Here is a 60,948-nt window from a genome sequence, read left to right as displayed (position 1 = left end):
ATTACACAAGGAAACAAATTATAATAGAGTGTTATGTAATAATGCCTTGTATTATGAAGAAAACTAAAGGAGGGCAATGGGATAAGAACAGGACCATATCTTTTATTGATATAGTCCTCTCCAAGAGGATATTTGAGCAAGACCTCTATAAAGTAAGGCAGCGGTCATGAGAAGAGGTGAGGGAAAAGCATTGCTGGCAATGAGAATGGAAAAGTGCCAACAAAGGCCCAGGGGACTTCTAAGGTTCAGGATTCTGCACGTTTTCTTCCTCCCATAATGAATAAATAGTCAACACAATTCTCAGAACACAGTTTTGTGCTTCCTGGTGGAAGGGCCTCCCCACTTCCCTATATCAAACGTCAAATCCAACCTCAGCCGCCTTCAGGGCTTCTCTGAAATTACCTCTTCACCCAGGAAACCTTAATTCATTCAGCAAAAATCCATCTCGAGCCCCTCTAATTATTTGTATAAGCTTTAAAATAAGATAGTGCTTGTTACTTTCTAAGGATGTGTGCGTGGGGCAGAGATTTTGGGTTTGCGGTGGGGGGGGATTACGAGGCTAAAAGTTGAGGCAAACACCTGCTACTAAACTCGGAGGCAGGTTCCGTGGATCCCCGCCCTCGCGCGCCCACCCAGAGCTCTGGCCGCGGAGACTACATTTCCCAGAGTGCCCCGCGGGCCAGGGAGGCGCACGACGCGGTGTCTTCTGGGACCCGGATTGAGGTAAAATGGCGGGCTCGTGGTGCCGCTGACACAGGTAACTGCTGTCTTCTCCTCCTCTGGTCAGGGAGTTTCTAGAAGTGAGGCAGGTCCAGCTTTATGTGGAGGTGTCTATGTCTCCTCTCTGCCGTTCGCGGCAAGGTAAAGCCCCTGGTGTCCCCAGTCGCTGTCCGTACTGCGGGAGAGCTGGCGTACGGCCGTGCCCTACCGGGGGCTGCCCTCCTGCCTGCGCGGTTCGCTCGGGGACTCCTCCAGCCCAACTCTCGACTCTGGCGCTGGGCGCTCGCCGCGAGGCTCCTGCTACCCTGCTTCGGAAACCGCGGATCCTTCGAGGCTCTCCGAAGCTTTCGCTTTGGGGTTGACTTCTAGGCCACGGAATTCACTGTCGGAATCTCTCTCCCTGGAGCGAGCGACCTTTCGGCTGGGTGTGCTTGCCCCGGATTGAGGGGACCTAATGCCCCCCCTAGATATTGTGTTCCTTGGTTCGTGGTCAGAAGAGTGGTTATGTGTTCCACCCGGGCCACGTGTAAAGCGGCGGGACAGTGGGCAGGTAAATCGTTTGGCCTCTCGGAGCCTCGGTTCTCAGTGTATAAAACGGAGACGCCTACTTCACGGACTTGAGACAGAGCCAATGCTGTATAGGGAAACGGGTCGTCAGCTGTAAAAAGCACACTGTATGAACTCAGGGAAAGTAGTGCAAATGTACGACCGTGCAGGGAATCGCCCTGCATAATTTAGTCTAGCAGATAAGACTGTTGGGGCCTACGCCCCAATTCCATAATTTTTTAAGTTAATGTTTTGTTTTTTTTTTTAAAGATTTTATTTATTTATTCATGAGAGACAGAGAGAGGAGAGACAGAGACACAGGCACAGGGAGAAGCAGGTTCCATGCAGGGAGCCCGATGTGGGACTCGATTCCGGGTCTCCAGGGCCACGCCCTGGGCTGAAGGTGGTGTTAAACCGCTGAGCCACCCGGGCTGCCCCCCAATTCCATTTTATCACGATGGGGGAAGGGCTCGAATAGTCATCGAGGCCAATTAAAAACCATGGATGTAGCAATGATTTTAAGTGATTTACTGACAAAAGCCACGGAGGTGATCCCCATTTTATCGTGCAAGGAACAAAGGGTCATTCAGTTAACTTGCCCAAAGTTTCCCAGTTTATAAATGACTGACCCTAAAGTTCTTGGAAGCAAATAACTTATATTTTGTACTTGAGTTTCTTCACTAATGAAAATAAAGATAGCTGTCATGATTAATAGAATAGAATGAAATGGTATGTGAGAAAGCACCTGGAAAGTTGAAAACCTTATACATGTATAAAAGAGTGAAACTTTACTTGGGACTCTAGAGTGTTTCTATGTGTTTCTCTAAATCAGTGTTTAATAGGCAAAGGATAGGCCTTGTTTAGTATTCAGTTAGAAACAATCCTGCTTCAAGGGATGTAGTACGGTCTTGGGTATGGCACCTGAGAGGCTGTACACAAACACATTAGCATTGTGGAGGATGCTTCTCTAGCATGTGAGAGGGACTGTTTCTAAGGAGAATTCTACATTTGCTGAGTGCTCACTAAATGGAAAGAACTACACTAGGTGCTGAGAAGTTTGCATTTAAGAAAAATAGTAATAGACCTAGTTCAGGGTTTTAGGTTTTATATTTCAGTGATGTTCTTTGTCCTATATCACAAGGAAATGGAAAGGTGTTGAGTAGTTTTTCTCGTGACTGTATAGTACTAGGTAGAGATTCCTATCTTGCTCTTGCAGTGTTCAATATATTGTATCACTTTCATTTATCATAGGTAGCACTAATTTTTCTTTATCTTTTATACAGGGATGAAAATAGTTATGCGTGGAAGCAGAATTTAAAATCTGTCTCTTCAAATCATCTTTCACACCACCCAATAGCATCTTGATTCACCATGGCGTTGGCAGCAGTAAAATGGGCAATATCAAACAGAACTGTCTGGAAACATTTATTTCCAATTCAAAGTGAGATTTTTTTTTTAATGTTTAAAAAGGGGTTTAAAAATTTTTAAATATTAACAGAAATCCACCTTCGCTGTAGAAAATTTAAAGAATTTAGTATTAGGCAAAAAAAAAGTTTAGTTATTGTATATGCCTTTATTTATTTATTTATTTTATTTATTTTTAAGATCTTATTTATTCATTCATGAGAGACACAGAGAGAGACAGAGACACAGGCAGGGCTGCCCTGTATATATGCTTTTAAGTAGCAGGAATGTGGGCAGTTCGGCTGGCTCAGAGGTTTAGCACCGCCTTCAGCCCAGGGCATGATCCTGGAGACCCAGGATCAAGTCCCACATCAGGCTCCCTGCATGGAGCCTGCTTCTCCCCCTGCCTGTGTCTCTGCCCCTCTCTCTGTGTCTCTCATGAATGAATAAATAAAAATCTTTTTTTTTAAAAAAAATAAATAAATAGCAGGAATGTTTGCAATAAGGAAAAGGGGAGAAAGTCTAAATGTCTATCAAAAGGGGGTGGACAAATTTCGGCACATCTTTATGAATATCATACAGCTGTTACCAACATGAAAAGATCTCTAACGAGAAAGAGTTAATATTTATTATATTATCCCATTTGTGCATTTAAAAGATGATCTACCACATACATGTGTGCGTATATGTATAAATACAGAGTAAAAGGTGTGGACCGAAAAGATTATCTGTATAGAGCACTAGTGGGATTTAGCTGAGGGCATGTGAGGGATTGACAAAGAAGAATTTTCTCTGGTTTGAATCACTTAAATTTACTAAGTTTTCACATACTATTTTTTTTAGTTTTTAAAATTATCAAGTAAAGGCCAAATTTACAATTCCATCTTATAAAAATCATTGCTAATATTTTGGATTTCAGTAGGTATTTTCTATGTAGTTAGCCATATAAAAGTATATATGTTTATATTTAATATAAAATATATTTAATATATCACAATATGTAAAATATTTATGATTTATAGAGGCCCTTGACTGGCTCAGTTGGCAGAGCATGCAGCTCTCAGTATCGGGATCATGAATTCAATCCTCCATTGAGCATGGCACCTACTTTTATTTATTTATTTTATTTATTTATTTATTTTTAATTTTTTTATTTATTTATGATAGTCACAGAGAGAGAGAGAGAGGCAGAGACACAGGCGGAGGGAGAAGCAGGCTCCATGCACCGGGAGCCTCATGTGGGACTCGATCCCGGGTCTCCAGGATCGCGCCCTGGGCCAAAGGCAGGCGCCAAACCGCTGTGCCACCCAGGGATCCCCGGCACCTACTTTTAAAAAAAGTTTATAGTTTATGCAATATATAATTTGTACCTTTCTTTTTTTTTAAAAAAAGATTTTATTTTATTTTATTCATGAGAGAGACAGAGAGAGACAGAGACATAGGCAGAGGGAGAAGCAGCCTCCATGTAGGGATCTTGACACAGGACTTGATCCTGGGACTCCAGGACCACACCCTGGGCCAAAGGCAGGCATCAAACCGCTGAGCCACCCAGGCGCCCTGTACCTTTCTTTTCTAAAGAAATGTACATGGTCTAATATTTTCCTCAAAGCCTAGTGACACATTTGATAGTCAAAACATTGACCTATATAAATAAATAAATAAATTAGTAAAATCTTATTTCCCAACCTGTCTTGCTTTCGCTGTCCCTTCCTCTGTGAACTCCCTCCTTCCATTTCTGAAGCAGATATGGTTGGAGTATTATAATAAGTTTACTTTTTCTTCTTTAGCTATGCTAGCCTACTTTTTTTTTCAATATCTCTGGCTGACCTTAATCTCCTCCTTAATGTTTCCTATTGCCATTTGTAATTGAATGTTTATTGAGTTAGGGGAAAAGAGTTAAAGGTAAAAAGTATAATTAAAAGTATGATTAACCAAGTAAATGAAGGAGGAGATTGCTGAGAGACTTTGGGTATAAACTAAAATCAGGGGATGTCTGGGTAACTCAGTCAGTTAAACACCCAACTCTTGATTTCGGCTTAGGTCATGATCTCAGGGATGTGAGAGTGAGCCCTACATCGGGCTCTGTGCTGAGTGTGGAGCCTAAAGATTCTCTCTATCCTCCCCCTCCTTTCTGTCTCTCTCTCTCTCTCCCTCTTAAAAAAAAAAATCAATGAAAACAAAACAAAGCAATAGTCTGTTCTTGATTACTTAGGAGAGCATTTTTTGTTGAGAATTGGGAGAGAGACTTACGCTGCTTTTTCTCCTTTTTGCCCTGACTAGAAAGAACCCAGCCTCAAGGCTGATGGTAAATCATACCTAATCTATTTTTCCCTAGTCCATGTCCTGAAATAGCTATTATCCCTCACAGAGATTAGTCTGAACACTAGTTAATCTGCCCCTGGATAAGTGAAAATTATCTCTGTATACTTTACCTACTAGATTATAAATTTGTAGTGTCTAATTTATTTTGGTTTCTTCAGTACCTCACATACATGGTAGGTGATAAATAAATGTGAACTGACTTGAATGGATTGGAGTTGTCAAAATATCTAGTTAACTAAATTATTTTAGATTATGCCAGAAAATTTTTCCATTATTACTCAATCATCCTAATATTCAGTGACTGCCTAACTTCTTTCATCCTGAAGTCCCTTATTCTCCACAAGTTCTATCATTACTATTATTGAAGGGAAAATGTTATTATTGATATTTATATGAAAAGGAAGAACATTAAGATTAGAGCGAAAGCAAAACCATGATTAAGGAAGAAAGTTCAGTGAGCAAAAATAAAAAGGCCTCCTTTATGCCAAAAGGAACATTTATTTCTTTAAAGATTTTATTTATTTTTTTGAGAGAAAGAAAAAGCATGAGCATGAGCCAGAGAAGAGGGAAAAGGAGAAGCAGACTCTGTGCTGAGCAGGGAGCCTGATGTAGGACTCAATCCCAGGACCCTAGGATTATGACCTGAGCTGAAAGCAGATGCCGTTTGAGTCACCAGGTCCCCCAATTCTAATCATATTTAAAACCTCTGATATTTACCACATTTAGAGTTTTTCTTTTGATAAAATACCAGATGAATATTTCTAATTGTACTAATTGTGAGGAAGTTAGCATTTTAGAGGCAGTTCAGCCATCACTTTTTTATTAGTAGCCACCGTAGGAGACAGAGTAATGATCAAGATGTGGTTTCTGGCCTTAAAGAACTTAACATTTGTAGTTGAAACACATCCATGGAAATAAATATCTGGATTATGACATAGAATGTAATGTATGTCATGAGAGTACAAACGGATGTCTGCGTAAATACAGGGTAGAAATTTAACAGTTTCTTGTTGAACTGAAATACTGTTCTCTTGAGTTTTCCTTTTTTTTTTTTTTTTTTTAAGATTTTATTTATTTATTCATGAGAGACGTTGAGAGAGAGAGAGGCAGAGACACAGGCAAAAGGAGAAGCAGGCTCCATGCAGGGAGCCGGATGTGGGGCTCAATCCCTGGTCTCCAGGATCACACCCTGGGCGGAAGGCGGCGCTAAACCACTACCACCTAGGCTGCCCGAATTTTCCTTCCTGCCTGTTTTAAAATCACTTAATTCTGTGTGTCCTGCCTGTTTCTTTAAGTGAATTGCATATCACCTAGCTGGTTTATATTCAGAGAATACAAACTTCTTTTAATATTAATTTGTACATACTTGGGCAGCCCAGGTGGCTCAGTGGTTTAGCGCCGCTTTTGGCCCAGGGCATGATCCTGGAGATCCAGGATCGAGTCCCGCGACGGGCTCCTTGCATAGAGCCTGCTTCTCCCTCTGCCTGTGTCTCTGTGTCTCTCATGAATGAATAAATAAATTCTTTTAAAAAAATATTAATTTGTACATACTTAAGAAGATCCCCAACAGGGTCAATGAAATAAAAGAATTGTAAATGGTTTTAACATTATCATTTGATTTGTCTTGTTGAATACTCCTCTGTATTAGCACAGATAATTGAAAATCAAATCTTTTGAGAGATGAAGTTAAATTTCTTTTTTTTTTTTTTTAGATTTTATTTATTTATTCATAGAGACACATAGGGCGGAGGTGGGGGGAGAGAGAGAGAGGCAGAGGGAGAAGCAGGCTCCATGCAGCGAGCCCGATGTGGGACTCGATCCTGGGTCTCCAGGATCACACCCCAGGCTGCAGGCGGCACTAAACTGCTGCGCCACTGGGGCTGCCCTGAAGTTAAATTTCTAATTCTTTATATTATCTTACATCCACAGAATTTTGGGATTGACATATTGTTGAGCAATCTTTTATGATAAAAGTGAGTTTTGTTAAGGCATTTTTTATGTTTGGAGTAAGATTTTATGTTTAGACCTCTATATGCAGTCCTTGGGAAAAAGAGGAGTAATACAAAGATGGAAAATATGTCTTATATTTTTGATACGTATAAATAACTGATGCAGGAAAAAAAAAAAGACCACAAAGAAGGTAGTGATGTCAAATGAACCATCAGTTGGGGGATGTGTAGAATAGACCACTCTTTTCTCTGTGATGGGAATTGTGGGGCAGGGAGGGGGAAAAAGAATTTCATGGAAGAGTAGCTTTTGACTTTGAAGGATGAGTGGTATTTGAACAAAGTGGGGATTGCATTCCTACTGAGGAGCAAGAGGCTCAGTTGAGAGAAGTTGATCCTTGGCTTTAGCCAGCCTGTTCAGTAGTTCTCCTTATCCATAGGGAATATATTCCAAGATATCCAGTGGATGCTGGATACTGTGGATAGTACTGAACCCTGTGTACACTGTGCTTTTTCCTATACATGTATACCTGTGATAAACGTAACAGACACAGTAAGAGACTAACAACCATAATTAATAATAAAATAGGACAATTCTAATAATATACTATAATAAAAATTATGTAAATAAGCTCTTTCTTAAAATACCTTATTGTTCTATACTCACCCTTGTGATAATGTGAGATAAAATGTCTGTGTGATGAGATGAAGCAAGGTGATAACATAAGCATTGTGATATAGCATTACTACTACTGACCTGACACTATGTCAGAAGGAGGATCATCTGCTTTTTGACGGTGGTTGGTTCCCCTTGGGTAACTAAAACTGCAGAAAACAAAAACACAGATGTGGGAGGACTACTTTTTTCAAAACCATTTTTAACTATACCGAGCTACATTTAAATTTTTTTCTTTATATTTAAAAGAACACTTTCTCTGAACATAGGAGAAATTTAAACTTAAAGTAATTATGGCTCTTGAATTTGCAGGTATTCTAAAAAAGAATATGGTTTGAAATGTGAGCATTTTGATTAAGAAGAGTTAAATTTGACAGTTTATTTTGTATTTCATCACTTAACACTTTCCCTTTGTGAACTGTGCACTTGGTCTCACAAAAATATTTATTTATTTATTTTCACAAGTTTTTAGAATACCTAAATACTTCCCATATTTCTGTGGTCCTTAGCACTTGTAAGTCTCTGCAAGAAACAATATACTCATCCCTACCAACTCCTGCTTATTCCTCCATCCTTTAGATACCTTAGACATCATCTTTACTGGAAAGGCTTTCTTAAACCTGTACAGTCCTATTTTGTAACCTGTCTATGTGCCCTTTCCCAATGCTTACCCATCCTAACAGGGCTTGTCATTTATATTGGAATTATTTATTTCTCATAAGACTTGTACCCTTTTTGAGAGCAAGGACTGGATCTTATTGAATTCCTGATCTCTAGCCCTGTTTCATAGTAGACACAATAAATAATGGTTGAATGACTGAAACTAGCTTTACATTTATGTGAGAATGTATGTTCAAATTAACTAAATCCATTTTACTGCTTGGGGTTTTTGCAGATGGAGCTTTATATTGTTTTTGTCATAAATCTACGTATTCTCCTCTACCAGATGACTATAATTGGTATGTATTTAAATTCAATTGAAAAAAATAGCAGTCTGTTAGTTGTATCTGAAATTATTTAATTTTATTTCTTGTTTTGGTATTTTCTGCTTTCTTTTCTGATTATTCTTTCCTTAATTTTGTATTTAAAAATTATTTCAGTGGCTTTATTTACACAGTATCTGGGCTCACAAATGTTTTAAAAATCATTATCATTGTTTTTCAGTGAATCCTTAATTTGTTGTAAGACAGACATGCTGTTAGAAATGCTATCTTTTATCCCAAAGCATTCTTTAGCTTTTTGGAAAAGTTAATTAGTTTTTATAGTTTTTTCCTCTTGGGGTTCATATCTATTAGCTTAAGCAGTTATTTATCTTATCTTTTGTTTGACATTGAATAATCCTAAATTACAAATAATTTAATTCAGTCGCAATTTATTTGGTACTTATTTAATTCCAGTCCCTATGCTAAGAATAAGAACTAGGAATAACATATGAATGAGATGCCTTTCTTCTTTGTAGTAGAGTCTAATGTACAGAAACTGAAACATATTTTCTTAAGCTACATTGTTTTTATTCCAAATATTAGTAAAAATGTATTTTCTTCCCTTGACACTAGTTTTTTTTTTTTTTTTTTTTAAAGATTTTATTTATTTATTCATGATAGTCACACAGAGAGAGAGAGAGAGAGGGAGGCAGAGATAGGCAGAGGGAGAAGCAGGCTCCATGCACCGGGAGCCCGACGTGGGATTCGATCCCGGGTCTCTAGGATCGCGCCCCGGGCCAAAGGCAGGCGCCAAACCGCTGCGCCACCCAGGGATCCCCCTTGACACTAGTTTTAATGTGAATTTTAAATGTATATTTAGTAAGAACTAAGATGATGGTGAAATTAAACTAGGTAATAGTAACACTTTCTGAACCTGAAAAAATTGAGTCTTACAAGTGTCTTGTATTGTGTAAAACTCCATTCTTCATAAAAAAAAATACCTGATAGGTCAAAGGTTCAATATAGCCATGTTATGCTATTTGATCTTAAAATCATGGTGAAACAACCTAATACTTTATCCCATGTTAGTTAAAATGCACTATTAGTGTTTAAGCTGATCTGGTTCAAATCTAGTTGGTATTGAAATCTTAGAAACTTAAATTTACAGACATCTAGAGAACCTGTAAGGTTAATGAAAGCCGTAAGTTGTGTTCCTTAGAATGTGTATGTATTTAAGTATAATAGTAGTTGCGGAGTCTTTGAAAAATAGTCATGGTTAGTTGATACCTGAATAAGATCCAGCCAAAGTATTCCTGGAAAAAATATTTAAAGAAGTCTTGCCCAAAATGTGTTTTTCTGAGGGATATTAATGGAGGGAAGAGTAAGTATTCAGTAATTCCCAAATTTTGACTGCAGAACTCTTTTAATGGGAGGCTTCTTACTGCTGTACTGTTCTGCCAAAGACATTTGGAGAAAGCATTTGATCTAGAAAAAGTTCTCAGCTGTAGTCTTTATGATTGGAAATTCAGGTGATCCTTTGCCTGGAAGATTATGTACCTTGCTGATCTTTAATTTTAATAATTCAACAAATTAATATAGTTCTTACAGCTTTTTGAAAGTAGTTTTTTTTTTAAATATTTTATTTATTAGAAAGAGCAGGGGTAGGAGGGGCAGGGGGAGAAGGAGAAGGAGATTCCTGCTGAGCAGGGAGCCTGACTCTGGGCTCCATGCCAGGACCCTGAGATCATGACCTGAGGTGAAGGCAGACCCTTAACTGACTGGGCCACCGAGGCACCCCTAAGGTAGTTTCTAGATAAGGAAAAAAAGTTCTAATAATAGTGATGAGTAAACATGAAGATCCCTTCCAAAGATTTGGAAGTAGAGTCTATAAACCTAAAAACAAATAGATAAAATAGTGAGTTATGCATTCGTGGTCTGTTGTGGTAGTTAAGCTGATACACTTTGTGAGACGGTCTGCGTTGTCTCTGATGATACGGGTACCAGGTTTGCCAATCCAGTGCCATACCATCTCTTCTCCAGGGATTTATGATTAATTGATTTTGTCTCTAAGAAACTCATTCTGCCTTGAATACAGTATAACTCTGTTTCTAAAACATTCTTTTTTAGCAAAGTAGAGCTTGCTTTGACATCTGACGGCAGGACGATAGTATGCTACCACCCTTCTGTGGACATTCCATATGAGCATACAAAAGTATGTATGAGAAAAATTTCTTGTAATTTATAATTTGCTGTTAGAAATATTCACATTTCTTTCAGTATCCAAAGAGAGTAGAATTGTTTGGTTTCCTTTTTTTGGTTTGAATTTTTTGTTTTGTTTTGTTTTTATTTTACTATTTCCATTTTCTCATTTCTTTTTCATCTTCTTTCTTTAAATTTAAAGGCTTTTTTTTTTTTTTTAAGGTTTTACTTATTTATTTGACAGAGAGAACACAGGCAGGGGGAGCAACAGGCAGAACAGGCTTCCCCCCTGTTCTTCAGTTACATTAGGTAACTCCTACTTCAGGGCCTTTTGTAGTTCCTCCTGCTTTTGCCTGGAATGCTTTTCCCTCGGAGACCTCATAATTTATTTATTCCCTTTCTTTATTTGTTAACTAGTGAATGACTCCTGCATTTAAAGTAGTGCCCCTGCCCCTAGACTCCTTCCTGTTGTCTTTGCTGAATAGCTTGTCTCATTTCTGGCACAATAGACATTTTCTTGTTTTCCTGTCTATCTCCCACCACTAAAATGTAAACTCCATGAGGACAGGGCTCTGTGTTTTGTTCTCTGCTACAACCTTAGCATCTGGAGTAACACTTTTACTTGTTAAGTGTACAGTAAATATTTGTTGATTAAATGAATAAATTTGTTCCTACCTCTTTATACTTATGGCTTTTCTGTTTTAGCACTAAGAGATATTCACAAGGGGAAGCATGGAATTTTTTTTTGTTTCTCAAGTAGTAAATTGTAGATTGGGCTGCACAATAACATTCTTGAAAACATGTTACTCTTAGAAGTTAGAATACAGTATGTTCTTTATGAATCTAGATTTATAAATCTCATGCAAGTACTACATGATAGTAAATAAAAACTTTCCAACATGACTTGATGTAGTCTTGATTTTTTTCTTTTCTGAAAGAGGTATCTACGGCTGCTACAACTCCAGTGGGCCCTTTGATTCTGTAGGCCTTGGAAAGCATACTACATACAGAGATCCTGCAAATATAGAAATACCTACTGAGACTGGCTTTAAGAAAGTTAGGATGATTTGCATCTTTGATTTTCTGGTAATTTGAATCTAAAACATACAGTTTTCCACAGATCCAGGTAAAAAGATCCTTCTTCTTTTGCCAAGTATATATCTTATGAAGAGTACAAATATTCTATAAGTGTTTTTCTAGAATTTAGGATTTCTAGTTTAGGAAAATAAACATATTATGCTAGGGGAAAAATAATGACTTGGAAAGATTAAAATGTAAGGACTAGACAGTTCTTTTTAGTGGCTGATTTAGTGGGAAATTTCAAAAGTAAAATTTTGAAAATTCTTGAGAAGCAAGAGAAATTCAGAATGACAATCTGAATGTTTTTTAAACATGACAGTTTTATTTTAGTTTTTCCTTTTTACTGAAATAGTCATGTATCCTTTCTTTGAAGTTTGATCAAGGAGATCAAAAACTACCTAAAAATCAATTCTGAGTCAGCCAGAGGCTCTTGGTTTAGACTTTGACGAATCCATTAATTCTGATGTCTTTTATCTATGTGCCAAGAAAAGAAGTATTTTTAATCCATACAAAGCAGAGAGAATTTGTGATATATTAGAATTGAGCCTGCTTGGGAATAGGGAGAGAGACAATGGAACATTTATGAATGCTTGAAAACAACTTTTGATAATACTATAAACATTTGATCTTTAGCAACAAGTATAGTGACCTAAAAGAGAGAAAACTATTAGAGGCTCTAATCCTGTGTTTGCTAGACCTCTGAGGGTCTGATAGTAACTTTCAAAGACACTAATTTTCTACTTTACATACAAGTGATGATCTTTTAAAATTAAATGTCTAAGGAGAACTTTTTCTTTAAATTTATATCACTTTTCTCCTATTTGAGGCCGCAAAGAAATCTTAGTAGCTACCTACCATTATTGAACTCTTAAGAGTGCGAGGGACAGCTAACCATACCATATATTATTATTTCATTTAATCTTCACCAAGCCCTTTTGGGTAGGTATTGTGCCTCTGACTTTACAGAAAGGGAAATTAAGAGCTTAAATAACTTGTCCAAAGTCACAGAACTAGTACATGACAGAATTAGAGACCAAAGCTCCAGTTCTTAACCTCTTTGTTGGGCAGCCCCTGTGGCGCAGCAGTTTGGCGCCGCCTGCAGCCCAGGGTGTGATCCTGGAGACTAGGGATTGAGTCCCACATTAGGCTCCCTGCACGGAGCCTGCTTCTCCCTCTGCCTGTTTCTCTGCCTCTCTCTCTCTCTCTGAATGAATAAATAAATGAATCTTTAAAAAAAAAAACAAAACCTCTTTGTTATACTGCCTCCTCATTACCTCCCACACTAAGTATTTCAATTTACCTTGCATTGTTACTTGTAAGTCTGTCTTTGAAGGTCTTTCATAATCTGGTTTCTCAAGATCCATTTTTAGAGTTTATCTCTTTATTGTGTGTTCTTTCCTACTTTCCTTTCTCATAATATTTGTTATCCCTTGTAGAATGCATTCTGCACTCAGTGACAAGGCTCTGACTGGGCTCTTTTTCTACCTATCACTAATACCTTTGTTACTTTGCAATTCTGTAGTACTAAGCCAGTTGTGGCACCTTCATGCACTTGTATATTGCTTCTTAAAGAAATTTTATTTTTTCATGTACATATGCCAAACAAATATAAGTATATCCTCTAATATTTAATAAAATGAGAGTATGTAGTAGTTGTCATTAATAGTGTATGAATGTAAAGACATTTATGTTTGAATTGTTTTCTTTCTGATTATAAATTCAGATTTTCATTGTAATATAATACACATATACGGTATTTGTAAAGCAGGACAATGTTACCACCTTATGTTACATATATTCTCATTTAATAATTAAAATATACAGGACACTTGACTTTCTAAGACAGTGATTAATCTTAAAGGCTTTAATGAGCTAATTACTGATGGGAACGTGTTATATTTTTCAGATGTGTTGGGGAGGAGATGAGATTTTTAGTAGTTGATCTCTTTAGGTGAAAAAGTACTCAAGGGGATCCCTGGGTGGCACAGCAGTTTGGCGCCTGCCTTTGGCCCAGGGGCGCGATCCTGGAGACCTGGGATCAAGTCCCACGTCGGGCTCCCGGTGCATGGGGCCTGCTTCTCCCTCTGCCTATGTCTCTGCCTCTCTCTCTCTCTCTCTCTGTGTGACTATCATAAATAAATAAAAATTAAAAAAAAAAGGAAAAAGTACTCAAGTTTGTAGAAAGCATCATTTGGTGACATTTCATTCACCTAAAATGAAAACATTGAAATTTTTTAGAAAAGTTTCCTTTGGATATAAGAATTACCAATTTCATTTTATCTCACTTTAATGATAAGCAAAGTTAGAGAACTGTAAACTTAAAAAAATTTTTTAAAAGATTTTATTTATTTGAGAGAGAGCACGAGTTGGGGGGGAAGGGCAGAGGGAGAAGCAGACTCCCCACTGAGCAGAAAGCCCAATGTGGAGCTCTATCCCAGGACCCCGGGATCATTACCTGAGCCCAAGGCAGATGCTTAACTGACTCAGCCATCCAGGTACCCTGAGACTGTAAACTTGTAAGTTAAAAAATAATGGGTACAGTTTATAGTTTTGGGAAATAGAAATTATTAACATAATAAGTACTTTATTATTGGGGGAAATAACATTAAATAAGAACTTTATTGTTGGAAAAGAGACTGAAAACTTAATATGAGAGGGAAAGTACTTAGGATTCTTTTTTTTTATTTAGAGGAGGGAGAGTGAGAGGTTGGGGGAAAGAATCTTAAGCAGGCTCCATGCCCAGTGTGGAGCCTGATGCGAGGCTTGATCTTACAATCCTGAGATCATGACCTGAGCCAAGATCAAGAGTTGGATGTTTAACTAGCTGAGCCACCCAGGTACCCGTGTTTCTGATTCTTTAATGAATAATGCAACTGAGTAAAATTCTGTTCTGAAAACTTACCCATCCTAAGGTACTATAATGAATTCTGGAGTGTGGTAATTGTTGTATTGTAAACTCAATCAAATGCTGGCTAACATTCCTACATTTTGATGCTGTTCATTACTGATGATTTTGTAGCCTATCCCTCGGCCAGATCCTGTGTATAATAATGAAGAAACACACGACCAAGTGCTGAAAACCAGACTAGAAGAAAAAAATGAACACTTTGAGCAAGGACTCATGATAGAACAACTTAGCAAAATGTTCTTTACTACTAAGCACCGTTGGTATCCTCGTGGACAGTAAGTTCTATTTTCTTTGACTCCCACTTGACAACTAAAAGAACATGTAACTTTTCTTCAATGGAGGTTATATTCTGCTTGGGGAAGTTAACACCCAATATGATCACCTACTAAATTGTATTTTTTTTTTCTAAATTGTATTTTTAAGTGTACAAATAGTGTAGCCAAAATGAAATAGTACTTTGTTTTTCTTTTATTTTAGTGGGGAAATTTAACCAAAGCTTTCAGGGAATTTTACAAGAATTCTTGAAAATTTTTCTATTCTGTGATATAGTCATTTAGTGTATTGTTTTTATTCATCCTCCTGCCAAATATTGATCTTGTTCTTAGCCCATTTATCCAGTTATTTAACAGATTTCAGGTTATTGTTATAAAAAATGGGGTACAGCAAATGATTGTGCAGTGTATATTGTTCTCAGCTCTTTTAGAAACTAGTTGCCTGTGTTAGTACTCATATTTTATTACATGAAGACTTACCTCTTATCTGACTCTGGCTTTAATTATTTTTCTTTTTTTAATTCTTCTTTCTTTTATATCTATCTTATTCCCTACCAGAAATGAAAGATGACTATTTTTAATCGTTTATGTTTGAGCAGACTTTGTTCTTACTCAGTCAACCAGTAACTAAGCTCTTGGCTGGCACATTTCATGGCAGGACATGCTTATGGAATTAATGACTATACATTCATCCACCTGCTCTACTAAGTGTTGGGAGATAGAAAGTACAGTCCTTGTTTATAAGTTGTTTATAGTCAAGGAGAGAAGATAATACAGTAAATAAACAAAATCAAGTGACTGAGCCTTGAGAATGGTTAGGAGTTAGCCATGGGGAAAACAGAAAAGGCTCCGCAGGTAGAGAGAACAGGTTATCAGAGTATGCTGGGGAAATTGCAAGTAGGTCAGCTGGGATGGGACCCAGAATATGAGGAGGGAGTAAAGGGAGGGTCTTAATGAAGGATTTTGTGTTGTGCTGAGGTAGATTTTACTTTCATTGTGAAATTTTAAGAAAAGTTAATACATTTGAAAAATCATAAAGTGAGTTCTGTACTTAGGATACATGGAAGGTGTATATGGAAAGGTGATATATGGAAAGTTTGGAGTCAGGGGGACCTGCTTGGAAACTATTTAGTCTAGGTGAAGTTTATTGAAGATGTAAATGAGAGGACCAATAATGAGAATAGAAAGGGGGAAAATAAAAGAAAGGACTGTGATAAAAGGAGAAAATAAAAGAAGGAAGGAGGAAAAGAGAGAATTTTAATTAACAGCAGTAAGTCACTGACTAGGTGTGGGAAGAGACAGGCAGCCTCTCAAGTTTCAGACGGAGGTGTTTGGGTGGATGATGGTGCCGTTCATACATGTGGGGAAACAGGTTTGACAGGAATATGAACCCATTATTGGTCATGTTAAGTCTGAAGTGTCAGTGGATCCATCTGGTGAGGAGCAATTTTGAAAGCATATGGATGTATGGATCTGGAGCCTGGTTTACTTATGTAGTTTCTTTTTAGAAGTACTCCCTTCCTTATCCTTGCTTAAAATAGAGATTCTTCAAGGTTCTAGCCTCATACTTCATGTTCTCCTGAAATTCATTGTAAGAGTTTTAATTACATTCATTATATAGATGACATACAACTTGCTTCATTATACATTTTTTATTCCTTGGTCTTATTCCCAGTATCATCGTCCTTAGAAATTTCAAAATAGGTATCTGTCCAAAGTTTTAAATTCATTGTAACAAAAGCATAGGTCTTTTTCTGTTTCAAAAAAACTCCTCCTTTAATAATTCTTCTATAATAAAAGTGGTATTTCTGTAGCAATTTTCCAGGAAAAATATCTGCAGATTTTTGGCTACCATGTCTTTTAATTCCTGCTACTATTTTATATCCTCTTCTTTGATTTTTCTTTCTTATTTAGTGCCCACTTTGTTTATGTATATGCTCTCTGGGTTTTTTCCTGTCTCTATGATTATAATTCAGGGTATATGGAAACAAATTAGCAAACCATTTCTTAGCCCCATATCTAAGTCATTACTGTATTCTGAGATTTCCATGATTCTATAACATCATTCATGTTTATTTTTTATTTTGTCTCATTATCCAGATATTTTTGTTCAAGCCCTATCTTGAAATTCTTCTGTAATGACATTCAGTACTTGTTTTCTTTCTGCATGTTCTGTATTGCTACAGTCTTCTGCCTGCTGTTCATTTATAACCAAGTCACTGTATTTATGAAAGTATGTAAAAGGGTCTTGAAGAGAACAAAATTGAAGGCAAGAAGACCATTAGGGAGTCTTAAAATCATGCATGTTATCCTTAGACTTTTATGTATGGTATACCTGTGTTTAATCTTACTTACTTATTTAATCTTATTACTGCTAATTAGCATTTGACTGCTAATTAATTTAATCTCTTTCTGTGTCTTGTCCCATCAGGATTAGTAGGCAGTTGCAATTGTAAGCAGACTTTAATTAGGTGTAGTTGATTATCCCAGCAGCTCTCCTAGTAAAGAAATGAGCAGAACTCCAGATACTAGCTTACATATATAAAGAAAATTTTTACCTGTAGGTATTGTCCTTGTGATACATCATCTTTCAGAATTTTAAATAAGCTACAGTATGATCTTTAATCGTTCAAAAGATATTTAATTGCTATGTAAATATTTATTTTGGATTAATGTAAGCCATTTTCAAGTGTTGATTTCTAGATGTCATTGAGCTCTTCTTAAATATCAGGCAGTGTCTAGAACGATATTTTATTTTATTAAATATTTCACAATTTTTAAGTTATGACTATCAAAAAACTGGGATCCATTCTGAGTTAATTTATAACAGATTTTATTTATTTATTCATGAGAGACAGAGAGAGAGGCAGAGACATAGAGGGAGAAGCAGGCTCCTTGCAGGGATCCCGATGTGGGACTTGATCCCTGGACCCGGGATCACTCCCTAAGCTGAAGGCAGATGCTCAACCGCTGAGCCACTCAAGCGTCCCCCATTCTGAATTTAATAATTGGGGTTATATAATATCTTTTTAAGTAAGTTTTTATTAACATACAAAATGCTGTTTAAAATATTTTTAAACAATGCAGTTTAATGTGAAATAGAGGGGCAGCCTGGGTGGCTTAGTGGTTTAGCGCCGCCTTCAGCTCGGGGCCTGATCCTGGAGACCCGGGATCGAGTCCCATGTCGGGCTCCCTTCATGGAGCCTGCTTCTCCCTGTGCCTGTGTCCCTGCCTCTCTCTCTCTCTCTGTCTCATGAATAAATAAATAAAATCTTAAAAAAAAAAAAAAGTGAAATAGAAAGTTTCTTTATATTTATTCAATGCCCTGTGCCCTATATGATAAACACTGCTAAACTCTTCCTGTATGAGTAGATCTATCTTATATTACACTTAATTTTGTGCTTTTTAAACTCCAATAAAGTAAAACTCTTTTCTGAATGTGCAACTTTTGTTTTAAAGGGGTCTGGGCTTACTCAAATCTTCTGTCTGCTAGTTACTAGCTATTTATTTAATCTTGTTATTTATTAAAGAAAATTTGCAGAAAAGGCAAGAAGACCATTAGGGAGTCTTAAAATCATACATGTTATCCTTAGACTTTTATAAAAAGAAATAATAATGCCTGGGGTGCCTGGGTGGCTCAGTTGGTTGGGTGGCTGCTTTAAGCCTGGATCATGGTCCCAGGGTTCTAGGATCAAGCTTCCTGCTTCTCCCTCTGCAGCTCCCCCTGTTTGTGTTCTCTGTTTCTCTCTCTCAAATAAATAAAATCTTATGAATGGATAAAGAAGATGTGGTTTATGTATACAATGGAATATTACTCATCCATTAGAAATGACAAATACCCACCATTTGCTTCGACGTGGATGGAACTGGAGGGTATTATGCTGAGTGCAGTAAATCAATCAGAGAAGGACAAACAGTGTATGTTCTCATTCATTTGGGGAATATAAATAATAGTGAAAGGGAATATAAGGGAAGGGAGAAGAAATGTGTGGGAAATATCAGGAAGGGAGACAGAACATAAAGACTCCTAACTCTGGGAAACGAACTGGTGGAAGGGGAGGAGGGCGGAGGGTTGGGGGGAATGGGTGACGGGCACTGAGGGGGACACTTGACGGGATGAGCACTGGGTGTTAATCTGTATGTTGGTAAATTGAACACCAATAAAAATTAATTTATTTAAGATAAATAAATAAATAAATAAATAAATAAATAAATAAAATCTTAAAAGGCAAAGAAATAATGCCTAATTTGCCTGGTGGCTTTAAAAAAAATAACTGATTAATTAATTCCAGTATAATTAATGCAGCATTATATTAGTTTCAGGTGTACAATATAGTGATTCAACAATTTTATACATTACTCAGTGCTTATCATAATAGGTATACTCTTAATCCCCTTTACCTATTTCTCCTGTCCCTCCACCCACCTTCCCTCTGGTAACCATCAATTTGTTCTCTATAGTTGAGTGTCTGGTTTTTTGTTTGTCTCTTTTTCTTTGTTCATTTGTTTTTTTCCTTAAAATCCACATGAGTGAAATCTATGGTATTTGTCTTTCTCTGATTATTTCACTTAGCAGTGTATATCCTCTAGATCCATCCATGTTGTTGCAAATGGCAACATTTCATTCTTTTTTATGGTTGAGTAGTATTCCATTGGGGGAAAAATATATATACACACACGCATATGTGCCACATCTTCATCTATCAGTGGACACTTGTGTTGTTTTTTTGTTTTGGTTATTATAAATAATGCTGCAGCAAACATAGGGGTGTGCATATCTTTTCAAATTAGTGTTTTCATATTCTTTGGGTAAATTCTGAATGGTGGTTTTGAGATAAAATATAATCATATAAGTTAAGGACCTGGCATATAGTATATGCTAATGATAATATGGTAATGATAATTATTAATAATTGTTTACTACTCATAGTTTTTCTCTTAACTCACTTTTTGAAGCATCTTTTTTTTTTTTTTTTAAGATTTTATTTAATTATTTTAAAGAGAGAGAGAGAACAGAGGGGAGAGGGAAAGGGAGAAGCAGGCTTCCTGCTGAGTAGGGAGCCTGATGGAGGGCTCAATCCCAGGACCCTGAGATAAGGACCTGAACCAAAGGCAGGCGCTAAACCAGGATCATGCCGTGGTTGGAAGGCAGGTGCTAAACCGCTGAGCCACCCAGGTGCCCCAAAGCATCTTTTCTGAGGTATAATTTGCATACTGAAAAATTTACCAGTTTTAAGTATATACTGTAATGAGTTTTGACAAATGTATACACAATTGGCCGTTTCATCACTTGAAAAGTTCTCTCATGCTCTTTTGCAGTGAGTTTCATCCCCTTTAATCCCCATCCTAGGCAGTCACTGATCTCCTTCTTATCACTTTTTAGAATTTCATGGATTTCTAGAATTCCATGTTTTTCCCTTTCTAGAATTTTATGTAAATACAGTCTGTATAGCCTTTTGTGTCTGGCTTCTTTCACTTAGTATAATGCTTTTGAGATTCATCTTTGTTGTTGTGTAGACCAACAGTTTATCCCTTTTTATTTCTGAATAATATTCTCTTGTATGGATAGACCACAATTTGTTTATCTGTTCACCAGCTGATGGACATTTTGAATCTTTCCAGTGCGGGGCTGTTATGACTAAAGCTGCATAAATACTCAAGTACAAATCATCATTGACATATTTTCATTTCTCTTGGGTAAATACCTAGGGGTAGGATTAGTTGGTCATATGATAAGGACATTTTTAAATTCATAAGAAACTGTCAAAGTGGCTGAATGTTTTTTCATTCCCACCAGCAGTGTGTCACAGTTTCATTTGCTCCACATCCTTCCCAACACTTGTTATTAGTTCTTTTAACTTTAATCATTCTGTTGGGGGAATAGTAGTATTTTCATTGTAGTTTAAATTTATGCTAATGATTTTGAACATCTTTTTTTTTTTTTTTAAAGATTTTACTCAGGAGAGAGAGAGAGAGGCAGAGACACACACACACACACACACACACACAGAGAGAGAGAGAGAGAGAGAGAGGCAGAGACACAGGCAGAGGGAGAAGCAGGCTGCATACAGGAGCCTGACGTGGGACTCAATCCCAGATCTCCAGGATCACGCCCTGGGCTGAAGGCAGGTGCTAAACTGCTGAGCCACGCAGGCTGCCCCATTTCTTTAATAGTGTCTTTTGAAGATAAAAAATTTTTATAATTTTCATTAAGTCCAATTTACAAATATTTCCTTTTAGTTCAGGCTTTTTACATTCTACTTAAAAAACCTTTGCCTGGGCAGCCCCGGTGGCTCAGCGGTTTAGCGCCGCCTTCAGCCCAGGGTGTGGAGACCCGGGATTGAGTCCCACATCGGGCTCCCTGCATGGAACCTGCTTCTCCCTCTGCCTGTGTCTCTGCCTCTCTCTCTCTCTCTCTCTGTGTGTCTCTGATAAATAAATAAAATTAAAAAAAAAAAAAAAAAAACACCTTGCCTGACCTAAGGTCAGTAAGACTTTCTTCTGTTTTCTTGTAGAAGTTTTATAATTTAAGCTCTAACATTTATGTCTATAATCCATTTACAGTTAATTTTTATACACAGTGAGTCCTAAGTTGAGGTTCCTTTTTTGGCACATATAAATCCAGTTATTCCAACACCATTAGTTGATTATATTATCTTTTACGGTTCAATTCCCCTACGAACTTTGTTGAAACTCAGTTGAGCATATATATGTGATCCTGAACTCTCTATTTTGTTCCATTGTCTGTCTTTGCCATACCATTCTGTTTTGGCTAAATAGCTTTAACTAAGTCTTGAAATCAGGTAAAGTCCTCTAATTTTTGTTTTTTTCAGTGCTGTCTCAGCAATCTTAGCATTTGCAAAAATGCAATCTTTTGCATTTCTTTATAAATTTTAGAATCAGCTTATCAGTTTCTATAGAAAGCCTGCTGGGATTTGAAGGAGATTACATTCAGTCTCTAGATCAGTTTCAGAATTGATGTCTTAAAATGGTATCAAATCTTTCTGTCCACTAAAATGTTATATTTCTCCATTTATTTAAGTCTTTAAAATTTTTTCACTTGGGGCACCTGGTGGCTCAGTGGTTGAGCGTCTACCTTTGGCTCAGGTTGTGATCCAGGGGTCCTGGGATCGAGTCCCGCATCAGGCTCCATGGGGAGCCTGCTTCTTCCTCTGCCTATGTCTCTGCCTCTCTCTGTGTCTTTTATGAATGAAGAAATAAAATCTTAAAAAAATTTTTTTCACTTGTGTTTTATATAATTTGCAGTGTATGAACACTTTACATTTTTTGTTACACTTATTTCAAATATTTCATAATTTTATGCTATTATAAATAGTATTAGGTTTTTAATTTCAGTTTCCAAAGATTTGTCGTTTGTAATACAATTTTATTTGTTGTAGAAATATGATTTATTTTTGTTTATTGGTGGCATTTCCTGTGATCTTGAGAGTAGTTCTGGTAGCTTTTTAAATATATTCCTTAGTATTTTCTATATAGATGATCATGGTGTCATTGAATAAAGACAATTTTACCTCTTTTATATCTGTATGCTTTTTATTTTTTGCTTTATTGCACAGCTTAGAGTCTTAAGTACAATGTTGCTTAACAGTGTTGAGAATGGACATCATTGCTTTTCTCCCCAGTTTTAGTGAGGGAAAGCAGTGAGTCTTTAAACATTAAGAGTGATATTTCTGGACAGCCTGGGTGGCTCAACAGTTTAGCGCCGCCTTGAGCCCGGGCTGTGATCCTGGAGACCCGGGATCGAATCCTGCATCAGGCTCCCAGAATGGAGCCTGCTTCTCTCTCTGCTTCTGTGTCTCTCATGAATAAATAAATAAAATCTTAAAAAAAAAAAAATGATGTTTCTATGTGGGTCTTTTTATAGATGCCCTTTCTCAAGTTGAGAAAATCCCTCTATTCCTGGTGTGAAGAGTTTTTATCATGAATGGATGTTGAATTTTGTTAGATGCTTTTTTCTTTCTTTTTTTTTAAATTTTATTTATTTATGATAGTCACACAGAGAGAGAGAGAGAGGCAGAGACATAGGCTGAGGGAGAAGCAGGCTGCATGCACTGGGAGCCTGACGTGGGATTCGATCCCAGGTCTCCAGGATCGCACCCTGGGCCAAAGGCAGGCGCTAAACTGCTGGGCCACCCAGGGATCCCCAGATGCTTTTTTCTGTATTCATTAAAATGATCATATGGTTTTTCTTATTTAGTCATGTGATGAATTATATTGAATGACTTTAAATGTTGTACCAACCTTTTGTTCCTGGGCTAAAACTTCACTTGGTCATGATATATTATTTTGTGTGTGTATGTTGTTTGGATTTAATTGCTTAAATTTTGTTGTAGAATTTTCATATCTTTATTATGGGCATTGGTCTATAGGTTTATAATATCTTTGTTTTGGTTTCAGAGTAAAGCTTGCAACTTAGAGTAGGTTTGGTACTATTTCCTTCTCCAGTTTTCGGAAAGAGTATGTGTAGAATGGATATTACTTTTTAATGTTGGAATTTACCAGTGAAAGCCATCTGGGTCTGAAATTTTCTTTGTGGAAAGATTTTTAATTGCAAATTCAACTTTTGTACTCAGTAGTTAGGACTATTCAATTTATGTCTTCTTGAGGGAGCTTTGATACTTTGTATCAAATCCCTTCAGGCATTTACCCATCTTACCTAAATTGTTGCATTTATTTGTACATAGTTTATAATATTCCTTAATTATCCTTTAAGTATTTTCATAATCTATAGCTGTATCATCTCTCTTATTTCTGGTGTTATTTTGTTGATATTTTTTGAGAACCAGCTTTTGGTTTAACTGATTCTCTCTGTTGCTTTTCTGTTTTTATTATTATTTTAAGTAGGCTGTACACTGAGGCTTTGAACTCACAATGCTGAGATCATGACCTGAGCTTAGATCAAGACTTAGATGCATAACCAACTGAGCCACCCAGGCACCCCAGTTTTCTATTTTTGTTCCTTGTTATTTCCTTCCTTCTCCTTCCTTCTGCTTACTCGGGCTTTAATTTGTTCCTTTTCTAGTTTAAGGTTTATTGTTTAAAAATTTGTCTCTTTTTTTAAGTTTTTAATGCTATAAATTCCCCATTAAGTACTGCTTTAGCTGCATCCCACAGATTTTGATGTTTTCACTTCCATTCAGTTCAAAATGTTTTCTGATTTCCCTTGTGATTTCTTCTTTTACCCATGGATTACTTAGCAGTGAGTTAATTTCTAAATATTTAAAAAATTTTCAGATACCTTTCTGTACTGGTTTCTGGCTTAATTCTGTTGTAATCACAAAGCATACTTTGTAGGATTTCAGTCTTTAAATTGATTAAGATTCAGAGGTGCCTGGCTGGCTCAGTCAGTAGGAGCCTATGGCTCTTGATCTCAAGGTTGTGAGTTCAAGATTATTTAAATTGATTAAGATTTGTTTTATGGCCCAGGACTTGAGGATCACACCTTGGGCCCAAGGCATATGCTCAACCACTGAGCCACCCAGGCATCCTGATTATGGTCTTTCTTGATGAATATTTCATACACAGTTGGAAAATAGGTGTATATTCTGTTGCTATTGATAGTAGTGTTCTAAAAATACAAAAATATGAATTAGGTCTACTTGGCTGGTAGTGCTGTTCAACTTTTCTAGACCCTCACTAATTTTCTGTTTAATCAATTATTATTAGAGGAACATTGAAGTCTATATTTTATACTTAATGGATTTTTCTATTTCTCTTCCTAATTCTGTGTTCATTAATTTTGAAGTTCTGTTGTTAGTTGTACATACATTTATTATCGTTATATTTTCTTGATGAATTGACACCTTTATCTTTATTGAAGTCTTCTTGTTATTGCTGCTAATATTTCTTTTTCTGAAATATAATTTGTCTAGTACTACTAGAGCCTATCTAGCCTTCTTTTGATTGGTGTTTACATGATCTATCTATTTCTGTTCTTTTACTTTTAACCTATCTGTGTCTTTATATTTCAGTGGGTTTCTTAGAAGTAGAATATAATTGGATTTTGCTTTTTTGTCCAATTTGACTTTTCGTTTTAGTACCAAGCCATCTTAAATGCTGTTTCCTTTGATTTTCAGTGCTTTCATTCCATAAAAGGCCATTTGCTTTTAGTTTACTTTCTTCTTGAAATTTAATTTGATTATAGTCATTTTGAATAGCTATTATTTCTCTTAGCCCAACTATATGTAACTATAGGTGGCTAGATATCTGTTAATGTTATACTTATATTTGTGGGTAATTTTTTGTTTATATCTACCACTCTAAATTATTCTCTCATCATCAGGATTGCATCTTTTGTTCTGTAGTTTTCCACATGATCTCTGATACAGTGTGTGGGTGCTCAGTTGCTGTCTGATGAAATATTCTTACCTAATTATTATTTTTAAAGATTTTATTTATTTAGTTCATGAGAGACACACAGAGAGAGAGGCAGAGACATAGGCAGAGGAAGAAGCAGACTCCATGCAGAGAGCCCGATGGGTGACTCAATCCTGGAACTCTGGGATCACACCCTGAGCCAAAGGCAGATGCTTAACCACTGAGCCACCCAGGCATCCCATGAAATACTCTCTTACCTAATTGTCTTTACAGGTTCTTGAAGGTGTTTAGTTTTTCTTTGAAATGTACTTTATTGGGATGGTCACTGATGAATTTCTCAGTAATTCTTAGAAGTTTTATCCTAGAGTTTAGCTATCAAATTATGTGACTTTATTCAATTTCATTTTTATTTAGGAAGGTCTCAGGTAGAGTAAGATGTTCTTTATTATCAAATTCTTAATCAAGGTCAGTAAAGTTTTTATGATACAAAGGTGTTTCCTCACTTCATTCAGTCCTGAACCATGCATTTAATTATCAACCTCACTCAGAGTGGATGGGCTGGAAGTATAAGTAGTATGACTGTACAGAACTGATGCTGAAATAGCCCAGTGGCCAATAAACACTGATGATTCGGTTAGGTCAAGTCTGGGAATCTAGTTAGCAATTCAAAGAGTCTTAGATTTGGGCTTTGTGGGAGTGGGTGCTAGGGCTGTGTTGAAGTTTTAGTGTGAAAGGTGGGTGATGAGGAAACTCAGGACATTGGCTTTGGGGTTAAATTTAACTTTTAGTTCCTTATCCTCTGTCTTTGCCTGAATGACTATTTTTACATTCACTTGTGCAGAGGTTGATTTCAAAAGATAACCTACGTAACCATGCAGCTCCTGCTTCTTCCTGTTTGATGATACTGCAGGTATGAAAACAAACTAGCTTAGCCATTATGTTATATTAACTGAAGTCATGGGGCTTTGAATATATTTTTCGAAATGTACCCCTATACGAATCCATTTTTTTTTCATTTGCCAACAACAATTTGTGTTAGATAGCCCTTTTGTAAATAGTTTTAAGGACATGATTCTGAGTTGTTTTGCCCTCTCCAGCAGCCCCTGAGGTTTCTCCCATTGGCCTTTAGAGTCGCCAGCACTCAGGAAGCAAGTATGTCATGCCCTTAGTTGCAAGCCTTTGTGTACAAGCTGTTTTTCCTTTCTTCAGTCTTCCTCAGTTTGGCATGAAAAAAATCGAAGTAATAATGATGCTTTCCTTCCATTATAATTCTTTCCATAACACGTCATTTTAGCAATATAACAGTCCCTAATGGTTGTGTCTGAGTTTTCTGGTACTTTTCTCATTAATTCAACCATAATAACTTAATTGAAACTCTTTTTATGTATCCAAAGTTCATATACTATCTTGGTTTCTCCTGATTCCTTTCCATCTCTTTTACCTCTAAATTTTGGAGTGCCCAAGGAGCAGTTCTCCTCTTTCCTTTCTCAGTTTCTAAGACAGTGCCCTCATCCAGTCTCATGGTTTTATATACCTTGATGGCTCCCAATTCTATCTCTGGTCAAGACCTGTCCCCTGACCTCCAGACCTGTATATCCATGCAGCTACTTACATGACACGTCTTATGGGCATCCCTGACTTAATATTGTCTCCTGAAGGTCTCACACAAACAAGATTCTCCTGACGCCTTCCCTATCTCAGTTAATGCTAGCTCCAGTCTTCTAGTGGCTTGAGCCAGAAACCTTGGTGCCATTCTTAATTCATCTCTTTGTCTCACACCCAACATCTGGTCTATCACCAAATCCTGTTAGCTCTGTCTCCCAGAATGTATCCACATTTGACCATTTATCACTATTCCTTTTGCCACCATCCTGGTCCATGCCACCATCTTTTGTCTTGGTTTATTGAAGCCACTTCCTAACTGGTCTCCCTGCTTCTGCTTTACTTCTCTACAGTTTGTTCTTAGCATATTACCAAAGTAATACTGTTAAAAACTTCCCTCAGTTCTTACAATTTTTCTGTTGAAAACCTTCCAGTGGTTTCCCATCTTACTCAAAAAAGCTAAAGGCCTTAACTGTTACCTACAAGAACCTGTGTGGTTTGATCCTCTGTTACCTCTCCACTCATTTTCTATCATTATCCTCTTAGTTCACTCTGTTCCAGCCCCATGGCCTTTTGGCTGTTCCATGAACATTCCTTTCTTTTAAAGCCCTTATATTGTTGTTCACTCTACATGGAATTCTCTTCCTACTAGTATCAGCAAAGCTAGTTTTCTCACTTCCTTTGGGTTTTTATTCCCTGAAGTCATCCCTGGCCAACTTACTGGTTTTCCTCTCTCCTACACTGAAATGTAAGAAATCTTAGCACTTAGAAGTAGTCCCTGGCATATAGTAGATGCTCACACATCTACAGATTAATAAGTGAATGGGTAAATGATATGATCCTCATTATACCTCTTAAAAAAGAAGATGGTAAGCTAACATAGCTCTACTAGGTATAAAGTGATGTTGAAGAACATAAGGATGGAAGGACTGTAAGAAGGCTGGATGGAAAGATTTGGAAAATAATTTTAAACTTCTTGAAATGTAACAATGCTATAAATGTATGAACAGCAGTACTATTTTATTTAAATAACTACTTGTTTTTCCTGGGGGCCACAAAAATGAGTTACTCCCATCAGTAGGAAACAGATTTGACTATCCAGCTATCCAGCTGGATAGCTGCAGTGTGAGCCAGGAGATAAAGTTCTGCTCTGGATTAAGAACTGTGGACAAATATTTCAGATATCATTGAGTCATTGTGTAATTTAAGAAGGGTAGGTAACTATGTGTTTTGGATTCCAGGAATAGTCTTAGTTTAACTCTTAATTATTAATAGGGTGGGGTTTTAATTATCTCAAGGGTCTGAGTCTGATGATAAGTTATAAGGGTACCATATAACTAAGGTGCTTGCTTCTGGCTAGTGATTGATTATAGCAGATATTGAAATTCATGCATGATAATTCATGCAGATATTGAAATTCATGCGAAGATAGTGTCACTTCGCGAACCCCTATTCTGGTGACTAGCTGCTTTGAGAGAGCACGTTTCAAGGTTGCACTAATAAGACTTTGATGATCTGGCACATAACTGGAACCCTTAAGAAAATGGTAATTTTCTATAATTTTTTTATGCCAGTATAAGTAGATGTAGAAAAGTTTATGTAAATTATATTATGCTATATGTATTATTCTACAAGTTAATGTTTTGTGTTATTGTATATAGATGTACTTCATTTTTTTAAAGTTATTTACTGTTTTGCCAATTTTCAAAAAATCAGTATCAAAAAACAATGTGTAGGAGAGTTGCCTTATAAAACCATAAGATAAGCAAAAAAGAATGCTTTCAGTATCTTAATCACAAGTAAATAGCATGAGGTACGTGTGTCTTACCATTTATGGTATAGAAATCCTTACGTTGAATTTCCACATTAGCAAAAAAAGTAAAAACTCAGACCAACTTGCCAAAATCTGGCCTTATGGGAATTTTTGAAGAGAAGTCATCACCATAAACATGTATACTCTGTGTAGAAATTCTCTTAAATCAATAAAGAAAATAAGGAAATGCAAAGAACCAAAAAAGAAAAATTCTTCCTGGTAAATCACTCAAAGTCAGTGATTACTAACAATGCATTTCATTTCTCTTTTTATATTTGTCATAAGTTTTATTTGTATATTTTTATATGGCTTTAATCATACTATATATATACATTTACATCCTGTATCTCCCCCTCCCCAATTAATATTTAATATTTTAGTAGTAAGATAGTTAATATTTTAACTATTTTTCTATATAGTATAGAATAGGTTTCCAGAAGAATTACTAGATCAAAAGCTTTGACTTTAAAAATATTTTTTGAGGGGATCCCTGGATGGCGCAGCGGTTTGGTGCCTGCCTTTGGCCCAGGGCGTGATCCTGGAGACCCGGGATCGAATCCCACATCGGGCTCCCGGTGCATGGAGCCTGCTTCTCCCTCTGCCTGTGTCTTTGCCCCTCTCTCTCTCTCTCTCTCTCTCTCTCTCTCTCTGTGACTATCATAAATAAATAAAAATTTTAAAAATTAAAAAAAAATAAAAATAAAAATATTTTTTGGTATATATTGCTATACTACTTTTCATAAGTATTGTACTAGTTAATACTTTAACTAGTTGGGTCTGATGTTCATTTCATCACACCTGTGCTTGGGTTGGGCATTTATGATTTTTAAAAAATTGTAATTGCAAAAACAAAATTCTCTCACTGTTTTAATTTGCATTTGTTCCATTTTTTGTGACGTACATTTTTCTGTAAACATATTAGTTGTATCCTATTGTATATTAAAACCTGATTTGGCAGCTTACAAAACCTCCATTTAGGGGAAAATATCCCCTTATAAATAAAACTTTAATAAAGCATATTCAGCATATTTATGATGTGCTCTTTCTTTACTATAAAGACAATTATTAGTTTGTTTGTTTTTTTTAGGTTTTATTTTTTATTTATTTGAGAGAGAGAGAGAGAGAGAGTGAGCACAAGCCAGGAACAGGGGCAGAGGGAGAGGGAAAAGCCATCTCCTCGCTGAGCTGGGAGCCTGTTGCTGGTCTTGATTCCAGGACCTTGGGATCATGACTTAAGCCAAAGGTAGATGCTTAATGACTTAGCCATCTGGGCGCCCCAAGACAATTATCAGTTTTAATTAAAGATCAATTATCCAGGTTAGTATATTGAAATTGACCTCAAGAGTGGCAAAAAAAAAAACAACAACAAAAAAAAACCTTTTCAAAATGCTTATTTAGTGGAAAACAATTTTCAGTTGGGAAATGTGGCTTCTTACTAAGAAATATTTAAATATTTATCTTGGATATATCTAACAGCATATATATATGTGTGTGTGTGTGTGTATATATACACACACACACACACATATATATATATTAGGTTTCTTTGATTTCACTGAGTACTAATGAACAACAAACTAATCACAGAAATTTGATACTTTTTTTTAGAAACACATTTACTAAAATAATATCTTAAATATTTTCTTCTTTTCAAGGTATCATAGACGTCGTAGGAAACTGGATCCTCCAAAAGACAGATGATACTGAGGTTTTCAGGAATCAAAAAGATGTTATCTTGTGTCTCATTTGCCATTTGAGAAACGCAATTGAGTATATTCATTAATATGTTATATAGCAAAATGATAATAAAATGTCTTTTCATATGTTAGAATGTGTATTTCTTTATATATATTAGGGAATCGTGGATTTGACATTCTTATTTACAGAAACCTATTTCATCTTTGCTTTTGAGATATTAAGGTCTACCATTTATTTTTATGTGTCTAGTGTGATTAAGTATTTTTACATAATCAGTCAAATATTGTTAGTAGTATAAATATGATTAATAGAAATGTGCATGGTTCTCCTTCTCAAGGAGATTTTCAAATTGCTTTTGAAAAGAAACGCATGAAGTCCACCCAGAAAATAAATGTTACAATTCTTTGTTGTGGCTTCTAGGAAATTATTAAATTACTGTTGACTCTTGAACAACATGAGTTTGAACTATGTGGGTCCACCTATACACAGATTTTTTTTCATATAAATAAATAAATAAATAAATAAATAAATAAATAAATAAACAAAAGTCCAGTACTTTAAGTTGTATTTTCTCTTTCTTAAGATTTTTCTTTCTTTCTTTAAGATTTTATTTATTTATTTGACATAAACAGTCAGAGAACACAGGCAGGGGGAATGGCAGAGGGAGGAGAAGCAGATTCGTTGCTAAGCAGAAAGTCCATCTCAGGACCTTAGGGTCATGACCTGAGCCAAAGGCAGACGCTTCATCTACTGAGCCACCCAGGCACTCCTCTTTCTTACGATTTTCTTAGCAACATTTTCTTTTCTCTAGCTTTATTGTAAGAATACAATGTAAGATAACATGTAAGATAATATGTTAATTGACTATGTTAATCAGTAAGGCTACCAGTCAAGAGTAGGACATAAGTTAATTTTTTGGGAAGTCAAAGTTATACATGGATTTTTGACTGCATGGAGGATTAGTATCCCTAACCCCCTTGTTCAAGGGTCAACTGTTATTACATTTTAATTAGATCTACTGTCTGTGAAGTCCTTTATATACATCATTATTAAATTCTCACAATAATCCTTTACTTTTTTAAGATTTTGTTTATTCCTGAGAAACATAGGCAGAGGGAGAAGTGGCTCCATGCAGGGAGCCCGATGTGGCACTCGATCCTGGGACTCCAGGATCACGCCATGGGCGGAAGGCAGGCGCTGAACCACTGAGCCACCCAGGTGTTCCTCACAATAATCCTTTAAAGGAAGAGCATCATCCCCATTTTACAGGTAAAGCCAAGTGACTTGAATCCTACCTACTTAGCAAGTGGGAGAGCCAGAATCCAAATGGTCTGGCCCCAGAGCTTTTTTACAGTGCATTTATTGTGGCAAAAGGGTATTTTCCTCACCCAAGAATGTACTTTCCTAGAAAGAATATTAATATAATTTGTTTTGATTTTTTTTTCTGGTCATTTAAAAAATTACTAGCTTCAGAACACATGCTACTCTGGGTTAAAATGTTAATATCACTAAATTAGTATAAATTAATGTTAATAGATTATTCTGTTATTGATTGTCACTACCACCTTCTATGTGATCCTTAATACCCCTGTGATTTCAATTTAGGAAGTAAAGAATCTTTTTTTTTTTTTAAAGATTTATTTATTCATTCAGAGAGAGCGAGAGAGAGGCAAAGACACAGGCAGAGGGAGAAGCAGGCTACATACAGGAAGCCCGATGTGGGACTCGATCCCAGGTCTCCAGGATCACACCCCAGGCTGCAGGCAGCGCCAAACTGCTGCGCCACCAGGGCTGCCCGGAAGTAAAGAATCTTTTAAGAAGAAAAGTGCTTTATTCAAACTTGTAAAATATTTGTGTTATTTAAAAATCTGATGGGAAAAATTACTTCAGTGAAGTGAAATTGAATGAAATTCACTGAAATGAAGTTTTCATTTCATTTAAAGTCTAATCTAGTTATTTATTTATGAATGAATGAATGAGAGACACAGAGAGAGAGAGAGAGAGAGAGAGAGGCAGAGACAGGCAGAGGGAGAAGCAGGCTCCATGCAGGAAGCCCGACGTGAGACTCGATCCCGGGACTCCAGGATCATAACCTGAGCCAAAGGCAGACGCTCAATCCCTGAGCCACCCAGGTGTCCCTAATCTAGTTCTTTTAATAAAGGCACTCTAGCTGAAGTTTTAAGTATTTAGTAAATGTAAGGAATATAAATAGGAAAGTGTAAAGGAAATAATAATGGCCACCTTCTGATACCAAAAGGAAATGTTTTTAGCTTACTTTTTTCATTAATACATTAATTTGGAAGGAAAGATTAAAGCAAAACAAGTTGGTAGAACTTAATCAAATGTTTACCAACTATGTTTAATGACATTGAAAAATGGTTAAATTTTTTTTTAGGTTGAATTATACCCAAATTTTTACAAAGATTGAGATACGCCACATTTTAAAAGGAAGAAAAAATAATTTAATTAATTAAATAAGAAATTTTTTCTAAGTTCAAGGATGTACTAAATAGAAATTGTTTAACTCTAAGATTCCCAAACCACACATCTACATGCCAATGCTTTGATGGATTTGACTTCAATCTTATTCTATTGGAAATACAGATGAATACTGTAGTTGCTGGAATTTGGTTTTCATGGATTACTATTATTTAGTTTTGCTAAATAAGTACATATTCCATCACCACCATGACCTCTTTTCTGCTTCTTCCATTCCCTGCAACCCCAGGGGTAATAACTATGTACCATCACATTACATTTTATTAAATGTCCACTTATTTGTTTCCTTTTCCATGAAATTTAAAAACTACATAAAAGGTGGAATGGCCCCTTTAAATAGAATTAATTTAGCTTCATGAAAAATTCACTACCCTAAGTTTTTTGTTTGTTTTTTGTTTTTACTACCCAGTTCTTGTGTGTCCATTGGTGAGGTGGATTAACTGCACACCTCATTGATGAAAAGCACTGTCAGTGAAACCACCAGAGGGCACTCTCACATAGTGTTCAATTCAAGTGTTGCTCACCCAAGGGTAGTAACTTACTGTGCTTAATTACCAGAGAATATTTGGATGTTCTTTAGGGAAGAATGACTAGTAGAATAAATAGCAGTAGTGAACTTATGTGTTGAAATATTTTGAGGCCATTATTCATTCTGTTGATTTATTCAAGCATTTTTTTTAAATTATTTTTAATTTTTATTTATTTATGATAGTCACACAGAGAGAGAGAGAGGCAGAAACACAGGCAGAAGGAGAAGCAGGCTCCATGCTGGGAGCCTGACATGGGACTTGATCCCGGGACTCCAGGATCGCGCCCCGGGCCAAAGGCAGGCGCCAAACCGCTGCGCCACCCAGGGATCCCGATTTATTCAAGCATTTACCAACCCCCTAATACATAGGAATAGGTTCTATACTTTTTGCTAGGCCAATAACAAGAAAAGGACCCTTCTTAAGGATGACAGTATCTACTTCACTAGTATCTACTGAGCTACTTAATTTTCGTAATGATGTTTTTAAACATGAACATAATATTTTTAATTAAAAAGTAAATAGAAAACAAAAATTACCCCTTATTATCCCCTGTAAAGATAACACTAAAATTTTTGCTTTCTTTCTTCCCTTTTATTTCACTGCATATTTCAGAAAACAAAAGTAGTATTAATTATTCATGCTATTTTATAACTTGATTTTTTCATCTAATATAATTACATTTTTTTGCCATATCATTAAATACTCTCTTAACAAATGCATATTATTGTATAAGCTGATTGTCAGAATTAACTGCCTACTTTTAGACATAATCATTGTTTCTGTTTGTCCCCTATTATAAATAATGCTGTTAACATCTTAGTGGATACTTCTACTTTTTTGTATAAGACTATTTTGAGGGGCACCTGGGTGGCACAGTTGGTTGTGTCCAGCTCTTGGTTTCAGCTCAGGTCATGACCTCAGAGTCTGTGTTCAGGGCAGAATCTGCTTAATCACTGCCTCAGGGGACCTGGGTGGCTCAGTAGTTGAGAGTCTGCCTTCAGCTCAGGTCGTGATCCTGGGGTCTTGGGATCAAGTCCCCCATCACGCTCCCCAAGGGGAGCCTGCTTCTCCCTCTGCCTATGTCTCTAACTTTCTCTGTGTCTCTCATGAGTAAATAAATAATTCTTTAAAAAAATAGGGATTCCTGCGTGGCTCAGAGGTTTGGCGCCTGCCTTTGGCCCAGGGCATGATCCTGGAGTCCCGGGATCAAGTCCCATGTCAGGCTCCCAGCATGGAGCCTGCTTCTCCTTCTGCCTGTGTCTCTGCCTCTCTCTCTCTCTGTGTCTATCAAAAATAAATAAATAAATAAATCTTTTAAAAAAATAAAAACAAAAAAACAACTCACTGCCTCTCCTTCTGCCCCTCCCCCCAAATAAATCTTAAAAAAAAAAAAGATTTTAGTTTTTAGAACAGTTTAAGTTCACAGCAAAATTGAATGAAAAGTACAGATATTTCCCATATCCCCACATATGCATAGCCCCCCCCTTACCAGTATCACCCACCAGGATGATGTATTTGTTATAGCTGATGTACCTACATTGACGCATCATCACTCAGAGTTCATAGTTTACATTAGGGTTCACTCTTGGTATTATGCATTCTATGGGTTTTGACAAATACAGAATGGCATATGTCTGCCATTATATATCTATTAGCATAGTGTCATTGCCTTAAAAATCCCTAAAAATGGTGTCTGCCTGTTCATCCTCTTTCCCTTCCTAACCTGGAAACCACTGATCTTTCTTGTCTTCATGGTTTTGCCTTTCCCATAATGTTATATGTTAGAGTCATGCAGAATGCAGCAGATTGGCTTCTTTCACTTACTAGTATGTCTTCATATCTTGATAGCTAATTTCTTTTTAGTGCTAAAAAATTCTCCATTGTCCACACTTTATCCATTCACCTTCTGAAGAGTATAGATATACTGAAGGGTATATTGGTAGCTCCCAAATTTGGGAATTATAAATAAAGCCGCTATAAACATCTGTATATAGGTATGGACATACATTTTCAACTCCTTTGAATAAATGCCAAGGAGCATAATTATGGATTATAAGGTAAGAATATGTTTGGTTTGTAAAAAACTGCCAAGCTTGCTTCCAAAATGGCTGGACCATTCTGCATTCCCACCAACAGTGACTAAGAGTTCCCACTGCTCCACATCCTCAACCAGCATTGGGTGATGTCAGTGTTTTTGGATTTTGGCCATTCTAATAGCTGTGTAGTGGTATCTAATTGTTTTAATTTTCATTTCCTTGATATATTGCCTGTGGAGCATCTTCTCATATGTCTGTTTGCCATCTGTGTATCTTCTTTGGTGAAGTGTCTATTGTTAAGGTCTTTGGCCCATTTTTCAATCAGGTGGTTTTCTTATTGTTGAGTTTTAAGAGCTCTCTGTATATTTTGTATATCAGTCTTCTATCAGATAGGTGTCTTGAATATATTTTCTCCCAGTGTACGGCTTGCCTTTTCTTCACAGTGTCTTTTTACAGAGAAGAAAATTTTAATTTTCATTAGGTCTAGCTTATCAATGTTTTCTTTCATGGATCAGCCTTTGATGTATCTAAAAAGTTATCCCCAAAGGTCATGTAAATCTTCTAGTTTTAGATTTTATAGTTTTGAATTTTACATTTAGGTCTGATTTGTGTGTGTATGTGATTTTGAGTTAAATTTTATGAAGGATGAAAGGTCTGTGTCTAGATTCATTTTTTTGCATGTGGATGTTGGTTGTTCTAGCTCCATTTATTGAAAAGACTGTCTTTGCTTCATTGTATTGAATTTACTCCCTTGTCAAAGATCAGTTGACTGTATTTATAATTTTTTTATTTTTTTAATAAATTAATTTTTATTGGTGTTCAATTTACCAACATACAGATTAACACCCAGTGCTCATCCCGTCAAGTGTCCCCCTCAGTGCCCGTCACCCATTCACCCCCACCCCCCCCCCCTCCTTCCCTTCCACCACCCCTAGTTCATTTCCCAGAGTTAGGAGTCTTTATGTTCTGTCTCCCTTCCTGATATTTCCCACACATTTCTTCTCCCTTCCCTTATATTCCCTTTCAGTATTGTTTATATTCCCCAAATGAATGAGAACATACACTGTTTGTCCTTCTATAGTTGTCCAATAGTTTGGCTATTGTGGACAGTGCTGCTATAAACATCGGGGTGCAGGTGTCCCGGCGTTTCATTGCATCTGAATCTTTGGGGTAAATCCCCAACAGTGCAATTGCTGGGTCGTAGGGCAGGTCTATTTTTAACTCTTTGAGGAACCTCCACACAGTTTTCCAGAGTGGCTGCACCAATTCACATTCCCACCAACAGTGTAAGAGGGTTCCCTTTTCTCCACATCCTCTCCAACATTTGTTGTTTCCTGCCTTGTTAATTTTCCCCATTCTCACTGGTGTGAGGTGGTATCTCATTGTGGTTTTGATTTGTATTTCCCTGATGGCAAGTGATGCAGAGCATTTTCTCAGGTGCATGTTGGCCATGTCCATGTCTTCCTCTGTGAGATTTCTCTTCATGTCTTTTGCCCATTTCATGATTGGATTGTTTGTTTCTTTGATGTTGAGTTTAATAAGTTCTTTATAGATCTTGGATACTAGCCCTTTATCTGATATGTCTTTTGCAAATATCTTCTCCCATTCTGTAGGTTGTCTTTTAGTTTTGTTGACTGTATCCTTTGCTGTGCAAAAGCTTTTTATCTTGATGAAGTCCCAATAGTTCATTTTTACTTTTGTTTCTTTTGCCTTTGTGGATGTATCTTGCAAGAAGTTACTGTGGCCACGTTCAAAAAGGGTGTTGCCTGTGTTCTTCTCTAGGATTTTGATGGAATCTTGTCTCACATTTAGACCTCTCATCCATTTTGAGTTTATCTTTGTGTATGGTGAAAGAGAGTGGTTTAGTTTCATTCTTCTGCATGTGAATGTCCAATTTTCCCAACACCATTTATTGAAGAGACTGTCTTTCTTCCAATGGATAGTCTTTCCTCCTTTATCGAATATTAGTTGACCATAAAGTTCAGGGTCCACTTCTGGGTTCTCTATTCTGTTCCATTGATCTATGTGTCTGTTTTTGGGCCAGTACCACACTGTCTTGATGACCACAGCTGTGTAGTACAACCTGAAATCTGGCATTGTTATGCCCCCAGCTATGGTTTTCTTTTTTAAAATTCCTCTGGCTATTCGGGGTCTTTTCTGATTCCACACAAATCTTAAAATAATTTGTTCTAACTCTCTGAAGAAAGTCCATGGTATTTTGATAGGGATTGCATTAAACGTGTAAATTGCCCTGGGTAACATTGACATTTTCACAATATTAATTCTGCCAATCCATGAGCATGGAATATTTTTCCATCTCTTTGTGTCTTCCTCAATTTCTTTCAGAAGTGTTCTATAGTTTTTAGGGTATAGATCCTTTAACTCTTTGATTAGGTTTATTCCTAGGTATCTTATGCTTTGGGGTGCAATTGTAAATGGGATTGACTCCTTAATTTCTCTTTCTTCAGTCTCATTGTTAGTGTATAAAAATGCCATTGATTTCTGGGCATTGATTTTGTATCCTGCCACGCTACCAAATTGCTGTATGAGTTCTAGCAATCTTGGGGGTGGAGGCTTTTGGGTTTTCTATGTAGAGTATCATGTCATCGGCGAAGAGGGAGAGTTTGACTTCTTCTTTGCCAATTTGAATGCCTTTAATGTCTTTTTGTTGTCTGATTGCTGAGGCGAGGACTTCCAGTACTATGTTGAATAGCAGTGGTGAGAGTGGACATCCCTGTCTTGTTCCTGATCTTAGGAGAAAGGCTCCCAGTGATTCCCCATTGAGAATGATATTTGCTGTGGGCTCTTTGTAGATGGCTTTTAAGATGTCGAGGAAAGTTCCCTCTATCCCAACACTCTTAAGTGTTTTGATAGTATTTTGATAGTATTTGATAGTATTTGAAAGTATTTGAAAGTATTTTGTCAAATGCTTTCTCTGCATCTAATGAGAGGATCATATGGTTCTTGGTTTTTCTCTTGCTGATATGACGAATCACATTGATTGTTTAACGAGTGTTGAACCAGCCTTGTGTCCCGTTGACTGTATTTATAAATGTAGCTCTATTTTTAGGCTCTTCTGTTAAAATATTTTGTGTATTTGTTAACTATGTAGCACAGTCTTTTGATAACTGTAGCTTTATAGTAAGGTTTGAAATATTATAGTGTCAGTCCTCTAACTTTGTTCTTCAAAACTGGTGGATTACATTAATTGATTTTTTGAAGTTGAACTACTCTTATACACCTGGCATGAATCCCATTTGATCACGGTGTATAAATTCTCTTTTATACCTTTTTTTAGGATTTGATTTACTAATATTTTGTTGATGACTTTTCCATCTACATTCATTTTACATATTGGCTTGTAGTTTTCTAGTAATTTCTTTGTCTGGTTTTGGTATTAGGGTAATGCTGGTCTCATGGGATGAATTAGGAAGTATTCCCTCTGTCTTCTGAGAAAGATTGTAGAGAATTGGTATTATTTCTCCCTTAAATGTTTGGCAGAATTCACATCTGGATCTGGTACTTGATGTTCTGGAAGGTTATTATTGATGCAATTTCTTTAATAGAATCAGGCTTATTTAATTAGTCAATTTCTTGTGTGAATTTTGCAGATTGTGTCTTTTAAAGAATCGGTCCACTTCATCTAAGTTATCTGTGGGTTTACAGTTATTTATGGGAATTGTAGTAATGTCTCCTCTTCCATTTCTAATATCAGCAGTTCGTGTCTTCTCTTTTATCTAAGTAAGCCTGACCTAGCGACTTATTAATTTTTATTGATCTTTTACAAAGAACCAGCTTTTGGTCTTATCAGTTTTTTTCTATCAATTTCCTATTTTCAATTTCATTGATTTCTACTCTAATTCTTACTATTTCTTTTCTTCTGCTTACTTTGGATTTAATTTGCTCTTCTTTTTCTTGTTCCCTAAGGTGGAAATTTAGATGGATGATTTTAGATCTTTCTCTTTTTCTAACACATATGTTCAATGCTAAAATTTCCCTTTAAGCATAGCTTACCTTGCACCCCACAAATTTTGATAAGTTGTGTTTTGTTTTCATGTAGTGTAAAATATTGCTTAATTTCTCTGGATATTTCTTCTTTGACTCATGTTATTTAGCAGTGTGTTATTTAATCTTCAAGTATTTTGAGATTTTCCAGCTGTTTTTCTGTAAATGATTTCTAGTTTAATTCCATTGTGGTCTGAGAGCAGACATTGTATGATTTCTATTTTAAATTTGGTAAGTTATGTTGTATGGCCCAGATTGTGGTCTATATTAGTGAATGTTCCATGTGAACTTGAGAAGAATATGTATTCTGTTGTTGGTTGAAGTAATCTATAGATGTCCATTATATCTAGTTGATTGATGATGATGTTGAGTTTAGCTATGATTTCCTGCCTGCTGGATCTGTCCATTTCTGATGGAGGGGATAAAAGTTTGCAATTATAATACTGCATTCATCTATTTCTCCTTGCAGTTTTATCAGTTTTTGCTTCACGTATTTTGGCATTCTGTTGTTAGGTGCATAGACATTAATGGTTGTTATGCTCTCTAGAAAAATTACCCTTTTATCATTATGTAATACTCTTCTTTTCCCTGATAGGGTTCCTTGCTCTGAAGTCTGCTCTGTCTGAAATGGATATAGCTACTCCTGCTTTCTTTTGAATACTATTAGTATAATATCTTTCTCTCTCTCCTTTTATTTTTAATCCAAGTGTATTTTTGCATTTTAAATGGGTTTCTTATAGATAACATAGAATTAAGTCTTGTTTTTTTTATCTACTCTGACAATCTCTTTTATTTTTATTTGTTTATCTTTTTTTTTAAGATTTTATTTATTTATTCATGAGAGACACAGAGAGTCAGAGACACAGGCAGAGGGAGAAGCAGGCTCCCTGCAGGGATCCCTGGGATCATGCCCTGAGCCGAAGGCAGACGCTCAACCACTGAGCTGCCCAGGCTTCCCAATCTGTGTCTTTTAATTGATGAACTTGGACCATTGACATTCAAAGTGATTATTGATATAGTTGGATTGTTATCTACTATATTTGCTACTGTTTCTGTTGTTGCCCTTGTTGTTTCTATTTTCATTTTTTACTTTTTCTGTTTTTTTGTGGTTTTGGTTTTTCTATGATTCTGTTTCTCTCCTTTCCTTTCTTAGCACACCTATTACACTTTTTTTTTTCTTAAGGCTTTCCTACATGCCCTGTTGTAATATACTTCTTTTTTAAAAATCTTTTTTGGCGGTTGCCCTAGAGTGGGTTGCATATGTACATTTGCAACTAAGCCAAGTCCACTTTCAAGTAACACTATATTGCTCCTGGGTAGTGCAAGGACCTTATAATAACAAAGTAATCCTAACTCCTCCCTTTTGTCTCATATCATTGCTGTCATTTATTTCTCATACATAAGCATATACATATAATCAGATAACACTGTTGCAATTTTTTAAAAGATTTTTTCTTTTTTTTTTTTTTTAAAGATTTTTTTTTATTTATTTATTCTTGAGAGACAGAAGGAGAGACAGAGCCAGAGACACAGGCAGAGACAGAGCAGCAGGCTCCATGCACCAGGAGCCTGACGTGGGATTCGATCCCGAGTCTCCAGGATCGCGCCCTGGGCCAAAGGCAAGCGCCAAACCGCTGCGCCACCCAGGGATCCCTTTTTTTTTTTTTTTTTTTTAAAGATTTTTTTTTAGATTTTTTCTATTTTTAAGTAATCTCTACCCACAACATGGGGGTCAGACTCACAGCATGAAGATCAAGAGTTGCATGCTCCACTGACTCAGCCAGCCAGGTGCCCCTGTTGCTGTTTTTTAAACAAACTGTTATGTTAGATCAGGAAATAATAACAAAAATTAAATTTTGTATTGTACCTTCACTTATCCTTCTCCATTGCTCTTTCTGTTTGTAGATCTGAGTTTTTGACCTATATCATTTTCCTCTTTCTCTAAAGAACTTTTAATATTATTTTTGCTAGACAAGTCTATTGGCAACAAATTCTTTAAATTTTTGTTTCAGAAAGTTTTTATTTCTCCTTCAGTTTTGAAGGATAATGTAGCAGTACAGAATTCTAGGTTGTTAGGGGTCTTTTGCTCTCAGTGCTTTCAATATTTCCTTCCATTCTCTTCTTGCCTCCATGGCATCTGAATGAAGTTAGAATCTATTCTTACTCCAGAGCACTTGATCAAAGTTTTGTTTTTGTTCTGTTTTTTTTTTTTTTTTTTTTTTTTTAAGATTTTATTTATTTATTCATGAGAGACAGAGAGAAAGGCAAAGGGAGAAGCAGGCTCCAGGTGGAGCAGAGAGCCCAATGTGTGACTCTATCCCAGGACCCTGGGATCATGACTGGGCCAAAGGCAGATGGTTAACTGACTGAGCCACTTAGGCATCCCTTGATCAAAGTTTTTAATTAAGCATTTTTGTGTGTGTGATTATTTGATAAATACCCATCGTATCTACTGGACTATAAATTCTATAACTTGCAAGGTCCCTAACTGGCTATGTACACACTGTGTTCCTACTGCTTAATGTGGCCTGCTGCATTGTACCACAAGCATATGATTTTTTTTTTTTAATTTTTTTTTTTAATTTTTTATTTATTTATGATAGTCACAGAGAGAGAGAGAGAGGCAGAGACACAGGTGGAGGGAGAAGCAGGCTCCATGCACCGGGAGCCTGATGTGGGATTCGATCCCGGGTCTCCAGGATCGCGCCCTGGGCCAAAGGCAGGCGCCAAACCGCTGCGCCACCCAGGGATCCCACAAGCATATGATTTTATAAAAGAATTACCCTAGTGCAGAGGATTGTAACTTAAGAATTTCACAAATGGGATTTGGGGTTAGGGGTTATCTATAAAACCCCTGAAGTTGTGTAGAATTTTGAGAACATGTATCTTGTGTTTTCCTGGGAATAGAATCTATAGTTTTCAGTTCATTAAAGGCTATATCACATCATGCCTTAGTTCTTACTTACTTGCCTGCACCAAGTACATAACATTAGTACTGGAATGGTATTGTTATGCAAGATAGAAAGTGTGATTTCCACACATTCCAAGAAAGCAACAGTAGTTAGGGCCCAAGCATTTTTTAAGAATGGAAGAAAACAAGACATCATAGGCCTTCGTTTTGGAAGGCTTTAGCAATGTGCACAAACCCTGACTTAAGGAATATTTTTCCAGTTTCAGATGTGTATTTTTCGATTTCCAGAAATGAGTCAACTTGAATATCAGTGCATAAACACAGGAGGTTAGCTAGCAGAAGGCGTAAATAAATGTGTCCATGGCCTATATAGTCAAAGGGAATGATTTTTTAGATATTTTTTTCTCAGAAGTTCAAAATGACTTGCTAATATTCTTAGCAAAATAATTTGTAAATATTGTCCCAATTACAGTTCGACCATTAGCCCCCTACTATTTTCTAATGTGCTGTTTAACCTTCTGAAAGAAAACATATTTTAACACATTAGGAAGAAATAACTCAGGAAGAATACGTAATGTGCTTTCTAGTTTTGAACGAAGACATCTGCTTTGATTTAATAACATCACCTCATATTTATATTGCATCTTCCTGTAGGAAGCCTAAAATGCTTCATAGTTGTGATTGCCTAAATTCTTACAATGTTGCTTGTAAATTAGTGCATTTTTAGATGGAGGAACAGAGGCAGAGTTGCACAATTATGTCTGGAAATTGCAAGTAGAATCTTTCTGAGTCAGTCTTTAATTCAGCAAGATTATATTTTCTTTCGGATAATCTCTTCAGGCATCTAATTATTTCACCAAATTTTATTAAGCACCTATAGAGTTTAAGCCACAGTGTATTCAAAGATGAGACCTCATTCCTGATTAACAAAATATCTTGCCCAGACCTTCCCTCCTTTCCCTTCTGGTCAGAATTCACTTCTTCCGGGCAGCCCCAGTGGCGCAGAGGTTTGGCGCCGCCTGCAGCCCAGGGTGTGATCCTGGAGACCCTGGATCGAGTCCCACATCGGGCTCTCTGCATGGAGCCTGCTTCTCCCTCTGCCTGTGTCTCTGCCTCTCATTCTCATTCTCTCTCTGTGTATCTATAAATAAATAAATAAAATCTTAAAAAAAAAATTCACCTCTTCCTTCTCCATTATCCAAAACACATTGAATTACTAATCACGTTCTTTAATTTGTCTTGAATTTGAGCAAAATTTGTGGTTAGTAACATGGTCAGTATGACAATTTTAATTAATCCCATTGGTCTTTTTCATCATTGCGGCCCAGCTATAACTACGATCAGTAAGATCATAGTAGATGAAACAGTGGACCTAAAAGACACCTTTAAGATGATTTGGGGGTACATGCTTTGATTTAATGGATAGGAGAACTGAGATTCAATAAGACTAATTGACTTGCCCAAGATCCCATCATGGCAAAACCAACCAATGTCTTTTTTAAACATTGAGGATATTCTTATATGTATATTTACGCATACATATAATGATGAAATTTGCTACAACAGATAGCTTATTGGTTTACTAGTAGAGCTTCAACAACTGGCCCTGTCTGATAATATTTGCCAATTTCCATGGTGTAAATAATCCCATCATGGCTGAGTTAATCTAGGAATACTTTAGCAACTGGCTCACAAAATTTCTGGAAATTTAATAATTAGATCTCAGATTGCTATGAACCAGCTCTGGCATGTACTGGATGTGCCCCTGAAATCATACATTTACTATTAAAACATTATATCATTTTCTTATTCTGTTTATCCATTCAGAGACACTCTACCTTATTTTCTGATTAATATTTTCAGGGGAAATAAATTATTCTTTACACGTCAGCTTTAACCTTCACTTTCAGGATTTTTTTTTTTTGTGGGATTTTTTTTTTTTTTTAAGTATTTAATGACTTGATAAGTACTTAAAACTATTTGCAAGGTCTGTCTCAGGAGAACTTTGGATGAACCCTTGAGTATCAGTTACCTATTTGCTAAGTTACAAGTCATCCCAAATATTTATTAGCTTAAAACCATAACCCTATATTTAGTTTACAGTTTTGGGTAAATCTTGTCTAGGCTGACCTCCACCTGATTCTGACCAGGTTTGCCAATGCATCTGAGGTCTTAATTGGGTTGACGAGGCTGGCTGGCCTTAGCTGGTGTCACTCATATATGTCTAGTGATTAAGTGACTGTCAGCTGGAGCCATAGGGTAACTTGGTGTTTCTCATTATCCAGCAAGTCAGGCCTGGCTTGTTCACACATGGCTTCAGGATTTTCAAGGGTACAAGATGGGAAACTGTAAGGTCCCTTAAGGCCTAGACTTCAAACTGAACAACATTACTTCCACAAGTCCATCCCAGATTCAGGGAGTGGGGAAGTAGACCCTAACTTTTGAAGGAAGAAACAACAGATACTGTGGCCATTCCATTCCTTTACTGATTTGGGGGAGTGTTTAGATTGTTATATCTATGAGACAGAGCTGAATGCACAGATATGATTGGCCCTCAGTCAAAAGTTGATTAGAGTTTCTATTCCAGTGTTAAAAGAAATTCATAACCTTTACTTATAAACCATCTCTACTTGATAATATACTCAGTAATTGACAATTTCCTTATCAGTTTAATTCATATATTTTAATAGTGTCTCTTCTGCACATACTACTAGTTAGTAAGAATTGAGGTGGAGGAAGAGCTAAACAATAAGGCAATATGCCTGCCTAACAATTGGAGACCAAGATAAGACATTAAGTAATTAATTGATAAATTTTATACCATCATACAAGTTCGGGAAAAGAAGCAGTCACTGGAGATTACATTAGTTGGGAAAGAGTTCTTCATAGAGAACCATTTTTTTAAATCTACTCTATTGAGGTATAATTTATGTACATTAAACACACACATTTTAAATGTGTGGCTTGATGACTTTTAACAAATATACATTCATGTAACTATCATCATAATCAAGATAGAAAACATTTTTATCTTTCCCCAAAATTATCTCATGTCCTTTTTGCTGTCAATTTTTCCCAATTCCTGGACCTAGACATAGTGATAAGTCCAAAACCAAAAGATGGCTTTCAAAGAAAGTTTAGTGAATTTAAAAATCTGAAAAAAAAAGCGTTCAATTTTATAAATAAACAGTAATGCTTTATAGGCTCTTTATAAAGTAAGCAACTTTAGCTTGTTAAAACTAACATATATGTATGTCATTGTCAAGGCATTAGTGAAAAACTGCATCAGAAATTCTTAATGTTGGGAGAATCTGTGGCAAAGAAGGTAGTTTGTCACTTATCAACAACCTAACAACTTGAAATATTTGAGTAGATTAACTCATAGAATGAATAAAGCTAATTATTTTTCTCTGCAACCTTATTGATGGATATGAGTGTACAGCTGTTGCTAATATGGCAATTCTTTTAGTTTGTGTGCTTTTGGAATATGATAGTAATATGAAGGACAAATTCTTTTTGCAGCTTCATTGCTGATAAACATAACTAACTCCAAACATCAGAAAGCTCTGAAAAATTATATTGTCAATGAACATGGTTTGAGGTTTTGTGTAAGAATACAATTGGCTATGTAGTGGCAATGACAAGAAAACATTCTGGAATAGTTACCGAAATTAAGGACTTTGACCCAGAACAAGTGGTATGTTCACTTCTTCTTTGAGAAAGTCTTGGTCAACTGAACTAAACAGTGTGCTTAGTAACTTGGTGAAGATCATAAATTATGTAAAGACTAATGCATTAAATTCAAGATTATTCTTTTTTTTACCATATGATAATATGGAAGACAATCATAACTGTGATTGCATACTGAGATATGATGATAATCCAGCGGGAGAGTTCTTTTGAGCATATTAGCATCACTGCAAGAAACCAGTTTGGTCTCAAAATATAAATTGGCCAACTAGAGTTATTAATTTTTTTGATATCTTCAGAATTCTTCCATGCAAGGCAGAATGCAACATGTTTTTCAATGGCAGATTAAATTGAAGAGGACAGCAAAAGGTAGAAGCTTGGAATAATAGGATTTCTATAGACTGTTATTACATGTTCCATAATTTAATAATTCCCAATGAAGTAGGTGATTATCTTATCAAACCCTTATGAATCTGATAGAATGCTTTGAATTTTATTTTCCATTAAAAGAATCTCCAGATACAGCCAATTCATGAATATAGAATCCTTTTACTTCATCCAAAAAAAATGATTTAAACTTAATTATAAACTTACAGGGTACTTTGTTCTAACTGGCAAGTAGTAAAGAATTGAAAATGAATTTTGAAAATAGTGTATCACTCATTCACTTCATTTTGATGAATTTTTTTTAAGGATTTTATTTATTTATTCATGAGAGAAACAGAAAGAGAGAGGCAGAGACACAGGGAGAGGGAGAAGCAGGATCCATGCAGGGAGTGGGACTCGATCCTGGGTCTCCAGGATCACACCCTGGGCTGAAGGCGGCGCTAAACCGCTGAGCCACCCAGGCTGCCCCATTCACTTCATTTTGGACAAAGTTAAAAATGAATAGTCTGAGCATGCGGAAATTATTTTAAAACCTCTTTTTTCCATTTTCATCATCATCCCTTTGTAAATACAGTTCTTTCTTATGAATGATATTAAGGCAACACATAGAAACAGTTTACATATACATAATTCCCTGAAAGTAGTATTGTCAATCCAACCTGGATTAGATATTTTAATAAGAGATACACTACTTGGTTAGCTTGGGTGGCTCAGTGGCTTAGCGCCGCCTTCAGCCTGGGGTGCGGTCTTGGGTGCGGTCCTGGAGACCCGGGATCCAGCCCACGTCAGGTTCCCTGCTTGGAATGGAGCCTGCTTCTCCCTCTGCCTATGTCTCTGTCTCTCTGTGTCTCTCATGAATAAATAAATAAAATCTTAAAAAAAAAAAAGAAACTTCTGATCCTACCTCATTTGTCCTGTTGAGATGTGTTGAGATCTCAATCATAGAATTCCCCTTTTTTCTGACAGCATCCAACCTAGAATAGGCCTCTGCTCCCTTAGACCCTCTCTCCAATCACTCAAGCAAATAGCAAATCCTGTAATGGGTTCTTTCTAATGCTCTCGTACTGTGTTCCATGGTTCTCTGTGTTGTCCGTTCTTCCCTGCAATGAGTCAAAGGCATAAGCTCACCTGCTTCAACTAGAGATGTGTTCCTGGTTGTCTCTAGCTGAAAGAGATTAAGAATAATCTCAGAGCTTCTTGCTTAGACAATCAGGGGTTGGGAGTAGTAGTAATAGAAATAAAGAATACTAGATGAGAGGAAGGTAAAGTCTTCAATTTTTAACAGGTTATCTTTGAGATAATAGTGGTTCAAACTTTGCGGAGATATCCAGGAGGCTTTTAGTTGGATATGTGGCTCTGGGGCTTAAAAGAGATGGCTGTGCTGCATGTATCTATATTTCATCTCTACCCATACATAAATATACCCAGAAATATAGATATATATTTGAGGGTTATTATTTATATAATGAAGCAATGGGGTTAGCTAAGATAATCAGAAAGGGAATAGAATGAGACTAGGGCTGAGGACAGAACCCCAAGGAACCCCTATATTTATGAGATAAGCAGAAAATGAGATACCCAGAAAAGACTTTTAGGAGAAGCTGCCATTGAGAAAAGAGAATTAGAAGTAGAAAAAGACCAGATGTTAACGAAGGAAGAAGTTTCAAGAAGGAGAATGAAATTAGTAGTTTTATATACCGCTAAGAAGTCAAGTGACATAAGGAGTCCTTCAAGCCATCTGACATGTCCCAACATTTTTCAAGTACTTCTTTACTTTCTGGCACAATAAGATGTTTCAGGCTCCTCTTATTCTTCCCTGCCCTAGCCCTCGCATCAGCCATTTGTCTAAGGACTCCTATTAACTTTGAATGGAAAATGGTATTTAGAAACCATGGTCAGGGGGACTTTTCCTTTTAAAACACTTGTCTAGGGGATCCCTGGGTGGCGCAGTGGTTTAGCGCCTGACTTTGGCCCAAGGCGCGATCCTGGAGACCCAGGGTCGAGTCCCACGTCGGGCTCCCGGTGCATGGAGCCTGCTTCTCTCTCTCTCTCTCTCTCTCTCTCTCTCTCTCTCACTGTGTCCCTATCATAAATAAATAAAAATTAAAAAAAAAAAAAAAGAAATCTGGGTGAAGCTCTGCTTCTCAATATGCATTAAGTGAGGACATCTGCAAAGCTTGGGCACCAAAGCAAAGACTGAAGCCACCTGTAAAATATTTGGGTTATCTCCTGTGTCAAGCATTTGATCCTGGAATGTGTTGTAATCGTCTCTACTTAGTAAAGTGATAATTATGTTTATTAACTTTAATATTCTTTATCATTAAGAAAAGAATTGGATGTTTGGTATAAACATATCCAGTTTTGTTGACCACATATTCCAACCCTCTTTCCTCTAGAAAATGTCCACTTTTCCTACCACAAACATCTGTAGGGGGTCCCAACTGGCTGAAGCTTATTGGACTAAAGATGAGTAACCACATCAAGTAGGGCTGATCAAAATAATGTGTTTGGGTCCTAAGTGAGCTGATGACCTAAACCAGACCAATGAGAATCCTTCCTCAGGATCTGAAAAGCTGATACTGGGAAAGAAGCTTACTCCCTCTCTCAGATAGAGAAGTGGAGCATCAGTATGTTTGTGGCATAATTCCCAGGAAAAAGCCAGCACAAGAGCCACAGAGAGAAGAAAGAAGACTCCAGGTGGCATTTGAATCTCTGATCCCTTGTCTATGAGGCCCAGGTGTGCTTTTGCTATCTCAGAAGTGGTGAGCCTTCCAACACAGATTCTTTTTTGCCTTAAGCTACTTTTGGCTTGAGTTTCAGTCACTTTTCACCAAAAGAGAGAGGCCTCACTCAATACAATGACTTCAAATAAATCTGGTTTGAATTTATATTGTCAAGAGCTTATTACTTCACTTATATTGTCAAAGGCTAATTTCACTTTCTCCCTTTTAGAATTGAAGTATATTAACAGGAATCTGTGTTGGGGGCACCTGGGTGGCTCAGTCGGTTAAGCATCTGCCTTCGGCTCAGGTCATGATCTCAGGGTCCTGGAATGGAGCCTCGCATTGACTCCCTGCTCAGCGTGGAGTCTGCTTCTTTCTCTCCTTTGGCCCCTCCTCTTGTTTGTACTCTCTCTTGTAAATAAATAAAACTTTAAAAAATACAGTGTTAGTTTCAGGTGTACAATATAAGGATTCAACAATTCTACCCATTTCTTAGTGCTCATCAAGGTGAGTGTACTCTTTATCTCCTTTACCTATTTCACCCTGCTCCCCATCCACCTCCCGTCTGGCAACTACCAGTTTGTTCTCTGTATTTAATAGCCTGTTTCTTGGTTTATCTCTTTTTAAATTTGTTTGCTTTTTCTTTAAATTCTACATATGAGTGAAATCATATGGTATTTGTTTTTCTCTGACTTATTTCACTTAGTATTATACCCTCTAGGTCCATCCATGTTATTACAAATGGCAAGAGCTTATTCTTTTTTATGCCTTGTAATTTTTTTTATGCCTGAGTAACATTCCATTATATAAATAACTCACATCTTTATCCATTCATCTATCACTGGACATGTAGGTTGCTTCCATATCTTGGCTATTATAAATAATGCTACAATAAACATAGGGGTACATGTATCTTTTCAACTTAGTGTTTTTGTTATCTTTGAGTAAATACCCAGCAGTAGAATTACTATATCATAGGGAGCTCTAATTTTAACCTTTTGAGTAGACTCCATACTGTTTTCTATAGTGGCTGCACTAGTTTGCATTCCCATCAAAGTGGATGGAAGGTTCCTTTTTCTCCATATCCTTGTCGACATTTTTATTTCTTGTGTTTTTGATTTTAGTTATTCTGACAGGTACAAGGTGATATCTCATTGTGTTTTGATTTGCATTTCCCTGGTGATGAGTGATGTTAAGCATCTTTTCATGCATTGGTTGGCCATCTGGATGTCTTCTTTGGGAAAATGTTTGTTCGGGTCCTCTGCCCATTTTTTAATTGGATCATTTGTTTTTCTGGTGTTGCATTGTTCTTTATATATTTCCAATATTAACCCGTTATTGGATATACCATTTGTAAATATCTTCTTTCACTCAGTAGGTTACCTTTTTGTTTTGTTGATAGTTTCCTTTGCTCTGCAAAAGCCTTTTGTTTTGGTGTAGTCCCAATAATGTATTTTTGCTTTTGTTTCCCTTGCTGAGGAGACAAATCTAGAAAAATGTTTCTATGGCCGATGTCAAAGAAATTATTGCCTATATTTTCTGGGAGTTTTATGGTTTTGGGTCTCACATTTAGGCCTATAAATCCTTTATCCTTTAAATCCTCTAAATAAAGTTAACTTCATTTTGATGAGCATCTCAAACATCAAACCCAAATGGTAGGAAATAAAGTGACCATAAGGGGCTATTGCGTTTTTCCAATTAAAAATAGCAGTTGTTCAAAATGATTTTTCCCCCTATTTATGCCTAATATTAGAACATCTATCCCAGGTAGTCTCCCAAGTATCTTTTTCTTATTAACAACCTTAGTTTAAATTGTATTTCTATTCATTATTTTCCCCATCACATTATTGTACTGAATGTATATTATCTTATTACTTTATTCAATCTTGCATTTCTAAAGCAACAAGAAATAAGTGATTTGAAAAAGAAAGTATGTATACTTTCTTATGGTTCTCCCCTTTAGTTACAAACAATCTACCAAGCACTTCCTCAAGCTTACACTTTCTGTAACAAAGAGTCACTTCTACAGGGTTTTACCATTTACTCCTTCAGCTTTTCTAGTCCTTAAGGCTAGGTAGAAACCTTAATCCTTGTGTTTACCCAGACATTTGCTGAGTTCAAGGACAGCTACCCAAGTTAGTTAATGGCTTTGTTCTTTAAAAAGAATCTGATTTTGGTTCGATGCTTATAATCATTCAATGTATCCAGTGCTGTGTTAGTCATTTCATTCCATAGTTTTTCTTTGCCTGCCCCTCCTTAACAGAATTAGCCTCTAGTTTTCTTTTGGGGATTTACCTTTTCCCTACTCTGGGTCTGAGAGGTCTCAATGCATTCTGATCCTTGTAGCAAGAGTGGAGCCATGACCCAGGCCCAAGACAACCTGCACATGTGTTCCTGAGGTAGGTACATGACCTAAAGCAGTACAGTATGAGGATATTTCAAGATTTCTATGAATGCCACCAGTAAATATATTTTTCCTCTCTCCTGGATATGAACTTAAGTGTCTATGAGACTGGCATTTCTGCAGCCATCTCATGAACATGAAAGGATTGTCTGTCTGAGAATGGAGTCAACCTAAAAGACATGGAGCCAAAAAATGGAGAAAGAGAAATCCAGGCCTCATTACTTGAATCAAAAATTAACTTTTTGCTCAAGCCCATATGAATGAATCTTTCTGTTACTTATAAGCAGAAGAATCTTAACCGATGTAATAATGATCATGTAAAATTCACTTGAATGCAAGAGGAAAAATTAGATAAGTACATATATGTCTGAGTTTTTTTAGAGCAATATCTGAGAGGCAAATGAAAACTAAGTGTCTATTGGTCATTTCAGCTTGTCTTATATACTTGCCAAAATTAATCATCTAGAAAAGAGAGTAAAGCATAAGAAACTAGGCTCTGAGTATTCTAAAAAATCCAACGAATTGCTTGGGATATCCTGAGTTTAAGAGATATAGCCCAGTCCCATAACAATGCATTATGATGAGAACGGTCCTGAGTAGTGATCATGAGGCACCAGAAAGCCACAGTTATCAGAGTCATAGGCTCCACGGATGAAACTGGAGGTATTATGCTCAGTGAAATAAGTCAGTCAGAGAAAGACAAATACCATATGACTTCACTCGTATGTGGAATTTAAGAAACAAAACAGATGAACATAAGGGAAGGAAAAGTAAAATAAGATGAAAACAGAGACGGAGGCAAACCATAAAAGACTCAACTCTAGGAAACAAACTGAGGGTTGCTGGAGGGGAGGGAGTGGAAGAATGGGGTAACTGGGTGATGGGCATTAAGGAGGGCACTTGAAGTAATAAGTACTGGGTGTTGTATGCAACTGATGAATCACTAAATGCTACCTCTGAAACTAATAACATGCTATGTGTTAATTAAATTGAATTTAAATAAAAATAAAAAAAATAAAGAGTCATAGACTCATAGGATTTTAGATCTGGGGGAGTTAAAATCACCTACTACTTAGTAATACAGGGGAATGGACTCAAGCCATTTTCAACAATGTGAATTGAAATACATGGTTTAAGTTAATCCTTAAATAACTGAAAATTGAGGATGCCTGGGTGGCTCAGCAATTGAGGTCTGCCTTCAGCTTAGGGCCTGATCCTAGGTCCTGAGATGGGTCTCACACTGGGCTCCCTGTGGAGAGCCTGCTTCTCCCTCTGCCTGTGTCTCTGCCTCTCTCTCTGTGTCTCTCATGAATAAATAAATAACTGAAAATTTAAATATATGAAGGCAATAGCTTTCCAGTCTCTTTTACTGACTAAAGCTCTACAGTACAGAGGAATTTTTTTTTTTAAGATTTCATTTATTTATTTGAGAGAGAATGAGCATGAGCAAGGGCAGGAGGAGGGGGCGAGGGAGGCGCAGACTCCCAGCTGAGCACTGAGCCCGATGATGATGATGATGATGATGATGATGATGATAATGACAACAATGATGCCACCACCACTACCACTGAGATCATGACCTGGGCTGAAGTCAGATGCTTAACTGACTGAACCACCCAGGTTCTCTTAGAGTACAGGGGAATTTTATCATGGTTGAACCTCTTCAAGTCTTGAAGGACATAGAAGTTTAACAAAGAACCTCTGCCTTTTTTTCTCCATCCTATAATTCATATAGTGGGATGAATCTTCTACTTTTCAAAGTAATCTTGAGGAATGTCATACATTTTGATTCATATTATCTGGGAGGAAGGATGTGGAGGAGAAAATAAAAGAAATTTAGAGTTAGCAGATTTTCATTTGCATCCTAGTCCTGTCCATACCGTGTGAGCTATTAGATCAAGCCCCATGAGGGCATGACCCAGATCTGTCTTAATTCATTGATATACACCTAATGCCATCCTGTGCCATAATGTATATATAATTGTGCCAGTGTGTATAATAAGTGCTCAGTAGGTTTTTGTTAAATTAATATCTAGATTTAGCATGATTCCCTTAACCTTTCTTTTTTTAAAATTTTTTAAAAGATTTTATTTATTTATTATTATTATTTTAAATAGTGCTATGTTCTTTTTTTTTTCTTTTTAAAGATTTTATTTATTTATTCATGAGATACAGAGAGGCAGAGATGCAGCAAGAGGGAGAAGCAGGCTCCATGCAGGGAGCCCGATGTGGGACTCCATCCTGTGACTCCAGGATCATGCTCTGGGCTGAAGGCAGTGCTAAACCGCTGAGCCACCCAGGCTGCCCAAGATTTTATTTATTTATTCATGAGAAACACAGGGAGAGAGGCAGAGACACAGGCAGAGGGAGAAGCAGGCTCCCTGCAGGGATCCCGATGCAACTCGATCCCAGGACCTCAGGATCACAACCAGAGCCAAAGGCAGATGCTCAACCCCTGAGCCACTCAGGTGCCCCTTCCCTTAACCTTTCTATATTAGTTGGTCTAACCAGTACAACCACCACCAAAACATCAGTGCCTGGACACAATAAAAGTTTATTTCTTGCTCCCATTACAGTCTAATTTGTGTCAATGAATGGGAAAAAACATCTCTGCTCCATAGTCATTCAGGGAGCCCAGGCTCCTGCCAAGTGGTGGCTTCATCATCCCTGGGGGCCTCGGATCCTCTACGGGATCCCATGCATCAGATGGTAGGCAAAGGAGAATAGTGAATGTGAGGAAGAGAGAATTGTTTGCCAGGTTTTAGTCAATCTAAAAAGTGTGCAGGTGGGAGATGGGAGTAGGGGGACGGGGTAGGGGTAGGGGGCTTTTGCCACACTCCATTGCCCAGAACTCAGTTCTCTGCTGGCTCACCGTATCAACTGCAAGAGAGCTGAGAACTGAAGTGGCATGTCCTAGAAGAGGAGACACTAAAGCATTGATGAGAACTAGCTTTCTCTGCACCACGCTCTGAGCCCCAACTTTCCTTCTGAAAAAAAAATTAGTAACTGCTATTTGCCAGCACTTTATGAGGATTTAATGAGGCAGTAAATGTGGAGATGCTTGGTGAACTGCTAATCAAATGTTAGTTATGAACATTCCTGGGTAATTTTGTCCCTTTGGCTCTGCACTTCATCTGTGAAATGTGTAGGCTGTTATGCTTTCTGAGAATCCTTTCCAACTCTGAAACACTTAGACTCTGTGGTTCTCTTAAACCTTCATCAAGCAGATGGCTCTCTGACTTTGTATCGGAGCCTTAGGATTCTACACATGATTCTACAACCCAGTCCTCCTGCCCCCAGGCCCTCTCCCATTGCTGTAATATTGCCCATGTTCTTCTGGAGACATAACCTGATTCTCATCTCATTTCAATTCCTTCTAACTATGGAAAAAAGATTATTTTTGCCTTCCTATTGCATCAACCAGTTCCAGCCTGCTAGATTTCTTAATCTCAGAGGAAAAATTGTATATGTAGGGAAGAGAACCTAAGAAAGCATTTGACAGATTTGAAATATTTAAACAAACACAATTACTTTAATCCTGTCCTGAAAGATCCTATGTAATAGAGATCTGGTTCAACCTATTTCCTTTGTCTGTGGTTTCCTTAGTTCTCTTAGCTCAGTTTTCCAGCTTTTTTTCTTCAGCTGAATTCCCTTTGCCATTTATTGACAACTGCTTTGCACAATTCCTGGGGGATATCAGCAAGAGGAGTTCTGAATTCTCCTATTTAAAGGCTGATGCATTGATGTTCAAGAGTATTCTGGCCCTTTCTTATCCATCTCCAGACCACAGCCAGGGGGCTCTTATCACATTACAAATCTCATGTCATTCTTGAGCTTAAAACATTTTATTATATGTATTGTACTTTTTTTTTTTTTTAATTTATGATAGTTACAGAGAGAGAGAGAGAGGCAGAGACACAGGCAGAGGGAGAAGCAGGCTCCATGCACCGGGAGCCCGACGTGGGATTCGATCCCGGATCTCCAGGATCATGCCCTGGGCCAAAGACAGGCGCCAAACCGCTGTGCCACCCAGGGATCCCTGTATTGTACTTTTTTTTAAAAAGTGTCTTATTTATTTATTCATGAGAGACCCAGAGAGAGAGGCAGAGATAGAGGGAGAAGCCGACTCCCTGCGGGGAGCCTGATGCAGGACTTGATCCCAGGATCCCGGGATCATGACCCCAGCCAAAGGAAGAACGCTCAACCACTGAGCCACCCAGGTGCCCTTGTATTGTACTTAAAAAAAAAAAAAAAACCTAACTTTTATATATACATATATATATATACATACATATATATATATATATATATATATATATATATATATATATATATAATACAAATAACACAATGCACAGATGTTCAGTTTGAGGAGTTTTGGTAATTGGATATGCCTGTGAAGTCACCACACCAAACAACATATAAAGCATTTCTTTTTCATTTCTTTTTACCTCAGAAACTTCCCTTACTCTCTTTTCCCTGTCATTGGCCCCTGCCTGACCTCCATGCCCAGAGGCAACCGCTTTCTGATTTTTATCACCATGGATTTGTTTTGCCTGGTTTTGAATTTGATACAAATATAATCACAAAGTGTGGACTGTTTTGTGTCTGACTATTGTTAATCAATGTAAGTTTTTTGAGAGTGTTCCATGTTGTTGTGTTCATGCCTTTACAGTAAGTATGACTATTGCCCCAATTTCTTTATCCATTCTTTTGTTGATAGACATTTGGATTGTTTCCAGTTTTAGGCTATTTTAAGGCTGCTATGACTATCCAGTGCTTTTGAGGACATAAGTTGTCATTTCTCCTGGGTAAATAACTAAGAGTGGAATTGTCAAGTAATATGGGATTCAACAATCTTCTTTTTTTTTTTAAGATTTTATTTATTTATTCATGAGAGACACACAGAGAGTCAGAGACATGGGCAGAGGGAGACACAGGCTGCTGATGGGGAACCTGATGCAATACTCAATCTCAGGACCCCGGGATCACAACCTGAGCCAAAGGCAGACGCTCAACCACTGAGCCACCCAGACATCCCTGGGCTTCAACAATCTAAAGACCCCAGTTAGGATGTAGACCGAACTCCCTGCACGGCCCTTATCACATCTCTGGAGTCCGCACGCTCCCCCTTCTTCTCACTCTCCGAGCTTCAGTCCCTCTGTCCATGTTCTACCCTCTGCCAGAAACACACTTTCTTCCCACAACTGCCTACCTTCCCCATTAAGGTCACTTCTTATCATAGCATTCGTGGTTTGTGTTCTTGATGTACTGGCACTCTATATGCATGGGCACGATTGCTTGTTTAATATTTCTCTTTGTTCAGGAGCAAGCTCTGTGAGGGCAGGTTATCTGCCCATTTTACTCACACAGTGCCCCCCCCCGCCCCCAGCCTAGTTTCTAGCATGTACTAAACATTCAGTACCTCATTGATGGGTGAAAGAATGATGGTCATTCTTCACCCACCACAGGTTCTGTTCTCCACTTTGGTAAAACCCCTTTTGGTCAGTCAGAGAAGAAAAGTCTGCCTTTGTCAGAGGTTTTTCTACAGCCTGGACTCAATCAGAGGTGGGAAAAACCCAGGCAGTCAATGACTTTTAGGCTGCCTGGCTTTCAGGAAAGAGAAAAGCTTGAATTTCCATCTTAATAGCTCTTGTCCTAAGCAGACTGTTATGAAAACAAAATTCCTGCTCACAGGAGCTTCTGATACAAATAAAACACAAGGCCACACAGTTAGCAAATATTCCACCTTGAACTAAACCAAAGGAGACTTGCTCCTGGTTTTGTTTGTCTCCCCAAGTTTTTCTTCTTAAGCCCCATGTACTGGGAAAATTCTCAAGATGTTACTGGTTTTCTTAGAAAGCAGAAATTGTTCTTGAGATGGAATAAAGTTATTCCAGAAACTATTAGAGGACAAACTGCTAAGCAGTTTGAAATTTGCTTCTATGTTGGAAAGAACCCCTGCGAGGTATTCTTATCATTTAACTTGCCAGAGCAGAGATGCTGATGAGCTAGGGAGGCTCATTTACCCACTGTGCTGTTATTGTGAGCAAAGCTATTGGAGAATGTATTTGGCTACACATTGTTGCTCCCCAAAAGCCCCAAAAGGAACAGTAATGAAGATGATTACTATAATCTTGCATACCTTTGCACGATTCTGTATTTCTCATAGATGATTTTCTCCCCAGGCTGACCTCTTATCTGCCTGGAGGGATAATAATGAACATATGAGTATATGGATACTTTCCCTTTTTAAGTGTTTTTCCTTTGCAAAAAGAATGCAGAAATGTGACCCTTAAAAGATGAGTGTGGTCCAGAAAAGACGGGAGGTGTTTAATAACCTGATTATTTTTATTGTCATCCAGGAATAAAATTATTTTAGGAATCAGCAAACCTCTATAGAAGGAATAGAATATGCTCTCCTGTTTTTAGATAGCAATGGGTGATTCTTCAGTTGAAAAGGATTTGGGGAAGTCAAAGGTGATAATATGCTTTGGAAAGTCTACCAGAAGTATTTATCAAGAAACTTAAGTGTTCACACCCTTCGATCGAGTAACTCCACTTGTAGATATTTTCCTGTGGAATTAATTATAGATATGGACAAGTATCTATTACAAGGAAGATCATTACTGCATTACTCATAATAGGGAGAAATTGGAGATGATCTAAATGTTTAACAAAAAGAGAATGGCCAAATAAACTCTGGAGCCTGCTTGTTATAAAATATTATGATATTAAATCATGTTTGCAAAGAGATTTAATAACATGGGAAAATTCTCTTAGTGAAAGAAGTACCTAGAATAGGGCCTGAAATATTGTAGGCACTCAGTAAATATTTGTTCAATCAATACATGAATGGATAACTGCCAGGAAAATGAAGGTTAACATTTTTAAGAACTATAGGTAGGGCTAACATGTCTGGAAAGGGATTTCAGTGGGGGGGAGAAGATAAAAACAGTTCTCCCCCCTAAAAAAAAAAGGAAAGAAAGAAAAGAAAAGACCAACCAAAAACTTGATCTTGAATATAGGCCAATGGAAAAGGCTTTATTCCAAGACATTTTAGGTGGAAATGGAGTCCATTTGCAATACTGGAGGTGCTTTCCTCTAAAGTGAGATTCTATTAACTTAATAGCTCTTGAGCACTCTTTCCATGTGCTAAAAATTTTGCTGAGAGGTTAGTTTGAGGAATTTTTCTAATTTAAAAGAATCTCATCCTTTTACTGTTTTATTAGGTGAAGAGTTAGAGATATTTTTACCTCATTAAACAGTCTCGATTCCCAAGACCCAGACCGAGCACCTGCCGCATAAGCCTGTTTCTTACACTTGCCCTCTAAGGTTAAAGCTGGCAGCTGTGAGCATTCTTGAAAGTGTTTGCCTTATACATTTAAGCTCATTTTTAAAAACTGGCTCATTGCCATTCTGCACTCCAGCTTGTGGTACTTAAATAGGAGATTCAACTGAAGCAGATATAAAAAAATGTGTTGTGGTGGGTAGTGGGCGATGATGGAGAGAGACTCCAGAAAGAAAACCAACAAAGATATGTGAGTTGGAAGCCATACTCTAAGCCAAGGGCTGCACTTGTTAAGTGGAAATTAGGGGTTCACCTACAACAGGAATGTTTCAAAACTAAGATCAGGACAGAACCATCATCGACATCCAAAGTCACCCCGAAGGGTATGTGAGTTCTGAAGTAGCTTACATGTGCTTCACTGTGTGGGAAGACTCAGCTCTGGGAAGTAGGAGAAAGCATGATCATTTTAGAAACCCTCTTTAAGAAAATAATACAACTTTAGGATACAAATACTGTAACAAGGAGACACAACAGTACTTAAGAAACATTTAAATACGTCCACCAAACCCTACAATGTGTATCCCCAAGCCAACTCTTCTGTTAGCTAGGTCCCATAACATCCAAGGCCCCTCTTCAGAGCTCTCTGACCAAAGGGAGATTGTGCAGAAAGGAAAATCAGAGAGCAAAGACAGAGGTATTAACTGTAGATAAAATACTTAATTCTGCAAATTTCAGAAAAACACATCCCCTGGTGAACACATTCTTAGGACTCCTTCTAGGACCTTGACAAGTTAGCAGGCCTTGAAACTCAAGCTTCACTAACTTTGAGATAAATCCTCCCCTGATCATGCCCCACCCCTAGCATTTTTCTGCAGATGAAATCAGACCAAAGTTAAAGGCAGACAAAGGTATGAGTAGAAGGGCAAAATGATAGAAAGTTGGGGACTCATCACATACATTCTTATTCCTTTTGCAATAATGAGCTCTCAGGTTGGGAGATGATGCAGGACAGGTTAGGTCTTCTGGAAGGTACATAAAGGAGTCTTGGGGCTGATGATCAGGCCTCCAGATCTAAGCATTCACACAAACTGGAAAGCAAGGCTGTTTCAACCCCCCAGTGGAGAAGAGAAAGTGACTTAGGAGGGTGGGGTGGGTAACTTAGAGGTAATATTGCTGGGAGACAGTGTGCCTTGTCCAGATGCCTTGAATGCTCTTGCCTGGGCACTGGAGTTCCCTCCAGGCTGGCAAACAGGAAACCTGTACTGAGTTTCTCAGTAGAGAAGGCTGTGCATATGAAAACACAACACAACACAAAACAAAAAAACACAAGGTTGATTTTTGGCTGAACCTTAAGTGCTCGGGCCAGCCACGGGGTTGGGGGTGAGTGGTTGATGGAGGGTTGATGAAGGACATGCTTGCAGCTCCAGGAATCTCACAGGCACCAATAGCAGAAGCAGTGAGAGCACTGAGGATTGGTGTTGGGTGGGTGGGAGTATGTGAGGGGATGTAGAGAGAGCCCATGCATAAGAAATAAAATCAGGCCATTTAGGCATTTGGGTAAATTAAAAATATAAGCTTATTAAACAATGCATATTTTTTAAGCACACACAGAAACAAAAGGATGCAAATTAGGTACCTTAGAAGGGCTGCCTATGGGAGAGGGTTAGAAGTAAAAAGGAGGGTTAAAAAAGGAACACACTACTCACTCACTCAGTCCATAATAAACAAGAGAGGGACCATGAAAACAAACCAACAAAATAGTCCAACAATGGGACGCCTGGGGGGCTCAGTTGGTTAAGTGTCTGCTCTTGGCTCAGGTCATGATCCTGGGATCCTGGGATGAGTCCCACATTGGTTTCCCTGCTCATCGGAGAGTCTGCTTCTCCCTCTGTGCTCTCTCTCTCTCTCTCAAACAAATATCTTAGAAAAAAAAAAACCCAGTCCAATAACAATGAGAGAATGTCAATTTTTTTTTTTTTCAAAATGGGGAGATTCCCAATAGTAACATTTGGTGAGATCTACATA

At 37.2% G+C, this 60,948-nt stretch overlaps 1 protein-coding gene across 2 annotated transcripts; it reads left to right on the top strand.

The window, feature by feature from the left end:
• Positions 1-690: 690 nt before the first annotated feature.
• MRPL42 (mitochondrial ribosomal protein L42) lies at positions 691-30,577 on the top strand. 2 transcript variants are annotated; one of them, XM_041739109.1, is made up of 6 exons: positions 691-757; positions 2,550-2,707; positions 8,510-8,573; positions 10,665-10,749; positions 14,836-14,999; positions 30,405-30,577. In XM_041739109.1, the coding sequence occupies exons 2-6, from the start codon at positions 2,638-2,640 to the stop codon at positions 30,448-30,450; spliced, it is 429 nt and encodes a 142-aa protein (XP_041595043.1). In that variant the 5' UTR covers positions 691-757; positions 2,550-2,637; the 3' UTR covers positions 30,451-30,577. The 2 variants fall into 2 exon arrangements, with proteins under 2 accessions (XP_041595043.1, XP_041595042.1); XM_041739108.1 differs by lacking the exon at positions 691-757 and adding an exon at positions 803-1,270.
• Positions 30,578-60,948: the final 30,371 nt, after the last annotated feature.

This window comes from Vulpes lagopus, chromosome 23 (assembly GCF_018345385.1).
Source record: "Vulpes lagopus strain Blue_001 chromosome 23, ASM1834538v1, whole genome shotgun sequence".
Lineage (NCBI taxonomy): Eukaryota > Metazoa > Chordata > Mammalia > Carnivora > Canidae > Vulpes > Vulpes lagopus.
The sequence above is the reverse complement of the archived record's forward strand: the minus strand, read 5'-3'. Positions and strand labels throughout refer to the sequence as shown.

What these genes read in the sequence shown, in the direction of transcription:
- MRPL42 (XM_041739109.1), top strand. Translation starts at nt 2,638, where the DNA reads ATGGCGTTGGCAGCAGTAAAATGGGCAATATCAAACAGAACTGTCTGG. An exon ending in TTCCATATGAGCATACAAAA is followed by an intron (nt 10,750 to 14,835) that starts GTATGTATGAGA and finishes ATGATTTTGTAG; the next exon opens with CCTATCCCTCGGCCAGATCC. An exon ending in CGTTGGTATCCTCGTGGACA is followed by an intron (nt 15,000 to 30,404) that starts GTAAGTTCTATT and finishes CTTCTTTTCAAG; the next exon opens with GTATCATAGACGTCGTAGGA.